This window comes from Myxocyprinus asiaticus, chromosome 1 (assembly GCF_019703515.2).
Source record: "Myxocyprinus asiaticus isolate MX2 ecotype Aquarium Trade chromosome 1, UBuf_Myxa_2, whole genome shotgun sequence".
Lineage (NCBI taxonomy): Eukaryota > Metazoa > Chordata > Actinopteri > Cypriniformes > Catostomidae > Myxocyprinus > Myxocyprinus asiaticus.
In genome coordinates this window covers 5,478,579-5,548,659 of record NC_059344.1, presented here as the reverse complement: position 1 = coordinate 5,548,659, position 70,081 = coordinate 5,478,579, and the positions used below count along the sequence as shown (strand labels likewise).

General features: G+C 37.4%; 1 protein-coding gene across 1 annotated transcript; it reads right to left on the bottom strand.

Annotated features, from left to right (window-relative positions):
• Window positions 1-44,025: 44,025 nt before the first annotated feature.
• LOC127442114 (ventral anterior homeobox 2-like) lies at window positions 44,026-69,864 on the bottom strand. Its single transcript, XM_051699917.1, has 3 exons — window positions 69,615-69,864; window positions 64,835-65,022; window positions 44,026-44,520 (listed from the first exon to the last, which is right to left on the bottom strand). The coding sequence occupies exons 1-3, from the start codon at window positions 69,862-69,864 to the stop codon at window positions 44,026-44,028; spliced, it is 933 nt and encodes a 310-aa protein (XP_051555877.1).
• Window positions 69,865-70,081: the final 217 nt, after the last annotated feature.

The following is a 70,081-nucleotide window of genomic DNA, read 5'->3' as shown; positions in this document are numbered from 1 at the left end:
TGCTAGCTCCTGCCACCTCCTTTGGGCTTGGCATCCCTGTATGAATTTTCTAAGCAGTTCCACCCTTGCATAACACTCACATCTCTGCCATCAGAAAGGCAGCAGAAAGAGATGATAACTCCCATACTGAAGATCACTGTACACATTATTAATGAGATCATCCAGGTTTTGAAGAACCTGAATTATATTGTGGCTTTGAACTCACATTTGACATCAATGTAATGTCTCACAGTGATTGGTGGGGAACTTCCCATTATCAGATGTCATAGGAATGCAATTAGAACTCATGTGAACACTGTGACGAGGAGGAGGGCGTGGCCGGCCGTGAGGATACACGCCCGGCGCTGAGTTGCCTAATCAGCAGTAGGGAGATAAGGGAAGACCTTATGCCAGAGAGAGACAGAGAGAGAGAGAGAGAGAGAGAGAGAGAGACACACACAGACACACACACACACACACACACACACACGGTTGCTCTGTGTGTGTTTATGTTGCTGTGTTTTCAGTTTGATGTTCTGTTTGATTAAAGTTTTGTTGTTTTGTTCAGTTCCTGAACTGATACACTGGTGCCGAAAGGATAGCCACACCAACGTATGTGTGTGTGTGTGTGTGTGTGTATGTGTGTGTGTGTGTGTGTGTGTGTGTGTGTGTGTGTGTCCTTGTATGCTTCTGGGCACTTCCCTTTCAAATCTGTTGTTCTAAGTTATAATTTCTAAAAACTAACCCTAAATTAAGACATTATTTAGTCTCTTCAAGAGGATTTGTTTCCTTTTATGACAACCCCACAAAATCTTTTTTTCTCAGGTTTTGCTATTCTGGTGACATTTTCAAACATTTTACCCCCAGGTCAGCAAAAGCTACCCCCATACACACAAACATACACAAACATACCCTACATTCATCATTACAGTAATTAAGTACATTAGGATTAAATATGACTTAAAGACAGGCTGGCTGATGCAGGTCACGGGTGGGTCACTGGGTCATGCTATACAGTGGGAGGGTCAGAATTATTGAGTGCATACCCGAACTCAAACAAACAGTGAACATTGATTAAATCAGTCAATATAGCTGTGTTTTATAATATTAAGGGGAAGAAATGAAGATTTATCCTAATCATGAATCACACACATCATTTTTGTCTGATTTTGAGTAAATCGAACAATGCGACAGAAAACAGAGGGAGAGTGATGAGCAGAAAGAAGAGGAGGATGGGTCAGATTCAAGGGTGTAAGATGTTACACAATGTGACAGGCCAGCCTGGAAGATATGAGTGGCCCCTCAGTGACTTCATTGCACTTTGCAAACAAACCTAAACTTGGTAATGCCACAAGGGCAGGTTTTTTTTTTTTAAAAGCAGACTCACAATTTTTTTCAAAACAACCTTAGAGATGATCACTTTATTACAGGAAAAAATACCTGACATATTGTGTCTCAAAATGGTAATTTCCTTCAAATTTATCTCAAACATTGTCAGTTTTTTTAAATGTAATTCTTTATTTTTATGGCAGAACAATTTAATACATTTGAATGTTAAATATAATTTGCTAATCAAAACCTGGAACTAAATGTTTTACTGGTATCACTAATATCCAAACAAAGAAATGCAATTTAAAATTGAGAACGCAAACAACAAAAAAAGAATAAAAGATTGGTCTTATGGTCATGGACCATAAAATGTATTTGTTAATGATGTATATACTTCTATTATATTAATGATCACTTTCACTGATCGGGACGATTGGGACCACCAATGTGTATTGTACAATCTGACATAATGTCGCACAGTGCGCCATGGCGATCTCAATGCATTCATGTCGTACAGCCTGACAAGTAACAATCTTAAAGGACTGTAAAAATCTTACAGTGTATAGTGGGCTTAATGCGCATGTGCATTCTAGAGTTGATTGACAGGTGATTTCTGTATCTAAAAGGTGAAAGGCGGGACTTCCTTTCTACATCCGTTGACCATTGGGCACTCAGAGCTTCATGGTTGAGCGTTCCAATTTCTCCCATTAATTTTAATAAAAGTGGCCCATCTGTACTAAATAATCTCTGACACAAGTGCAGCTTCTATCTACTTGAATGGGGAAAGATCGAAATTTCCAAAACAGCTGGTCAAGATTACAATCAAAGAACATATTTCAAATCAGTAGTAAAATCTGACAACAATGGTTTCATAGATTGTGTTTCTTTACCCCAGATCATGCTAAAAACAAAATTTTCCTGGCTTGTATAGCTAATGAGCATGTGCTTTCTCAAGTTGTTTGGCAGGCGATGGTTGTTCCAGTTTCTCCCATTCATTTGAATAGAAGTGGCCCATCTCTGCTAAATAGTCACTGCCCTAGAAATGCCCCTGTTATCAGCCATGGTAACTGTTGTCTAAGGAACAGCTGTATGAAGGTTCTTTTTTCTTTTTCTGATTCACAGAAAAAAATATTAACAACAGTATATGGGGGTTAATAATCACAGATTTGAAACAGAAAGAAAGTGGAAGTAATACAGGTATATATAATGACGATAAAGGGCTTGGCTTCATTCTGTAAGGAGTTCAGCTGTCTACTTTGAAAACCAAGTCTAGATACCAGTGAAGACATGGGCACAATCTACAGCTATGTCACTGGTCAGGTAAGTTAGTTAACATTCCTTCACATTGTAAAATTGCCTTTACATTAGTTTACAACTATTGTTGCAGATTAGTAAATCCAGTATGTGGAATTAAATTTAATATGCTAAATGTTTAAATAGAAACATTTAAGCAGAGAAAACGGCCCATGCCATAACACGTGTGGAACTGTTTTTTCCAAGAATGAAAACGGCGATTTGAAAAATTCCCAAAACGAACTCAGTCCAGGCAATCATTGATCGCCATATATCCCAATTTATGTGAAGCATGCATTCAAATTACTTGTTCGACTGGAATAACAATAGAAAACTGTACAAAACTGCAACACTGTTCCTCCCCAGTACTTATTAGGCATACAAGATTTGGTGATAAAATAATGCACTGAAAAAGAAAAAAAAAGAAAAGAAAAAAATATATACAGTGTTTTATATATATATATATATATATATATATATATATATACGTATATATGGTGAAGTAAATATAGCAGAAAAGATTAAGGACTTTCTACATTGAATAAGTTAGTTTAAGTGTGAACTTAAAAATATTAAGTAAATATTAGATTTGTACTTAATTCAAACATAAAAAATAATGTTCGAGCTTGAGTATATTATTAATGAATGTTTGTTATCTTTACAACGTGTCATCCTGTATCAGTCCTTAAGTAGAAAATCTTGTCATATTTATTTGCTAATTTAAATAAATTTCACAGGTAAATAAAATAATTAGAATTTACTTAACTTTTTGAAGCCGGAGTTCCCAGGATTCATAATTAATAATGAATGAGCTTGCGTTTCACTGTTTGCAAGTTGATTCACACCATTTTTATTGTTGATTTTGTTGTTACATTTCTTGTTTTGTGAAGTCTGAAGTTAATTTTCTACTCAATATTAACTGTTCATGATCCAAAAATGATCTGTTGATTAAAAAAGCATAGAATTGCTGGTACACTTTTAAAAGCATGTCTTAATTCAGTGCTACAGTGCTTGAGTAAAATGTACAAACAAAGAGTGAGTAAAATTGACTTGAAACAGAGAATTGCAAAGTAAACTTTACTTGAGAGTGTCTAATTAAAGGCAGCAAAAATTGTGTGTTGCCTTTACTTAAAAAATATGGTCTGTTAAATGTACTAGCTATTTCTGTGTGAAATAAATGAAGTAAAACCCACTTCAATTTTTTTTCAGTGTATATAAAGCTGACTATTAGAGAACATAATTAAACATGAGAGACGGTCGGCCCTGGGGGTCCCCTGTCTCGTCTTGCCGTTTCAGTACGCATCTCTTGTCAGGAAATACAATGACCTTTTACAAGTCAAAATAGCAAGAATTTGATTTCTCATGTCATGACCCCTTTAACAAAGCATTGTGATTTTTCAGTCATTTCAGTATTACTTTAAACTGTACCTCTTGTGTGTGATGCTTTGAAGGGGCAATACTTCTTTGAGAGGTTTAAACAGATGATCATCCAGCGGCAAGGCAGCAGTTCAACAACTGCAAAGTGTTTGACAACGAGTCAGAATCAGGCGGATCCATCAGAGGATCCAAACAAACGTATGGTGCACATCTATCTTATCAAGTCCATCTTAATTTTGCTGATTAGACTGTTTATAATTGATCGGGGTTCTTTGTACTCTACCACTCGAAAGTTTGGACACACTTAATTGAATTTTTAAAAATGCTCTCCCATTTTATAATACTTTTTCCAGTTCGAGGCACTGATCCACCAATAGTAGTGAATAGTTCACCCAAAAATGATAATTCTTGATAATTCTCAGCCTCATGAAGTTGGTTTAGAGAGAGTGTGAAGAGCTGTAATCTAGGCAAAGGGTGACTACATTGAAGAAGATAAAACATGAGAGTTTTGATTTGTTTAATGTTTTTCAGTCACTACATAATTCCAATATTTTCATTAGTGTTATTGCATAGTGTTCATGACTTTACTCTTATTCTAAAATATAGAAAATAGTGATAATAAATAAAGTGACTGGTAGTGTACACATTTAGCAGTGTAATATAGCACATATATATATATATATATATACACTGGTGGCCAAAGGTTTGGAAAAATGTACAGATTTAGCTGATTCTGAAGGAAATTGGTACTTTAAATCATCACAGTGGCATTTAGCTGATCACAAAGTATAGTCAGGACATTACTGATGTAAAAAACAGCACCATCACTATTTGAAAAAAAGTCATTTTCATGATCAAATCTAGACAGGCCCCATTTCCAGCAGCCATCACTCCAACACCTTATCCTTGAGTAATCATGCTAAATTGCTCATTTGGTACTAGAAAATCACTTGCCATTATTTCAAACACAGCTGAAAGCTATTTGGTTCATTAAATGAAGCTTAACATTGTCTTTGTGTTTGTTTTTGAGTTGCCACAGTAGGCAATAGACTGACATGTCTTAAGGTCAATATTTGGTCAAAAATGACAAAAAAAGAAACAGCTTTCTCTAGAAACTTGTCAGTCAATCATTGTTTTGAGGAATGAAGGCTATACAATGCTTGAAATTGCCAAAAAAAAAAACTGAAGATTTCATACAAAGGTGTACACTACAGTCTTCAAAGACAAAGGACAACTTGCTCTAACAAGGACAGAAAGAGATGTGTAAGGCCAGATGTACAACTAAACAAGAGGATAAGTACATCAGAGTCTCTAGTTTGAGAAATAGACACCTCACATGTCCTCAGCTGACAGCTTCATTGAATTCTACCCGCTCAACACCAGTTTCATGTACAACAGTAAAGAGAAGACTCAGGGGTACAGGGCTTATGGGAAGAATTGCAAAGAAAAAGCCACTTTTGAAACAGAAAAACAAAAGAAAAGGTAAGAGTGGGCAAAGAAACACAGTCATTGGACAACAGATAATTGGAAAAGAGTGTTATGGATCTTAACCCCATTGAGCTTTTGTGGGATCAGATAGACTGTAAGGTGTGTGAGAAGTGCCCGACAAGACAGTGACATCTATGGCAAGTGCTACAGGAAGTGTGGGGTGAAATGTCACCTGAGTATCTGGACAAACTGACAGCTAGAATGCCAAGGATCTGCAAAGCTGTCATTGCTACACGTGGAGGATTTTTTGATGAGAAATCTTTGAAGTAGTTTAAGTTCTGAAAAAAAAAAATCAAATTGTAATAGTAATTTTTCACATTATTAATGTCCTGACTATACATTGTGATCAGCTGAATGCCACTTTGGTGAATAAAAGTACCAATTTCTTTCTATAAGAGCAAAATCTGTACATTATTCTAAACTTTTGGCCGCCAGAGAGTGTGTGTGTGTGTGTGTGTGTGTATATATATATATATGTGTGTGTGTGTGTGTGTGTGTGTGTGTGTGTGTGTGTGTGTGTGTGTGTGTGTGTGTGTGTGTGTGTGTGTGTTTGAAATTAATAGGAAATTATGCACCCTTTTCTGAATTAGTTATTTTGAATAAGCATTATCTTAATTTTTTACTCAAAAAAAGCATCTTTCTATCTCAAAATGATTTGCATTCGTTGACAGATTTTGTACTATAACTATTGCCCTGGTATCTACACAATATCACAAGATCCTGTATGTAGATTTCCAGTAATTTATCTTGATTGTAATGCAGCATATGTTTTGAAGATATTCAACGTCATGATTCGCCTAGCCTCTAGGTGGCTCTCTCACCCTGTAAACAGCAACCTGTTGCTCGTCTCCCCCTCATGAAGTTAATTCTTCAAAAGCCAAACGCCCACCTGCAAAGCACTGTTAGGTGTTCACAGATGACAGTGTTATTGATTGAGTAAGTAGGCAACATGAAGTAGGTTACATTCTTGATGTAGGGCCTACTGTTTTAATTGATAACATTACTTTTTTAGTTCTTCTGTCATAAGCATTTCATAAAAACACAAACAAAAGGGTTAATAAAAATGCAAATATATTTTCACTAATATGTTACCCATTTTATATCCCTTTATTTCTTTATTCTATTTAAAGGCTCAAATCATATGTTCTTTGGAGAGACTATTAATTATGTTAGATAAACTATTAGCCTATTTAACATAAAATTGTGATATTTGTCTTACCAGCTGGTCTTGATGTTCTCAACTGTATTCAGCAATTTAGATCATACAACAATGTCACAATATTGAAATAATCTGTTGAATTGCTATTTAATTTATTGCATTTTATTTATTTATTTTTGCATTTTTAATAATCAAATGTGTAATATTTAGCTGTGTCTCACATTTTGCAAGTGACCCTGTTCTGGTGTGATATCCCCTCTAATAAAAATGTAATGTTCCACAAAATTGTGACACCCAGAGTAAAAAAATATCACTCCATTTTCTAAATTTGTACACAAGTTGTATTGTTGACTGCATTCGGCAAACTCAACCTTCAATCCTGTTACCAGCGTTGTTGAAAGCAAATATGTTTTCTTGAATGGGAAATATACATTTATCAGTAACTACAAACCAACATTTGGTGATAAGCGACATTGCCCCTACTGAGTTACCCATTCCGGCAGTATATTATTTCTTTAGAACCTTTAATCTAGGGGTTTTAAGAATTTAAAGCCCACCCTATTCATGGAAAGTGCCATCCAGCCAAGTTTTACTGTGCAAAATATCTTTTTATTTTAACTTTACAATTTTGTGTGGCACGTGTTTTTTTTTTCTTTTTTTTTTTTTTTTTTTGGCAGAGCAGTACACATACATGGTTTGGATTCGACTTCATTTTGCCTCACACACAGTGGTACAGACAGTATGTCACAGTCTCAGAAGAGATGATGGATGGGACAGAGGAAGGTATCTAGACAGGCACATGGTGGCACAGACAGAGCTCCCCTGTCTCTCAATGACCATGTCACGGGAAACGGAGTCTGTGGTACAGAGTGGTACAATCATCAGACAGCTGTGACTCATGGGAAAAGTGAGTGAAAGAGAGACTGTGGCTGTGTCTGAAACCCAGGGGCGTAGATTCCGGGGGGGATAATCAAAATAAGCAAGTACAAGCCCCCCAATATTTATAACTTGATCAATGGAAACATGTAAATACCCCCACACCTAACAACCTTGCCTTGGCCAGCAGTACGAGGAGGTAGGACAGCATCAAGGGACATCCAAATCCAAACTTAATATGGGCTGGGTTTCCCGAAGCACAAAGTACAACATTAGCAGCACTTAAGTAGTACTTAATCTCTAAGGCGTGTTTCACAAAAGCATCATTATCTAAGTAGTTTGTAAAAACATTTGTAAATTAAAGGTGCTATATGTAATATTTTTACTGTACTAAATCATAAAATGACCAAAATATATAGAGAATTAGGAAACATGCTAAGTTGAAATACTGGCTTCTCCGATAACAATGCTACAGCCAGTATATTCTACACTGAAGTTTCCATGTTTTTGGCCTGTGTGATCCCGCCCACTGCCCACTCACCAATAGTATTTCGACACTGCCGGGTTGCCAAATTTGAATAAGTTTGCAGGCAAACAACATGGCTGCGTGCTGCAGCCATGGAAGCCAGCAAACGAACTGGATCAGAGATAATAGATTCCACCTGTTCTTATTAAACAGATTATTTAAGAAGACATACTGGATGTGAGTAATTTGACCATGCAGTTTAAAACTTAAATAAATGTGCCTTAATAAATAATTAAAATATGGTTAATAAAGGAGATTAGAGCGAGAGTGTGCAATGAGAGATTACCTCTTTCTCTTCATCCTCCTCCTCTTCTTTCTTCCTCCAATGGATGTTTCAAATCGGCTCACCTATAGTCTTTTTACAAGGCAGTAACAAATTGCATGATACATAATGGCAGTAAGGCTACAAGTACACAGTACCTTGAACTCTAACCAGATGATCTATAAATATTTAGACAGGTCTACTGATGCCCATCATTTTAATCCCATTTTTTGTGCATTTGTTCAGTTTCCAGCTGGAACAAAACTTTAACCTACGTGAGAGCCCCTTATGATTCACATCACGTGAATTCACATTACATGCATTTATTGTGTCACTTTCATTCGTCTCTATAAATGAGCATCAATACATCTGAAACTCTTACTATCATTATTTTTTATTTAAATTCTGTAATAGTTAGGTAATACATTTCGGCGCCTCGGCAAGGTTACAAATAACTTCCATGTTTGTCAGTATTTTCACCTTATTTTCATTTTGAGAAGACAAACTCCTGGACATACTGGCCAAAGTGATCAGCACCTTTGGACTGGACAGCTCCCGTAATGAAGCACTTAAGTTCTACTTTATAACGAGTGATCTACGTGCTGGTTTTTTCCCCAACTTATTATTCCATTTCTACTGAGAAATGAGCATTGTCGTGATTTGATATTTGCTTGGTTGTGTCTAAAGCTCACTTGAATATTTTTAGATCATTAGACAGGATGTTATAGTGCATGGGAAGCTTGCTTGAAACTCGATTTTACGAGTATTTGTAATATTTTACGTGCGTTTCCTAAAACTGCACTTAACATGAACGTGCGAGGATGCGAGGAGTGCTACTTAAGACAGTCGCTGTCCATAAACGTGAAGTGCTGAGATGTGACTGTACAGTGCTGCTCGTCATTGCAACTTCTTTATATGTATGCGACACTTTAAAAACGTTTATAATTCGCTGGAAATATTGAACAATATTTTTCACCACATAATTGCATTTTGTTTTGCAATCATTTTGTGCAGAACGATATATTTCTTTTACACAATCACTGCTTTGTTCATCAGATGTGCATTTTAATACTTAATTTTCAAAAAATGCTCTGTGGGTTGAGATTAAAACTTCCAGGATCAGTGAAGACAGTGGATGCCCTGTGTATGGTCCTGCTAATGACAAGCATTAATTGAATATAACGAGGTTCATAATAAAATAAAACATATGTACTGTATACTGGTATTAATTGAGCATAAAGTGTAGCTATAGGTATTTAAATTGTATCAGATGTAATTTCGTGATTGTCCTGCAGGTGTCTGCATAAGTCTGTGTCCTTACGATGCTCTTAGCACTGTACGATTACTCCAGAGCACTAGTTAATCTACGAGCATTGTCAAGTACTACTTATGTTATGGGGAAACAGACCGCAAAACTAAGATGAATCGTAAGATGGATTCTATGATCTACTTAGGCTTATGATGCCTTTGGGAAACGTGGCCCAGAGCTGGAAGTCCACAGTTGACTAGCCGTTTTGAAGGGTGTGATTTCTCCCTGCAGGGTCTCCACACTGGCCCTGCCACCTTGAGTCCATGTTTGAGCCCTTTAAATGAGCATGACGAGGTTTTACTCCCACATCAGCTGTAGTCCTACCTAAACTTGATGTCTCACTCCCTCTTCTGTTTTTCTCTCAGTTCTCGGGTTCTCTTTTTTCTTCTTTATTCTAGATTTCTCTGCCTCTTCACTTCTGCTCTCACTCCCTCTCAGGTTCATTTTTAAAGTGCTTTTTCGGCGTGACAAATAATTCTGCATTCATTTTGGAGTTTGTTTGGGGGTGTTTTTAGTGTTACTAACATTACTAATTTTTTATATTAGTGTATGTAGAAATTGACATATACCATGATTAAAAATGGCGTAAAAATATTGTTCATTTTTCATGTTAATTAATTGTGTAATGTTAATGTATACACACAACACAACCTTATTGTAACGAGTTACCGACACATTTAATAAAAATGAATCAAACAATACTTCCATGGATAGACTACCTAAATGTAAATCATGCACTTTCTTTACTACTCCTAGACTAACGTTTCTTTACTGAATAGTAAAAAAGAAATCCCTCTTTGTTCTCTTTCTCTGCTGTTGTTGTCTTCAGTTGTGATTGAAATCTCAGTACAAAAGGAAGGATTTATTTGTGGTTATTTTTCATTATTTCAGAAAACAACTTGCTTCATACTTTTGAATCATCAGCATTAAGTTAAAGAGGGTAAACTTTATCATTCAACTGAACTGTACACAAGCATATTAGACAACAATCCTTGAACAAGCATTATTTGTATTTATTTATTTATTTATTTTCTGCATTCACATGAACCGCTCAAGCAACGTCAATGCGTAAGGGCACCTGCAGGATTTAATCTGAGGGTATGCACAGAAATCTGCCTAGAGGTCTGGAAGGGCCTTAAAATGAAACTCGACCCGAACCCGAGACCATGTGGCCCGGCCCGACCCTACCTGGCCCAAATGATACCTTCAGATTTTAAGCCCGAACCCGACCTGAAATCACTTGCTTTCTAATTTCTTCTCCTAGTATAGCTGTATTTTATGTAAGCATATAATCAACATTCTTAACAGTACTGAAACAGTAAACATACACAGTTTTAACAAGGCAGACAGCCTCTTAGTAGCCTAAACTATAGCAGAAGGGAAAAAAGCATTGACCTACCATTTATTTTATGAAAGTTCACTTGGTGCAGAACAATCTGGAATATTATGAAACACTGCAACAGTCCCCTCTATGAACTTGTTCAGGTTGTTGATGAAACAGAGAGCAGGTGTCTCGACAAGCGTTTTTGAAAATGTTAAGTTCTTTTTAACTTGATGGTGTTTAAACAGTGCCGGTCCTGCACGAGGCGCTGAAGAAACACATTCTTCCAGCAAGTGTTTAAACAATGGGAAAACAGAACAGACGTGCGCAAAAACACATTAGGTGCGAACGGCCCCTAACTCGTCCGTTCGCGCGTGTCTGTGAGTGAGAGCGCGTGCGCGAAACAAGATCGGTTGGCCTGTTTATTTTTCATTAGTTACAAACCTGAACCCGACATGAAACCTGTCGGGTTCTCGGGCCCCGGGTCGGGTTGCAGGCCTCTAAATCTGCCTAATAAACCTTATCTAAGGGGATAGGGGCATGCTTCCCCGTGATTTTTTTGTTTTTTTAAAACAACACCAAAGCGTTCAATTCTGGTGACTTTGAGATAAGCATTTATTTATTTTCTCAAGTTTGAGTAGCATTCATGTAACTATTGGCTAAAGAATTTCTTCCAGTAACCATTCAGACAGACGCGTTTTCGCACTAAATAAGCTGAAGAAGTTATTTTAACTTGACAGCGTCTAAAAATGCAGCACTCCTGTGAGAGATACTAAAAACACAGTGAAATGTGATGCAGTTGTCAAAAGACATCCATCTAGCGAATGTTTATATGGAAAACGATTGCAAAAACAGCGCGAGCGGACGCAAAAAACACGTTCAGTTTGAACAGCCCCTTGTTCACATGACACAGCACTAACTGAAGTTTCTCAGAGATACCTCTCACAAAGACAGCCTTTTGTTTCAGTTGACTGTAGGTAAATTTACACTGTCTCCAGCGCTCTATTCGTAAATATCCCGATTCTGTTTTACTCTGTGAGAAACCGCTCCAAATGATTCAGTGAGAGAGCGCTCTGAACGAATTGTACTGAATCACGAATCGATTCAGACCGTTTTCAAGCCCGTTTGGCCAATTCACTGAAAAGAACCGAATTATTCATTTGCACATTGGGCATTGCTAGTTCTTTTAAACAGCCTACAGAAATACGGGACACATTTCATGATTAGTGAAAGCCCAGATTACAATTTAAAATCAAGAGATATAGATATGTACATATTTACGTACCCACAAACCCTAAATCCCTAAAACGACAGTAAAAAACACAATTTAAACACCTCAAATAATACACGAGTTTTAAAAGAAGAATCAATGGAAGTGCTTTTATAAAATTATAAACTTCACATTTCTGCCTTTAAACCATCTAAAAATTGGCCTTATTCACTTCCATTGTAAGTGCCTCACCGTAACCTCGGTTTTTGTTTTTTAAGAAAAGGAGGAACTAGTCAAAATTAATTTTTGTGGTAATCAACATTATGCCACAAATGCTGTCGATTGAGCTTAACTTGTACTGAACCCGGAATATTCCTTTAATATATCTTTATATAATTTTCTATTTAAAAAATTGTTTTCACCCATAAAGTCTATTTCTAGCAGCATTAAGATTTTTTGCATAACAATTAAGCATATTTCCTTTCAAACTTTCATTACCATAATGGGGAAAAAAATACTGAAGTAAACAAAATGTTTTATTGTTTTATATACAGTAAATGATATAGTTCAAAATGAATCTGGACGCATACTGAGAATTCATTTTATTTTTTGTTTATTTAGTTATTTATTATTTTGTTTGTTTGTTGTAAAAATGGACCTGGACATATTTTCGTGAGATTCCCCTAAAAATGATGAAAAATAACAAATAGGCCTATTTTTGGGACCATAAGTATTTTTGCATTGTGACATTTATAACAATTAAGTACATTTCCCCTTAACTTCTGATGATATACAGTAAATGATATAACTAAAAAATAATCTGGATGCATTACAGTACTAAGAAGGATAAGTACTCAAAGGACATATTTGAGATTTATCCATAAATTATGGAAAATAACAAAAGCCAAATGTACAGAGTTATTGAAAAGGAAATATGGATAACATTGGATTACATTAAAGAATAAAAATAAAAGTTCATAAAATAAATAAAATGATAATAATTGTAATTTTAATCATTAAAAGCAATAGTAATATTGGGCAAATGTTTGGTGACAGAATGAGACTCTCCCATCTCATTCTCTGTTGGGACTCCCTGAAACCTCCATTAGTTCTGACATGCAGAACCACTGATTCTGTAAGGGTCAGGACTCCGCACAGCAGGTCTTGGCAGGGTTTTAGTCTGGCATAATCACACATCTGCGTGCCAGAGTCTAGCGCTGCCCACTGAGTTCCCTTTTCTCTTTGCTGCAGCTTCAGAGCGCTGCACTGAACACACTGACAGTCTCTCACACCCCATGAATCAGCCAAAGCCCCAACAACTCACTGAGTGGCTTTAAGAGCTGCCTCAGATGTACATCAGCACTAATCAGACTGCTTCAGGCCAGACAAACATAGACATAATGATTTTTATACTGAAACAAACTATAGATTCTATCCCCTAACCCTAACTCCACCCCTAAACCTAACCCTCACAAAAAAACTTTCTGCATTTTTACATTTTCAAAACAACATCGTTTAGTATGTTTTTTAAGCTATTTGAATTATGGGGACACTAGAAATGTCCTCATAAACCACATTTATAGCATAATACCCTTGTAATTACCAGTTTGTAACCTAAAAAAATGTCCTCGTAAACCACCCAAACCCGAATTTGAGACACTGACCATGTTAACTCCTTTGTACAAATGGTCAGATTCCCATGCTTCTATTGAAGCACACAAGGTGCTCTTAACCAAACACTTTCAAGAAATTCTTGAAATTCAGAGAAAACATGTTATTACACTTTTTGGCTCAAATAATAAAAAAAAAAGCCTTGTCATAAGTGGACTCAGACTTTTGAACCCCCCTGTATGTAAGGGAAAGCGTATATTTAAAGTGCTGTTACTGATCACCAATATTTCTAAATTATGCACCATGTCTAACTCTTAAATGCATGGGAATTTCACCAAACACTTACTTATTCGGGTCTTTAGAGATATCCGTGTATATCTATCACAAATGAATCTACAAAATGCCCAGTTAGTGTCAAATTTTCAAAGCATTTTCAAGACAATTAGAAAATAATATAATGGAATATATTCTGTTCTATTTATATTGATGTTTTATTTTTCATATATCAAACAGATGATGCAACAATTCAGGACAAATCTAGAACAGGATTCATAACTTTCACACTGAAATTTCAGGAGACACAACTGGCTGAGCTTCACATAACACATAAGATACACATTAGTTACACATATGTATTTTCTCAGGCACTTATTGAGTCTAAATAGATGCACAACTTATATGCCAATATAGCCAAATCATACTGTTCATGTGTTACTTGCTATAGTTTACTTCCACTGTCAAATGTCAAATGTAAATCAAGTCAATCACCGGATCAACAGCGCCATCTTGAGTAAGAAATAACATGTATATTATGTATGTGTACACGCATATGGGATACTGATAACACACCATTATTGCACAGAAAATCAGTGTGATATAGTATTTATTTGTATGAATATATAAATAATTTCTCTTGCAATAAACAAAGAAATAGATATCCTGTGATAGTAAACTTATATAGATATGCAATAATCATAAAAATATCATTTATGGAAGTGAAAAAAAAGAAAGGAAAAAAAAACTGACACTATTACATACCTAGGGTCTATAATGACCCTATACACTTTTGGTACTTAAGCCATTATAAAAATAAATAAATAAAAAATCGTTGCACTTTATTTTACAGGATGTGTACTTTCAGTATACTTACAGTGTACTTCCCTAAAAAAGTACTGAGTAAAATTAGGTAACTACATATACTTAATATGGGTTAACATTAGGGTTAGGGTTAGGTTTAGGGTTAGTACCTAGTAATTACTATAGTTGTAGGCCCTGTTGGCCCAGTCTGTAATCCACCTATGATTCCATCCTTCCAACACAAGTTGATCTCGTGGCCTGTCAACTTAAAAAATGTTTATATACGCTGAAATATGTGTGTCCCAAAGCCTAGACAAGGCCCCTTCAATATGGCCCCACAAATAACATTTAAATTGTACTATGAAAAAAATTGCCTTAGCTGTCCATTGTGACCTGCATTATTTACCTCAATGGGCTTCAAAAAATAATTATTGCTATTTTATACTAATACTGTTACTAGGTAAACATTAGATTTATGGAGCAGGGCTCTGCCTGGGTTTCACCAGACCCACCTTCAGATGCTGTAGGAACCTAATTCTTCAATATTTAATGTATTTGATGAAGTTAAAATATTTCACAATATATTATTGTCCCTTTAAATATATGCAAGTTTACACATTTATCACACATTTAGTTACACTGGCGGCCAAAAGAATGTACAATAATGTTGTAAGAATGTAATGTTGGAATAATGTACAGATTTTCTCTTATGGAAAGAAATTGGTATTTTTATTCACCAAAGTGGCATTCAACTGATCACAATGTGTAGTCAGGACATTAATAACGTGAAAAATTACTATTACAAATTGATTTTTTTTTTTTTTTTTTTCAGAACTTCTTAAACTATTTCAGAGTTCTTATCAAAAAATCCTCAAATGTCCAGCAATGACAGCTTTGCAGATCCTTGGCATTCTAGCTGTCAGTTTGTCCAGATACTCAGGTGACATTTCACCCCACGCTTCCTGTAGCACTTGCCATAGATGTGGCTGTCTTGTCGGGCACTTCTCACGCACCTTACAGTCTAGCTGATCCCACAAAAGCTCAATAGAGTTAAGATCCATAACACTCTTTTCCAATTATCTGTTGTCCAATGTCTGTGTTTCTTTGCCCACTCTAACCTTTTCTTTTTGTTTTTCTGTTTCAAAAGTGGCTTTTTCTTTGCAATTCTTCCCATAAGGCCTGCACCCCTGAGTCTTCTCTTTACTGTTGTACATGAAACTGGTGTTGAGCGGGTAGAATTCAATGAAGCTGTCAGCTGAGGACATGTGAGGCGTCTATTTCTCAAACTAGAGACTCTGATATACTTATCCTCTTGTTTAGTTGTACATCTGGCCTTACACAACTCTTTCTGTCCTTGTTAGAGCCAGTTGTCCTTTATCTTTGAAGACTGTAGTGTACACCTTTGTATGAAATCTTCAGTTTTTTGGCAATTTCAAGCATTGTATAGCCTTCATTCCTCAAAACAATGATAGACTGATGAGTTTCTAGAGAAAGCGGTTTCTTTTTTGCCATTTTTGACCTAATATTGACCTTAAGACATGCCAGTATTTTGCATACTGTGGCAACTCAAAAATTCTAGCATCAAATGATCAATTTAGCATGATCAGGATAAGGTGTTGGAGGGATGGCTGCTGGAAATGGGGCCTTTCTAGATTTGATCAAATATGACTTTTTTTAAATAGTGATGGTGCTGTTTTTTACATCAGTAATGTCCTGACTATACTTTGTGATCAGTTGAATGCCACTTTGGTGAAATAAAGTACCAATTTCCTTCTGAAACATCAAAATCTGTACATTATTCCAAACTTTTGGCTGCCAGTTTACATGCTTGTTTTCAGTATTTACATTGAGTTTATATTGATATCTATAACAAGCTCAGCAAACATTTTCCATAATGTGCCGTATATGATCCGAGCACATTGCAGGAGTTAACATTTATTTCTTGAATCATTATCTGATCAGAATTCCAAAAGAAATGTTTACAGAAAATGTTATTAAAAATTCAGAATTACTGTAATTACTTAATTGAAAGTATTCACAGCGCTTCACTTTTTCCACATTTTGTTATGTTACAGCCTTATTCCAAAATGGATTAAATTCATTATTTTCCTCAAAATTCTACAAACAATCTCATAATGACAACGTGAAAGAAGTTTGTTTGAAATCTTTGCAAATTTATTTAAAAAAAAAAAAAACGATCACATGTACAGAAGTACAACGAGTCACATGTACACAAGTATTCATAGCCTTTGCTCAATACTTTGTTGAAGCACCTTTGGCACCAATTACAGCCTCGTCTTTTTGAGTATGATGCTACAAGCTTGGCACACCTATTTTTGGGCAGTTTCTCCCATTCTTCTTTGCAGAACCTCTCAAGCTCCATCAGGTTGGATGGGGAGCGTTGGTGCACAGCCATTTTCAGATCTCTCCAGAGATGTTCAATCGGGTTCAAGTCAGGGCTCTGGCTGGGCCACTCAAGCACATTCACAGAGTTGTCCCGGAGCCACTCCTTTGTTATCTTGGCTGTGTGATTAGGGTCGTTGTCCTGTTGGAAGATGAACTTTCACCCCAGTCTGAGGTCCAGAGCACTCTGGAGCAGGTTTTAATCAAGGATGTCTCTGTACATTGCTGCATTCATCTTTCCCTCAATCCTGACTAGTCTCCCAGTTCCTGCCGCTGAAAAACATCCCCACAGCATGATGCTGCCACCACCATGCTTCACTGTAGGGATGGTTTTGGCCAGGTGATGAGCGGTGCCTGGTTTCCTCCAGACATGATGCTTGCCATTCAGGCCAAAGAGTTCAATCTTTGTTTCTCATGGTCTGAGAGTCCTTCAGGTGCCTTTTGGCAAACTCCAGGCGGGCTGTCATGTGCCTTTTACTGAGGAGTGGCTTCCATCTGGCCACTCTACCATACAGGCCTGATTGGTGAAGTGCTGCAGAGATAGTTGTTCTTCTGGAAGGTTCTCCTCTCTCCACAGAGAAATGCTGGAGCTCTGTCAGAGTGACCATCGGGTTCTTGGTCACCTCCCTGACTAAGGCCCTTCTCCCCCAATTGCTCAGTTTGGCCAGGCGGCCAGCTCTAGGAAGAGTCCTGGTGGTTCCAAACTTCTTCCATTTACGGATGATGGAGGCCACTGTGCTCATTGAGACCTTCAATGCTGCAGAAATTTTTCTGTACCCTTCCCCAGCTCTCGGCAGCCGGCAGCGACCCCTCTGTCCCCAGGCAGATGGCAGCGGCGAGAACTCCGCGACAGTGCATCCCTCCTCCCTCACAGGTTTCAGCACCACTGTAACAGTAAAAGGATGGGCAAGGAGGAGGCGGGAACCGGCTGAACATTCAAGTGATCCCAGGGCACTAATGCCACCCTTCCCCCTGTGACCAGGCTTCGGCTCTCAGCTGTTAGTGCCTGCCAGGCCTTCTTGCCTCTTTTTGTGGCCTGCACAAAAGGGGCCTTTGCCCTCTCGCAGGCTTTATTACAGTCTGTCACATAAGTCGGACACTCTAGTCCTGCCGTGCTTTATTTGCTGTGGCACTACAGATTATTTCCACAGTGTCTGCACTGCACATCCAACTCAATTAGGGCCTATTAGACCTTCCCCCACCACCCCATACTGCCCCCCCTCTCTTTTGCTCTCTCTCTCTCTCACCCCTCTTCCAAGTTCACTTTACCATACACCTATTCACCTTAAGCCTGCTTTCGAACCCCATCACCCACCTTTCCATTTCTGCAGGAAACAATAGCTCTATGCCAAAACCTAGAGAGCTGCCTTGCTGTCTACTGACTTAGGTAGCTACCTTCTAAGTCAGCATCCTAACTGAAATGGAATCTCTTAAGCAAGGGTGTAGGTTTGGTTTGAAAGTTGGTAGGGACATATTCAAAATGTTTGTATTAGAAAATGTGATACAGTCTGTCTGGTAATATAGGCAAAATAACATTATTGCCTCATATAACAAGTCTCTGCCCCACCAAATTAAATATTAGCCTATTTTTTCAAACATTTCTAAAGAATAAACCAATTAAGAACTGACCTCTAGAGCTGCACGATTAGGATGAAAAATGCATTATGCGATAAACTTGGATAATGTGACAGTGATATGCGATGCGATAAACCTAAGATTAATGGGTCAAAATCAAATGTTATCTTTAGCAAGAAGATTTACCTGGAGAAAATGATATCCATGGGACATTAAGTGACATTTGTAAAATGTATTATCCAGCATTAAATTTACGTGTGCAAAATGACATCACATAATTAACAAATTATGAGGAGAATGGATCACTGACATTTGTCCCCACTTTCTGCTTTCCTAGTCCACTCACTCCCACATTATCTTTTCTCATATTGCTTATTTTTATATACTTACATTTTTATCTGAAAAAGTAGGCCTCCTGAACAAAGTAGGCATTAGGCTTAGCCTACAACTAATTACTTTTTTTTTATCACAAATGCCTTATTTTGTCAAAACATTATTTTCCAATCTATCCCGATGTTCTACTCCAATGTGCAAAATAAAACATTTATTGGGAGTTATGCCAGCATCTTAAAATAATACACTTTGATGCAATCATTCAAATTTAATTCTTTCTCAAGAGGGCACTTACCTGCCGAAAAAGCAGAATCATCCATTGGGCTACATGCAAAACTCAGAACATTTGACTTTTTACAAGAAACGAAGAGTTTGATTGTTTACATCTAATAATTTCAAGGATTGGATGTAAAATATCAATGGAAATCTGCCTGTGTAATCGCCTGTGAAATTTTTTTTTTTTTTTACATTTTACAAAGACTGTGATTGGTGTATCCTGAACAGCGCTGAGAAAAGTAAGAGATGCCAAGTGACTAAACCGTTTATGCACTGCTTCTGAAGAGGTAGGACAATAATGTATGTGCACATGAATAATTATACTAAGGACATGTTATAGTTGTTAAAATGAAAATAAAATCATAGTATACAGTTAAATTATTTTCTGTGTGGTAAATTTGCCCAAACGATGGTCGGGACATTTCTGATTTTCTGAAAGTTGGTAGGGACATATCCCTATCATCCCTACCTAAATCTACGTCTATGCTCTTAAATAGTGCTCCTTGCGTGAAGCACTCAGGGAATCAAATCACAATAGTCATGTTTCCAAGTTACAAATTTAATTTGTGCACAAAATCGGAATGTCATAAAATCAATTTGCAAATAAAGCAACATTTCCATCACATGTGTTTAAGGCTACGTCTACGTTAATCCGGATACATTTGAAAACTGCATTTTCATTTTAGAAACGCTCTCTATCCACACTGCCATTTTCAAGCATTTTCCATAAGTTGCTCGTCCACACTGAAATGCATGAAATCGCTTAAATCCCCTTACTGCGCATGCAAAAAATTGCAGTTGCATGTACGGTATGAAATGCAATTGTCCTCGTGTTCTGTTGCCGGACACCAATTTATAGTAAACTTCCAGTCGCTTTTAAAGGAATGCAATGTGAAGGTAATACAAAGTAACAATTGTCTTTACCAATGCTATCAAAGTGAATAATATCATGGGCTGCCTTCTTGATTGTTTTGGGTTGAATGGATCACATGACAGTGTCACATGACAACAAATACATTATAGTTCTCAGATATATCCGTTTTCGCAGTCCACACTACAACGCGAAGACGGCGATTTCAAATTTATCCACTTGGGTGAGCGTTTTCAAAAAGCTCAGTTTTTTCACTGACAAAAGCGCTGTCTCAGTGTGGATGGAAGGCCAAAACCTAGAGAAAAAGATGCATTTTCAAACGAAAACGTATTAGTGTGGACGTGGCCTAAGAGAACAAAATTGTCACTTTTTAAACCACTGTGGCTCTTATTTTAAATGTAATAAATTACTTGCAGTTCACAGCATGACAAAACCAAACGCTCTAATGAACTTAATTTTTGCTAACATTTGCACATGCCTTGTCTGGGAGCGAAAATAGACAGTTCTGGGAGGTAATAATAGTCAGTCGTTTTAATGACAGGCTGTCACGGAGAAACTCACGGAGGCAGGGATATGGACTCAGTCACGGGGTTTATTAAACAGGTGAATGAAGCAGTGATGAAAACAACAGGTGAGTCAATCCAGATACAGTGGTGATGCAGACAGCAGGTGAGTAATATCCAGACAGGGGAATAATGTTGAATAGTGTAGATGAATAGTTAACTCACAACAGTCTTTTGATATTTGCAGGAAACTTGAACGACGTAGAAGAGTCCAAACCCTGGAGGATAAACAGAGGATGAACTAACACGAAACACAGATGAGGAGAACAATAACAAGGTAAGTATATTAACAGGTAAGTTAGACAAAACTAGGAAGTCCATGGTCTCAGGGAAAATGTTGACAAGAACAGACAGAGAGTGTGTGTGAAAGCTGGGTATAAAAGCAGTCCTTGATTATTCACTAATGATGTGCAGGTGCGTGTGATCAAAACACAGGGGAGAGTGAGCGCTGTGTCGGTAGTGAGGGAGAGAGAGCGGAGTGAGAGAGGGAGTCCGGTGGATCCGTGACACAGGCTTTATGTCCGGCATTTCAGAATAAACAGAGCAACATCTCAGATGCTATGCGATGAGTGAATTATGTCTTCACATGGCTTGCTGAGGCAAAGTCACATTACTTTTTTGATGGTCATCTTTACTCCTGTATAAATGATACAGGATATATGTTTGGTAAATGTGTTTGCATCGTAGTTTATGCACATAATTTCTTACCTAATAAAAAAATATCCATCTCAAGCAGGCAAACTTGTTTTTTTGAGATTTTATTTGCAACTTGGTGTTTCCATCCAGTATTTTTGTATTTGATATCCCAAAAACATAAAAATATTTGCATGGAAACCCAGCTAACGATGCTAAGCTTACGATATGAAACTCTGATAAGCATAAATATATATCATATGCATTAGCTTGAATTATTTTTGTCATTACTTTTCAGTATTTAATGAAATTTAAGTATGTTTATAGTAAAAAAAAATTCAAGTGGGGCACTGCATTCTGAAATTGCTTTCCCTGTGACAGATACATGTGATGCTGCCTTAAAATTTGAGAAGGGAATAGCTGCAGGCAGAGCTCCAAAAGTATAGAGAGCCCCTGACCTAAAGCAATCCCAAACCCTAACTGTGTGTGGAGGTGTCACCGCTTTTTTGAGTTGGCCCAGCCTGCTTTTGGAGTAACCCTGCTTCCTTCTGGAGTAACCGTTCCCTCTTTTGGAGATTATGCCCCCATTTTTAAATCTCTGGCCTGCAGCTGTACCTACTTGTAAAATTTTGCTTTCACCCACCGCCACCCCAACATCACCAGTTTAGGCAGGGCCGCCGCTAGCCAAATTGATGCCCTATGCAGAGTGTGTGTGTGAGTGTGTGTGTGTGTGTGTGTGGGGGGGGGGGGGGGGGGCGTTATGCGGCTTAGTAAGGGACATGGAGCGAGAAAAGCGAGAAAAAGGGTGCAGTGAAAACGTGCAAGTGCGAGGCGATTGACTGTGTTCTGAGACTGTTACCAGGTCCTTGAATAACGTATGACATGTGAGTAGCGGCAGCCAGTGGAGTCTCTGGTGCCCGCCTAGGGTAAGATGGTGCTCCCCTAGGTATATGGTGCTCTACGCAGACTGCGTAATGTGCGTATAGGGAGTGGCGGTACTGAGATTAGGTCTCGTCCTGCTATAAGGGGTAAGCTACTCATCGCCTTCCGGTAAGATCTGATGGTTCAGGTGAGAATCTTGACGCTGAACCACAGGACGGGGCTTACGCCAAGGGAAACTAATCTATCATTAACTTCCATACTATAGAATCCTCTGAGAGAATGAACCTGGCATCATCCATGTTTCACCTTTTCTTTCCAGCAACAGAGCACTTGAATTTTACGTACAGTATTCGTAATTACAATTTCAGAAGTGGGAAGTAGGATCATTCCAGTAGCACATAAAGGCAGCTTAAGGACAGACTCTGCTAGTGTCACTCAGTCACCATCAGAAAACAGTGCGTGACACACTTCTTTGTATTTTCAGATGAAAAGAAAGATCTAATTTGGATATCTTCTGAAAACTGGGACAGATAATGGACAGTGTTGCGTTATGTCAGTGCAATAAGTTCCTATTACTCTAGTTTTAAATACTTCCTGTTTTTATTTCTGTATATATTTTCTGAGCAAATGGGGGCCCTAAGAGAAATCCTACTTCGAGGCCCACCCCAACCTACTGAGCGTGCGCATGCCTGTCGCAACTAGCTACAACTCTCTCCTTGCAGTTAAATTTTCTCTTCCCTCTACAAGGTGGCCCCCCTTAACTGTCTAATTGAGCCATAACAGCTGACAGAGTCTCACCCACAGGTTTTTGTATATGAAAAAAAAATGACCTTGCTTTGCAGGGCCCCCTGGTGGCTCAGGGGCCCTAAGTGACTGCTTATACAACTTATAGCGAGAAACAGCCCTGCACAAATGTTTTTTTTTTGTTTGTTTTTTTGCTTCTGGGAAGTCCCTCAACTCTTATGGGGTGTTCCAGACCCTCAAATCCCACGTTAATTCAAACACTGTCTGTGATACCTTAAAATACTGCATTAGTAGGCAGCTAACTAGGATTTGGAACAGAGCTATAGAATTACACGCTTAAGAGTTAATTTTTTATTCTTATGCAGAGTTGACTGAAAATGGAACAGCTACAGATTGTCATGAGAACTGTAAATTTAAGGTGTATGTTTCAGATGTGCCACATAAAAGATAGGAGTGAGAAGAAGGTGGCAGAATGAGACAAAAGTGCCAGTGGAAAAGCAAAAATGTATTGCCAGCATCCAGTGTCAGCATCATTTATTAGTTTACTGTACATCATTCTAGCCACGGTCATAATAGCAACACAAGTTTTATGTTTTAATCACACGCATTGAAACAATTTCAGATTTCAGCCACTTGTCACCCCACTAAGGCGCACCCCAAACTCTGCCTATGGATGCGCATCATTGCTCCCTGGCATGATTTCAGACTCCATTGTGTGCCGTTCATTGTCCGCCCTCCCTCAGCCCTAAAACTCTCTCTAATCTTTCCTCTAGTTCACTGCACACCCCCTCTCCTTGGCCTCTGCACACCTGGTCCTGGCAAATTAGGGCCCTGATGAGCAGAGAAAAAAAGAGGGAATGAGAGGGGGGCTGGGCTGGGTCTTTTAGCATTCCGACGGAGCAAAAAGTTAATGATGGCACTTCTGAGGGGTTGACAGCAGAAAAAAGTTTGTGGAACAGAAAATTGTTAATGGTGCCAGCAAGCAATGACAAAAGAAACAACAAACCGTGTGCAAAGAGTTTTGGTTTTTCTTTATGAATATTGAATCCCCTCTGTGCTTTCATCCTTTTTCTATGAGCTTTCTTTTTAATGCAGAGCTGTCTGGTTATATGTTTGCTGAATAATTTAGTCCAAAATTGGGGGTAGAATTAATATGGGCCAACTGAAATCTAAATTCCATTTGTCATGCTTTCACATAACTTGTGACTAAATAATCTGTGCACCACTTTTCTCGACATGTACATCTCTTTCTTTCTCTAATAAAAGCAGTTCATATGCCCGCCTTCTCTACAGGGTCTAATCTAGACTGACAGCTTCCTCTCGTAATTGGTGCTAACACCCAGATGGACGGGGCTCTAATTTGCTGTTCCCAATAAAGAGAGGCGGCTGAGGGGCTGTGCAAGGGGGGAACCCTTGATTTGTTGGATATAGATACAGAAGCCGTAAACACCCCAGGCCTCTGGCTCGACAGTTTGTGCAGGCTTTTGTTCACACATTTGTTCAAAAGAAGCGCTCTTCCCAGCCCTCCCTCCCTCTGCTGTTCTTTATGTCACTCTATCGTGCTTTTTCGCTCTCTCTTGCTTATACACACACATCTTTCTCTCTCTGTTTCATTTAAACTTTCCTCCATAAAAACACTGGCATTTCAGTGGCATTCATGTGTTTGCGTGTCGTTGTGTGCGTGTGTGAATCTGAGTGTGTGCGGATGGGTGGCCGTGACCTGAACGTTTTTTAGGGCTACAGCTTGACCTCTCTCTATTAATGAGTCTACAGGGAATGAGCTCTGGGTCTGAGAAGATCTGAGGTGTTTCTCATCACATCCAGACATATAATTTAACTGACATCTTAACTGATTGAAATTATTCATTACATTACGATCTCCCATTTAACACCAGTTTCTATTTATTATTCCGCGTTCAATACAAGTTTAGCTCAATTGACAGCATTTGTGGCATAATGTTAATTACTACAAAAATTATTTTCGACTCTTCCATCCTTTTCTTTAAAAAGCAAAATTGTTACAATGAGGCACTTACAATGGAAGTGAATGGAGGCCAATTTTTTGGATGGTTTAAAAGCAGAAATGTGAAGCTTATAGTTTTATAAAAGCACACATTAATTCTTATGTTAAAACTCATGTATTATTGGAGCTGTAAAGTTGTTTAAATTTTCATTTTTACAGTCATTTTAGGGTTTTAGTGTTTATTGATATTACATTGATATGGCAACAAAGTTTTAAAATTGGCTATAACTTTACACAGAAAAGGTAAGGAAGTGATTTTATCACACTAAACTAATGTTTACACGTATAATGTGTATGTCTTGTGGTGATACTTTTGAAAAAGGGAGTATTTTAACGTTTACGGATTGGCCCAATTCACTTCCATTGTAAGTGCCTCACTGTTACCCAGATTTTTGGCTTTTTTTTTTTTTTTTTTTTAAAGAAAAGGGGGCAAAGGAGGGGACAAATCAAAATAAATTTTTGTGGTAATCAGTATTATGCCACAAATGCTGTCGATGGAGCATGACTTGTATTGAACCCGGAATATTTCTTAAAGGTTCATTTTCCTTGTGATAGTCTTTTGACTATTGTCTAGTCTGTTTATTTATTTATTTATTTGCTTGTTTTTTTCAGAAATAAAATTTCAGAAGTGATTTTCATGGGCTTTTTCTTTTACATGATGAGGGAAAATGTTTTGTCTAAGCATAAAAAAAAAAAATTAAAAAAAAAACAGTTTGATTGTTTGTTTTCCTCTTCAAAAACCTCTTCATTTTAACTACACTGCTACAGGTCACTACGGTGTTTGCAGAGACACTAAACCCGACTTAATAGGCCCTGGAATTTTATGAAATATGTCAAACATTAGATAACAGATAAAAATATTTTAAAGGGGTCATGACATACTGTTTTTTTTATTTTTATTATTTTTATTATTATTATTTCCCTGACGTCCACTATATAATATAAGTTGTTTGTACCAAAAACAGTCATACGGTGTGTAGAGCCGAGGAGGGCGGGGCCGGACTAGAATGAGACACACCCGGTCCCCAATCAGCCTGATGGGGCACGCGAGGGTTAAAGGCGGCCGGGGACAACAGTTCGAGAGAGAGAGAATTGCAGGCAGCTGTTCTGTGTGTTTTTGGTTGTGTGTTTTGTATAAATTGTTTATTAAATTATTATTTAAGTTGTCAAGCCGGTTCTCACCTCCTCCTTTCCACTGAACCCCCTTACACGGTGATACTCAACCAGAAGGATGCAGCCTAGTTAGGCTGGATGTCTCGGCTGCCACATCATCAAGCACCGTTGAAGGCCATCTCAGTTGTGAGGACCCTTGGAAGCAGCCTCGTTTCGCAGCCTTCGTTCACCATATTTTGGGGGATGCAACAATTGCATCCTTCGCAGCCTTAAATCACCCACAATGCTTTGCACATTTCCCAATTTAAAAAAATAAAAATAAATGCGGAAAACGAGCCTTCTGATTGAGAAGCACCCATAATTTAGTAATATATGAATATTTTCCAACCTGTCTCTGACTGAAACGCTTGGTTTTTGGCTCTGTTCCACTTTAAGACTTCAATATGAATGCCCACTGTTATGATTGGCTAATGATGTACAGCCCCTCGAGTGCAGCTGCATATGTTTGAAAGTCCATCAGAAGAGAATGAACAAGCTCCGCATCAAATTGCATGCATCAAACTGATGACTCAAGCCTAGCTGCAAACCATAAATATCAAATGGTCATCATCAGATGAAATGTTCATGAATGAAACAAGTCTCTTTTTTTTTTTTTTTTTTTTTTTACTTTTTCACTAGCCACTTGATTTTGCGGTCGAGTCCAATGCTGTTTTTAACTGCCCCATCTTTCGATAACAGTTCCTTTGCAAAGCAAAGGCTACATCGTATTGTGACTGATTCACATGCAATCCATGCTTAAATGTGCCGCACACCAGTGGCGATTTCTCAGGGCCAGCAAAGCCTTCTCTGCTGGCGTAACATGCCTAATAAATAAAGATTTTTTCATCCTTTCATTCTCATTGACCTTTTTGCCTATGTATTTTCAATTGCTTTCCACTCCTAATTAATCTATAATGAATAGCAAAAAACAAAAAAATGTATCCAATCAGAATTTATTCCTCGAAGCTTACAAGCAAAGTGAGACAACTCTTTCACAAATCGCATGCCCGAAGCCATGCTACTTAGCCGAAGCAGCGTGTGAGTCTGAGCTCCACCCTGTCAGGCCTTCAGAATTTCCACAGAATCCCCCAACAGTGTAAGTGAATAGGCATCTAAAGTCAGACTGTCAGATTCATCAGCCAATCAGATTGATTTATTTGTTCTTGTGGGTGTGGTCTTTCAGATATATCCCAGTCCAGGCCTTCTAGCTGGCCTTGAGTGATGCAATCACACTTTAAGTGATGTACGTAATTTGAAAGCGAAGAGCGTGAGATCTTGCTGACAAGTCGGCTATCATCACTGCTGGTATTGCCATTGAGAAAGAGATCCTTATGGATTTAAAAACCTAAGATGTTCTGCATGATCGTTCGATTGATTCATTAAACAGGAAAGGAGGAATGATTTCACTTCAAGCAAATTGGTAAGTGCTTTTTGCATTGTTATAGCAACATCAGGAGTTTTCTAAGTGTAAATTAGGCTGCTTGAGCATTCAGTGTTGGATCAAGTTTTGAAAAGTAACCGTGTACCCTGACAAAACAACATTTATTGCAAGCAAAATTTAAATCGCAAATATTATTAGAGAGCTTTTTCTTGGTATTAGACCTCCTTGGTTCTGACTTTCGTGTGTGGACGTGTTTTTAAAATGTCAATTGGTATTATTAGTTGACGGCGTCTTATTTATTGTGAAACTGTGTTTTCTTAATGTCATGAATCGCACTGAAGGCCTAGACTTAAAATGCATGGGCCGCGGCTGCCACACACACATATAATCCTGCACTGAAGCAATCAGGAACTTTGTTTAACTTTAGCCGCTCTTTCCTAATGTTGGAATATTTCTACAGAGACACTCAAGGTTTTGAGTTCTGAAACTTACAGTATGCTTTTGTGTATATTAACGAACTCTTATATGTGAAAAGATCAAAGAAAATGTGATCCCTCATGTCATGACCCCTTTAAAATATTTTATATTTTACCACCATATTTTAAATATCTTAGGCATTTTTTACACTTTTGGTGGCATTTTAGCCCCAAACTCTGGTTACTTTCTGACCCTGGTCTCTAGTCGCTGATTTAGTCCAAGAAAGACACTGATCAATCTAACATTGATGCAAATTGAAGACATGCACATTCATGATTAACTATTCAGGTCAAGAAACCATTCTGATCCATGAAATTGTTTGCATGAAGTTAATATAGGGATGAATTCAATTATGAATTTAACCTTGGATGGATAGATGGAAGGATGGATGGATGGATGGATTATTACATTGAACAGATGTTAAATTATAGCTTTTTATAGATATTAAAGCAATAAATTGGTTAGAAGCTGTTTTTTCCATGATCAACTCAATTACATTCTATTACTCTGAAACATTATCATCTAGAGTGATTTACCATTTCACACAACCCAACCACTCATTCTAAACTGTTTGAACACAGTCACATCAACATGTGGTTTCACCAAATCCAAAACCACACTGTAAAATAACACTCTAGAGAGGCTTTTCAAATAATGTTGAATGAGGTGTATAGGTGCAGTAGTGCATTGCACTATTTAAAAAAAACAAAAAAAAAAACAGAAAGACTACAAAGATACAAGGTTTAATTGGTTTTGAACAAATGTTAGGGGACACAGAGAAAATGCATGGTCTCTGTGGAGGAGTCTTGATTGCACAGATGGAGAAAAAGCAAAATACATAAAAGTCATCCTTGGACTTGGACTTGGAATTGACTTGTTATTAAAGAAAAAGTGACAATCAATTTTTATTAACCCAGCTAATGTTACCATTTATAAAGAGCAAGCCAAGAGCACAATCTTAAAAAAAAAAAAAAAAAAAAATGTGAAAAAGAATTAAACTAAATGTAAAACAAACTGTAGAGTATTGAATATGTGGAATATGGAACTCTAAAGACACTATTATATATACAGTATATACATATCAGCCACAACATTAAAACCACCTGCCTAATATCATGTAGGTCCCACTCATGCTGCCAAAACAGCTCTGATCCATCAAGGCATGGACTCCACAAGACCTCTGATGGTGTCCAGTGGTATCTGGCAAAAGACGTTAGCAGCAGATCCTATAAGTCCTGTAAGTTGCGAGGTAGGGCCTCCATGGATCGGAGGATGGTCCAGCACATCCCATAGATGCTCAATTGGATTGAGATCTGGGGAATTTGGAGGCCAAGTCAACACCTTGAACTCTTTGTCATGTTCCTCAAACCATTCCTGAACAATTTTTACAGTGTGGCAGGATGCATTATCCTGCTGAAAGAGGCCACTGCAATCAGGGAATACCGTTGCCATGAAGTGGTGTAGGTGGTCTGCAACAATCTTTAGGTAGGTGGTATGTGTCAAAGTAACATCCACATGAATGCCAGGACCCAAGGTTTCCCAGCAGAACATTGCCCAGAGCATCACACTACCTCCACCGGCCTGCCTTCTTCTCATAGTGCATCCTGCTGCCATCTCTTCCCCAGGTAAACGATGCACATGCACCCGGCCGTCCACATGATCTAAAAGAAAATGTGATTCATCAGACCAGGCCACCTTCTTCCATTGCTCCATAGTCCAGTTGTAATGCTCACGTGCCCATTGTAGGCGCTTTCAGTGGTGGACAGGGGTCAGCATGGGCACTCTTACCAGTCTGAGCCCCATACGCAACAAGCTGTGATGCGCTGTGTGTTCTGACACCTTTCTATCATGGCCAGCATTACGTTTTTCAGCAATTTGCGCTACAGTAGCTCTTCTGTGGGATTGGACCAGACGGGCTAGACTTCGCTCCACATATGCATTAATGAGACTTGGGCGCTCAAGACCCTGTCGCCAGTTTATCGGTTGTCCTTCCTTGGACCACTTTTGGTAGGTACTAACCATTGCATACCATGAACACCCCACAAGACCTGCCGTTTTGGAGATGCTCTGACCCAGTCGTCTAGCCATCACAATTTGGCCCTAGTCAAAGTCCCTCAGATCCTTACACTTACCCATCAAAGTCAAGAACTGACTGTTCACTTTCTACCTAATATATCCTACCCCTTGACAGGTGCCATTGTAACGATATAATCAATGTTATTCACTTCACCTGTCAGTGGTTTTAATGTTGTGGCTGATCATGTATATATCCTAAATTTAAGCAATATCACACAAGCAAGAGTGCAATATGGCCCTACATCAGCACTGCTAAGATTTGGCCTCAGACATGAGGCTGCAGAAAACACATTTGTGCATGGAACTACTTTCTTACGCAATGGATCAGAATCTGCCTTTACGGGTTCAAACCAAATGATGTGTCCAAGTCTCTCAAAAATGTCACTTTAGAACTAGTATCACGGCTTGGGCTGTTTCTAACAAGTTATTGGAGAAACAAGGATGGATGTATGTGTGTGTTTGAGAGAAGAGAGAGAGAGAGAGAGAGAGAGATGGAGCATGTGCAATCACCTGCGTCTGTTGCCACTCACAAGCAGAGATGTTGAAGTGTGTTAGTCAGCTTTCTGAAGATAATGTCATTTTTGTGAAATACATCCTATTTTCTCTGGAAAAAATAGTCATCCAAGCAGGGGTATTCCTCCCTATTTTGCAGTAGCCAGTGCGCAAATGTCATTCACTTGAAACCGCAATGTCCTTCGCCATTTTGAACAGTATGTCCTCTCCTATGTGGAAACTCCGGTAAGAGGTAAGTGCCTTGAGTTTGTGTAATTAATCAGTCTGTTGTGTCTCTCAGCTGTAATGAGCCTTAATGCTGAAATTGTTCATTTAAAGCTGTTTTTCCCAGCTTTAGTAGTGTAGTAATAATCCGAGAAATCACAGAGTGCCAATGAATGAAAATACTGACTGACGATGACGATGTACATCACCACAGCTGACTCATTTAAACAAAAATGGTCTTTTGCTGCCACCTTATGGCTAAAATCTGCGATGTCACAAAAATAAATGTAAAGAGACATGTCTAGCTTTTTATCTACACTGCTCTTACACTTTAGTTTAGAACAGCACAAACACAAGCGGAGTAATACAAACAGTGAAGTGTCTGAGTGCTGATGTTCTGAGACATCAGTACTCATGGAACGTCTCTCGTCCAATCAGATTCGAGGACTGGAACTATCTGTTGTGTGTGTATATATATATATATATATATATATATATATATACATACACACACACTCAGTGAGCACTTTAGGTACACCTGTACAACTGGTTATTCATGTGATTATCTAATCAGCCAATTGTGTGGTAGCAGTACAATAACTGTTGATGAGAGAGGTCAATAGAGAATGGCCAGACTGGTTCGAGCTGACAGAAAGGCTATGGTAACTCAGATAACCCCTCCGTACAATTGTAGTGAGCAGAATAGCATCTCTGAATGCACAACATTACAACAAGTATTAAACATTGAGGCAGATGGACTACACCATCAGAAGACCACATCGGGCAATTTATTAGGGCCATAGTGTTCCTGATAAATTGCTTGGTGAGTGTGTATATATACACTGCTGTATGTGCAGCTGCAGTCAGTCCCAGGGTGAAAGGGGGGCCCTGCGACAGCCGCTCGAAAAGCCCGTAAGATCCAAGTTACGCCATTGTTCCACGCACAAATATGTACTATGAGTCATTTAGAAATAGACAGCAAATGGAGAGAACAAAGAAAAAAGTCTTCAGTGAGCTCATTTGTGCCGCCTCTAATTTCAGAAGAGATCTCTATGAAAAGTCTGAGATTTAAATTTGAATTCAAACATTCTTGTCAAATTCTTCCAAGAGCAAATGATCTGAACCCTGCTATCCACATTCATTTTTGCTATCCATATTAATGTAATTAATACTGAATGGCAACAATTTTCATATTTGTTTACATTTTTATTTCCCAAAGAATTAAGGAGAAATATCTGAGACAATGTTAATACTAAAATGAAACTGAAATAATGAGAACTCCTTCTACCCAGGGGTGTAAAAAGTACTCAGAAATTATACTTAAGTGAAAGTATGAATACTGAGTGAAAATTGTCCTCTTTTAAAAGTCCAAGTATCTAGCCAAAAACATACTTAAGTGAAAGTAAAAAAAAAAAAGATTTACATTAAATTGTACTTTAGTATTGAAAAAGTAACTTTTTCCTAGCTAGAATTAAATCAAGAGAGAGAAGAGAGAGGAGACTGTGTGAGAGAGGATGTTGTGGCAGTACAGTTCTTATGTAATACGGTGGAGTAATTATGTAATTACACTACAGTGCGTTAAAAGGATTTAATTGGTGGAATAAATAACTTGACTTAATTTGAATTAAATTCCAAAAGCGCTTAATTCGATTGATTTTAGCTGACTTTTCAATGTCCAATGTTCAATGTTTTTTTTTAAATGTAGCTTTGAAGAAAGTTAGTATTGTAGTTGATTTTGTACGTTTGTGAATGAAATTATGTGATTTTGTTAAGTAGATGGATGATGGATGAAGTAGATTCAGTTATATTCATGATTAATATTCAATCAGTATTTATTTATTTTTATATATGTATAGTTGTTTTTATAAAGGTATTATTATTATTGTAGTGACATGACTTGAGAGATTTTGCAAGTGCAGAAATAATCACATGTACACATTTAATTACAAATGCCTTATGTGAAATATTTGCAATGTGAATGATCATTTCTGACTTCTGCATTCATAACCATCCAATCCACCGTAGTACCAGGTGTTTGAATAAAGTCTAGGACAACATTTTTTGAAATTTCTCACTTTGTGCTCATGGGTTTAAATAAGGCAGAGGCTGTTTGCACTGAGTGTAAATAGCAACCAAAAGCATTTTCTTTTTTCTAGTGTAGTTTAAGTGTAAATAGTATCTGCCACTATATGCACTGGGTTGAAAATAGTGGCAGAGGCTATTTTCACCCCTAATTAAACTTATAGTATAGTGTCATCACTGCAGTGTGTTTATTGTGTTTACTTAGAGTCTCACAGTCACTCTTCAACAGTCCCTACCCCTAAACCGAACCTTACCTTACAAAAATTCAGCTTTGGTTTTATTAAAGTTACCATAGTATCAACATGGTATTTTGTAGTAAAATCATAGTAACCACAAAATTAAACATAGTTTCTATTAACACCATATTACTGTACTAACAACATGGTTAATTGCATTAAAACTATGGCTTCTGCCAAAAACCTGGTTACTACTGTTACTATAGTAAATCCATGGTTAATTTTTATCAACATCTAAATTCATTTTTTATTTATTAATTGTAATATATTTATTATGTAAAAATGGAGAATTGAGACAGGAAACGGGGAGGGAAAAATTGGGACAAGTGCAAACTATTGTGTCAAGGGCCACCAAAATCTCAGTCCTTGTCTCTAATGAGCCATCAATATCAGATTCAGGAAATCTACACTGTTTAGTTTCTCAAGTGTAGCCTAAACTAGGAATGATGTGTTCCCTTATTGCCGAGCATTCGTGAAAGCTTTGCATTCTTTTCACCAGGTGCTCTTCGCTTTAATGCCGTTATTTTCTCTTTAGCTCTCTGTTGGTTTAGTTGAAAGAGCAGCTGTCTATTCTCAAACTCTGCATTTGCCTCTCTTTTCTTTGTGAAAGGGCTTCTGGTTTTGAGTGGGCTGAGAAGGTTGAAGAGAAGAGTTCATAGTCAACTCAGCTCAACTCAATACAAACAATACACAACAAAACACATACATCTCCTGCATCTTAATGAGCATTGAAAAAGTTATTTAAAAGTTCTCTTTGTTAATGATGAGTAAAGTAAAAAAATGATGATGATAATAATTAAACTACATTTTTACATTTTCTGAATATAATGTCATTGGTGCAAAACCCAGCATTCTACAGTGTTGTGGTGGTTGCCAGAGTGTCTCTATAAAGTTGCTAAGTTCTTGTTAGTGTTTTCAGCATTTTACGGCGGTTGCTAGGGTGTTCCGGATGGAATTCTAAAGAGCCCACCCTCAAGTTTCTATGATATTCTGGTCCCTAGACATGGCTCGAGCCCTTCCGTCAATAAACAGTCATCAATTCCGTCAATTTTTCACACCTTTATCATCTGGAAGGCAAACATTGTGTCCGATTGCTTAGAAAAGCACACCTCTTCTCAACAATCTGCATAATTTGAGGCATCATTAATGTCCGTAGCTTTTAAACGGTGTGGCACAAGTTAGTTTAAGACTTAGGGATAGGAGTTTGTTCATCCCTAACCCTAAAGGCCCTGGCACACATCACATGAAATCGAAGAATGAATGTGTGAGGTCATTTAAAACAAAATCTGGCCAAAACGAAAGGGTTTTTGAGTTTGTTTCGGTGATTCGAAACAGCTTGCCAGGACGAACTTTCAGAAAAGGTTTGTACCGACTGCTAAAAACATTCTTATTGCCATTGAGTGACCCGGAACTCCACCTATTTGAGGCTGACAGCTAATTCCCATTCAGTCAGTTAAGATCAGTTAACATGAACACAGGCGTGCAAAGTTATTAGCGAACAGGTGCAAACTTACCTACGTCTGTATGATTGTTCACGTAGAGACATTTTCCATTAACATGCCGTGTGAATTTTTTGTTTAATTAGTCTACAAAAGGAAGTAAATCTACACAAATACTCTTAGGTGCCCATTCACTCTATTGTTTGATATGTTGCTTCACTCATGTGCCATCTGCAGCCAAAAGCCATTCACACATCTGCCCAAAGTAAGGTTTGACAAGTGTCAGTGTCATCATTGATTACATTAACAGAGTGTAGTTGGTGCATATTATGGCTGTATATAGTGTGTTAGCACATTAGCACCATGAATGTAGAATGTAAACATGACAAATGACACAATATCCACTGCTGTATATTACTTTAATTCATCATCAAGTGGTTAAAACAGCTTCTTTTACTGATCTCATCTGAATTCTACTCATAGAATGAGGCATGAAGTCATGGATAACATATTTGAATGTCCTTTTTATTAAAGGTTTTACATGTCTTGTAAAATTTAGATGCTCCTCTAAACGCCTCCCCCATGGTGTCTGAATGTTCATAAACATTATGCTGTTGCTCGGCTGTTTCAAAGATCTTTTTGGCTCTGAGCGAAGAACGAAGAAGCATGTGAGTATGCCGGGGCCTTAAGCCCAAAGTATACTTAGATTTTGACGTGACCACTCAGCGTCTGCACACAGTCGAAAGGGAGCCTGTGAATGTACAGTATGCTCCATATGAATGTGCGTGCATTCACAAGCGCTTGGCACATGCATGATACGACTGCTATGAGACACTGGACCATTTCTCTTCAGGAGTTTAGACTCATAATGATGTCTTTATAGTCCTTCAGACTCGAGTTACACAAATGCAGGTATCTCCTGACCTCCTCACACATACGTTCTTGACGTGTATATCTACTGTTGTTGTTTCTACCTTCATCTCCTGTTGTTTAGCAGCAATTACATCATCTTTTAGTTCTTCTTATTGACAACAACGGCTCAAATGTGAGTGATGCCAACTTGTGGACACACTAATTAGTGCAAATAGTTCCAGGCGCATTCAAAGATGTGTGGTTAGAAAAAACGGGCTGCGCGCGTTCAGTGCTCATGCACTCTGCTGATGACGAGATGCTCAGCGTCTGACCGTCTGACTTTGGGCTTTAATTATGAGTAGTAGTAATGGAGCGCAACAGTCTGGTTCTGGGAGAAAAGTCGGAAATTTTAAAAAGTTAAAATTTAAAGTAAAATTCATTTTCTCCATGGGCAAATTGACCTTTTAACGATAAGTTATAACCCTTTGAAGACAGACCTACCATGAGATTTAAGGTTGTTAGATAGATGGTATGCATCAGTTGAAGCCTTCATTCCACATTATTTTTTAAACCAGGTGTTTATTAGTGTAATTCCAGTCTGTCTACTATCAAACTACTTATATATTTGAATATATCTGCATATTTAGCAATAAAATGAAAATATGTTGCTTCTAATCTTGTAATAAACAACTTTAAATGAATAGTTTTGTATTTTTATATTTTATTATTTCACCATCCTCATAAAAAGACGTTACCTAAACATTTGTTTACTTTGATCTTTTTTTCTTCTTCAAATCAAAGTTTGTGATGTTGTGATTCATCTCGGAGCTGGTTGGTTTGGTTCATGGCTTAGAACTCTTTTATGAAGGATTTTATGAAGTCCCTAGGAAAAATGACTGGGAAAAATACTTCTGGAAACCAGACGGCTGAAAAAGTGAAAGGGCACTGTTGCGCTTTATAGTGATGCCTGACTTAGCAACCACTAGTAATTACCAAATACAACTGATAATAAAACTTTAATGTGTAAATGATATTTAAAAACAAAATAATGACTTCTGGGATCTTCTAATCTTCTTCTTCTTCTAGAAAGCCCCTGAAGGTTCTTTCAGAGGAATGCGGTATCATTCCTTCATGGCAGGGTCAGCCACTTGTGTGAAATATGTCAAAACAAGCAGGCTTCATCTTTTGTGAGCTGAAAAAATTGGCTCATGCTAGGGGGTTCTGCTGAGCTGGTCAGGCCTAGGGGTCTTCTTGCAATTAACCCCTATAGCACTTCCTTGCATTCTCTCATGATCCCTCCTCTCTGCCTAATCCAGAACCTTCACAGCTGATCCATCCCACCATTCTGCCACCCCCTCAAAGGACCTTTCACCCCGCGCACCTCTCGATCGGTCACATGACTTGTGCAGGTGTGGAGAGAACCCCGGCCCCATCGCCCCCCAATTAGCGACCTAATTACTGATGAAACCTCCTGCAGGGTCACTGAACAGGTTCTAGGGAGCGCAGACAGATAGAGAAAGGGGCACCGAGAGAGAGGGAGACAGTGAAAAATAAAAGGATTGTAAAGGAAAAAGGGAGGGTTGCAGCGGTACAGTGATGTGTGGTAAAAGGCGTGAAGGCCAAGACCAGCAAAACGTTTTCTTTTTGTTGTTTTTTTTATGCTGATTGCCAGAAGAGAAAATGGAAAATACTGAGACTGTTGGATTGATGGCCACAGCTGGTTGGATGGGGCTCTCTTTACGTCAAGCTGGAGTTTTAATTGTTGCCAAGCTGTAGAAGTAATTTCGTCCTTTTGGGATTTTGCTCACAAAGAAGATGGAAACAATGAATTTCGAGGTTTCAATGATTTTAAGGATGTGTTTGTTTACTTTTGTCTGATAAAAAAATTTGGTAGTGTATTGGGTCGCAACTTCATATCAGATGTAATATCTGGGTCCTGAAGCAAAACCAGTTTGGAACCACTAAACTTAATGAACTCTGTTTCTGTCAGTTCTGTCAGTGTTCCTCACCCCACCATTTTTCGCCATACACAAACCACCGGGCCACCCATCCAGTCCCCAGGCCCTCCATCCATCCACTCCCATGAAGAATAGATGTCAATCATTTTAATTGGCACCCTGGGATCGATTGTCCCGGCACTTCTCTGAAAGGGAGTGCAGCACAGGAAGGAGAGAGAGGGGACTAAACATGTGGTTAAGCATATTGTGTCAGCTTGTCCACCATTTCCTGAAAAATAACTGTGCCGCCCCCCTCATCTGGAGAAAAGACTGAAGGTTTTTACAGATTGCGTTGAGAGGCAAGGGATAGGGGCGCAGGTTAATATCTGTCTGTATTGTGTCATCAAAGGCTGAAATATAAATATTGGAAATACTGGCAGAAGGACATTTTGTGGCCTGGAAACAGCTTGGATTTGATAGCGTTAAAAGGAGTGACTTCTGCTCTTTCATGAATTCTCAGGTTTTCAAAAATCTTAGAAACTAATTACAACTCTTATGTTTAGATAATTATAATGAATAGAAAGTTGATGTCTTCTTGTGTATGTACAGTAAATGGAAATTTGCTGATGACTAGAACTATAAGTAATTGTGTCTAAGAGTGAATTATTATCAGCGACTAAAAATATGGAGAGTCGTAAGAAAGACACACAAGCAGGCAAGTTACATAGACATATATTTATATGCATATGAATATGAATATGAATAAAAACACATGTACATAGTTTACAATATCTTGGCTTTTTTTTTAGCAAAACCATGAGAAAGGCTCTTTAGCCACAGAACACAAAGAAACTTTTTTTAAATAAGTGCAAATAGTTAATAAGACAAAGAACTGTAAAGCATTTATATTTTTTCATTCTTTCTTTTTTCTGCAGGATCATATAATACAACATGAAAATACTGTGCAAAGACTCATATTTACATACTGTTTAATTGTGAGAAGCTGGTGCCATTATTATTATTTTTTTTTTAATTATTATTATTATTTACTGACACAGCCACACAAAAGTTGTACTGCCAAAAAATCTTATGGCTTACTTACACATAATCTCTGTGTAAGAACAAGAACACTGACCCTTTAAATATGGAAGAAAATGTGGAAGTGATAGAGAGATTAAAAAAAAATAAATAAATAAAAAATCAAATCAAATCAAATATAGCCACACAATCACAGTAAAATCATACCGTAAGGATTTCAACAATTTTACAATCAAGTCAATGTGTTACATAGGATATTATTTCTTTCTGCTGTCTTTGCTTATTTACCATATTGTGAGAACAAATTTCTGACATGTTCCAGGGACGAACGGTATATGTAATTTTGGATCAAGTCACAGTCATATCTTCAGAACTCAAAGCTTTCTTTTTTCAGATTGTGTCTTTAAATCTGTTCCTGTTTTCCCAAATTCAGTGATCACACCATAATTAAATACAGACTATAAGATGCTCCATTTGATGTTGTAACAAAAAAGAAAGTGAGAAATGTACAAGGATGCGTTTGGGTCTTGATTTTGCAAGCCTCAACTGTGTCTGCAAATTTTAGCCAGTCAGGTTTATATCAGCAGTTCAGACTGAATGATTGCTGCAGTGAATTACATATGGTGCTTACAGAAAATAACAGTGTTCAAAAACAAACCCACTGCAACAATCATTTTCAGAACAGTTTGCAATCCATTTGCAATCAAATACTACATGTTTAAGAGACCAAAACTGTGTTCATGTGTTTTTATTCCTCAGAAAGCCTGATCTCAACCAGCACCATTTGCTCTGCCGTAATAGTAATAATCTGTAACACCTTGACTTAAAGGGATAGTTCACTCAAAAATAAAAATTCTGTCATCATTTGCCCACCCTTATATTTTTTCAAACCATAATGAACTTTTTAATATTAATTGGAACACAAAAGGAGATGTTAGACAATTTATGAACTAATAGACTTGTTCCCAGTCCACTTTCATTGCATGGAAAAGAGAAGCATCAACATCTTTCAAACTTTCTCCTCATGTGTTCCATGGAGGAAAAACAGTTTGGAATGATATTAGGGTGAATAAAGGGGTATTTACACTTGGTCACTTCATGCATTTTTGCTGAGCGGATTGCTATCTGATCGTGAAAAGACCAAGTGTAAAAGCCCTCCAAGATGGATTTAAGAAAGATATAAATCCTCTGGAGGTGGTTTGAGATGCATTCCAGACAAAACTCGGTCAAGTGTAAATGCATCTGGCTGTTTAAGCCATATATTTAAACTTTACTCCGTCCAAACAGCACTAGCATAGGGAAAATGCAAAACAGCTGCTTCCGAGTATTTGCATAGGGCTTGCATCAAGCAATAAATAATAACAAAGAATGAAACGGATGCACGTTGTAGGAGAGACAGAATTTTTTTCTTCACTTATTTGATGCAGATCACTGAAGAAACTGAAACTAAACACTAACTAAACAAGCCCAGAGGGGAACAATACACAGCACGCACACACACACACTTGTGCGCAAGTAAAGCCACTTGGAATCAAATAATAGATCACATATTTTAAATTTACTGCAATGCATTAGCATAATCATGGAAGTTAACTCTTGTTTTATTTGCATATATAGTAGTGCGGGAATTGAAGAGCAGATTTACATCAATTTAGTGGAGATGCATTGATGTGAGCAAGTGTAAATGGAATGAGCTTTTCAGTCGAGTCTGAATGAATTTTCATTTTTGTGTGAACTCATCTTTAACGTCCAACCTAACAGAGAATCTAAGGATTCTCTTGGTTTTTTTTTACCAAGTAGTTGTAGATTGCTGAAACTCTTAAAACTCTTTGGCTGTCCTTCAACATGCAGAAACTGGATTTTTATTTATTTTTTTAAACCAGTGTATGCTAGTGTTGACAATATGTATGCTAGGTTGTCAGCAAGAAGGAAAACTGCCCAAGAACAAAAAGTGCATCAGATTCAAAGTAATGGAAGTTTGAAGATTAACTGTGGGTTATAATTCTGCAGTCACGTAAACCATCTGCAAGAGCATCAAACTAACCCAGTGGCTTTGACAAGGACAATACTACTCACTTTGCATCCATAACGAATACTGACACAGGAGGACATAGGTCATAATGTGGGATGGAGTGAAAAAAAAAAAGTTTGTTCTTTAAATTTTATTCGTACATACTGGTTATGATTAGAAGTTAATAATATTGAAATAGCATGCATTTTGTACATAAACTTATGGCCTTGTCTGAATGGTGTGCACTTACTGCGAGTCTGACATGAAACGGATCCTACGCACATTCAATCAATAATTAAACATTGCCTAAGATCTCAGAGGATGAAACAAGGTACTGAAAGAATCAAAGAATAAAGTGACAGGTGTTCTGTCTTGGAAGTCTGTATAATTAGCCCTTTGTGTCAACTGTAGTTGAAAGCAACTCTCTGACATGAGGCAGCATGTAAACCATGGGCAATACAACATGTTGCTGATCCAATGAGAGTAGAGCATGGGCAAAGCTGACACTTTCAACTGAGAATTTAATTTTAAAGTGGAAATATTTAAAAGGGTTATGGACAAGGAGAGCTTGGCCTTGAGAATTGTTCCAATGCTAATTTTTCATGCAGCGTGCTGTCACTTATAACCTAGGTCAATCTCCAAAGGCTCACATTTAAGAGAATTATTGTTGCTAAAATAGCCAACAGCACTACACTATATGAATAACAAATCAGTTCTCCAAAATGTTAATTGATCTCTGGTTAGTTTACTGTTATAACTGTCCTCTGAAAGAAATGCCACATATTTGTCAGTGCCTTGTTATTACTGTAAGTGTTCAAATTGCTGAAGTATAGCATACATTCAACATGTAATTCTCTCATTCTTTCATACGCACACAAATGTACAGTTGAAATCAGAAGCTTACATACACTTAAGTTGAAGTCATTAAAACTCATTTTTTAACCACTCCACAGATTTAATATTAGCAAACTATAGTTTTGGCAAGTCATTTAGGACATCTACTTTGTGCATGACACATGTAATTTTTCCAACAATTGTTTACAGACAGATTGTTTCACTTTTAATTGACTATATCACAGTTCCAGTGGGTCAGAAGTTTACATACACTAAGTTAACGGTGTCTTTATGCAGCTTGGAAAATTCCAGAAAATTATGTCAAGCCTTTAGACAATTAGACAATTAGCTTATGATAGGAGATGTTCTAAATTGGAGGTGTACCTGTGCATGTATTTTAAGGCCTACCTTCAAACTCAGTGCCTCTTTGCTTGACATCATGGGAAAATCAAAAGAAATCAGCCAAGACCTCAGAAATAAATTGTGGACCTCCACAAGTTTGGTTCATCCTTGGGAGCAATTTCCAAATGCCTGATTGACCACGTTCATAAACACTATGGGATCACGCAGCCATCATACTGTTCAGGAAGGAGACACATTCTGTCTCCTAGAGATGAACGTAGTTTGGTGCGAAAAGTGCAAATCAATCCCAGAACAACAGCAAAGGACCTTGTGAAGATGCTGGAGGAAACAGGTAGACAAGTATCTATATCCACAGTAAAACGTGTCCTACCATAAATAACCACCATAAATAAGCCAGACTACAGTTTGCAAGTGCACATGGGGACAAAGATCTTACTTTTTGGAGAAATTTCCTAACTTTTTGGCCATAATGACCATTGTTGTATTTGGAGGAAAAAAGGTGAGGCTTGCAAGCCAAAGAACACCATCCCAACCGTGAAGCATGGGGGTGGCAGCATCATGTTGTGGGGGTGCTTTGCTGCAGGAGGGACTGGTGCACTTCACAAAATAGATGGCATCATGAGGAAGGAAAATTATGTGGATATATTAAAGTAAAATCTCAAGACATCAGCCATGAACTTAAAGCTTGGTTGCAAATGGGTCTTCCAAATGGACAATGACCCCAAGCATACCTCCAAAGTTGTAGCAAAATAGCTTAAGGACAACAAAGTCAAGGTATTGGAGTGGCCATCACAAAGCCCTCAATCCGATTGAAAATTTGTGGGCAGAACTGAAAAAGCGAGAGCGAGCAAGGAGGCCTACAAACCTGACTCAGTTACACCAGTTCTGTCAGGAGCAATGGGCCATAATTCCAGCAACTTATTGTGAGAAGCTTGTGGAAGGCCACCCAAAACATTTGACCCAAGTTAAACAATTTAAAGGCAATGCTTCCAAATACTAACAAATTGTATGTAAACTTCTGACCCACTGGGAATGTGATGAAAGTAATAAAAGCTGAAATAAATCACTCTCTACTATTATTCTGACATTTCACATTCTTTTTAATTTTTTTAAATTATTTTTATTATTATTATTGTCCCCTTTTCTCCACAATTTGGAATGCCCAATTCCCACTACTTAGTAGGTCCTCGTGGTGGCACGGTTACTCACCTCAATCCGGGTGGCGGAGGACAAGTCTCAGTTGCCTCTGCTTCTGAGACAGTCAATCTGCGCATCTTATCACGTGGCTCATTGTGTGTGACACCGTGGAGACTCCCAGCATGTGAAGGCTCATGCTACTCTCCGCAATCCATGCACAACTTACCGCGCACCCCACTGAGAGTGAGAACCACTAATCGTGACCACGAGGAGGTTACCCCATGTGACTCTACCCTTCCTAGCAACTGGGCCAATTTGGTTGCTTAGGAAACCTGGCTGGAGTCACTCAGCACACCCTGGATTTGAACTCACAACTCCAAGGGTGGTAGGCAGCGTCAATACTCACTGAGCTACCCAGGCCCCAACATTTCACATTCTTAAAATAAAGTATTGATCTTAACTGACCTAAGACAGGGAATATTTTCTAAGATTAAATGTCAGGAATTGTGAAAAACTGAGTTCAAAAGTATTTGGCTAAGGTGTATGTAAACTTCTGACTTCAACTGTATATCCACAAAAAGCTCCCCCATAATGACAATTCTAGTCAATTAATTTAAAGCAGCATAAAAACTTATCACAAGGTTGATCAAACATAACATTTTGACTTCATTTTCTTCCTTGTTCTTTTTGATTTTTTTAACACCAATTTGGAAACAAACAGAACAATTTTGCCTTATACAGTTACATTTACATTGTTTTCCATCATTTACATTGAATAAGTCTGAGGCGTTATTCACCATACAAGTAATTAAAATATGGAAGAAAACTGTGCTGATGACAAGAATTTGCCATAAAGTACTGGATACAGTGATGATTAATTACAAGGCTTCATCCTTTATCTTTCAAACGCTCCTCCTTACCGCACCTCCACAGAAAAGATGAGTTCCTTCTGGCCTTTTCCCAGGAATTTGGTTGTAGGCACTAGCACAAGAGAGGCCAGCAAGAAGAGGACGAATCTTATTCCGCCAAAAAAAGACTTTGTTTGAGTTCTAACACAGCTCTACTCCATCCAGAGTCTTCCCCTCTGACCACTCTTGGCTGATCACTGCACAGGTGACACTCCTGAGACAGGTAGACAGGACCAGGTACAGTAGGTATAGGACACTTTTAGGATTAGGAAACTGTCTTCTTCCCACCTAACTCTCCATCCTTCCTTTCTATTCTTGTGTAGGGCTCAAATGCTGAGGATCCACACCCATATCCAGATGGCAGTTCATGATGGGTGCAACTTAAGAGAGGCATGGTAAAGCAAAGGGAGGGCGGTGGAACCCCCAGGCGTGGTGAGGGCGGAGTGCCTCCTAAAGAAGACAGTGTCAGTCCAAAAGTCCCACCCCCTCCCGCCACGGCCCCAGGAGGTGAAGTGGTACTACTCACCCCGTGTGAAGAGGATAAAGATGCGCTACTGAGGAGAGAGCCATTGCCTGGGTGTGGGTGAGCCAGCAGCGGGTTAGGTGGAGGTGCGGGCACGGACAGAAGACGCCCCTGCTCCAGGAGGCGCAAGATGTTGCATGTGGCGAGGGATTCGGAGGTGGACGACAAACGCTTGTCAGTGTCCTTGGTCTGGTCCTTCTTCTGTTTGGTGCGACGATTTTGGAACCACACTTTCACCTGTGAAACAACAACAAAAATTTAAAGAGTGAAGGACTAGATTTTAGGACTTCTTGCTCACATAGAACTTGCCAAAAAGGTGGTTTCTCACTGGTCCAAGTTAAAAGAGCCCATCCCCAAGTCTCTCAAATTCTCGTTCCCAGATTTGACTTGAGTCCCTCTCTGGGATTTTTGTTTGCCTGTTTTATCATATGTCAGCATTATTTATGGTATCATTAGTGTGAATTGCACAAAAATCACAGGACAAGTTTAATAAAACGTGACTTAGCAAGCACCACTAATTATCACATAAAGAGTTTGCCTCTTTACCTAGAGTGGGTATGTGGTTTCTACAACATGACATATTTGATGCCATGCCAAGGTTTCCCCTTATGACTTCCTCCAAGCACAGTCAGGCACGTTCAGAAGTGCATTGAACTCAGGTTAAAATGCTGCTGACCTCAGGTTAAAAAGTGCGCTGAACTCTGCATTTCCTTGTCCTCCATGTTTAATTGATATAGTGCTGCTTTAATGCAAAGCATGTTCTGGGGTCAACGATGGGTTGAGATCAAGTTCTGCTCATAAACATAGAAAAAATCAAGGCTATGAAAAATGCATCGCATCCTGACCGGGTTTTTACCTGTCACCTGCTGCTACGCCTAACCCTTGGGACCACGAAGGAGGACTGCAACTGAGACAGTGCCATTTACGACTACATTTGCGCACAAACACATCAACACATTGTAAGCTCTCAAAAATACACATTCACACTCATTTTCTCACTCTTAATGTTTAGAGCTCTACAACATGCCGTGATTAAGGTTCCAATCCCACTTAGGGCACTTCGACTAACCACGGCCGTCAAAGCACTTAACACATGTCTATTCTGGGAGAAGCTGTGCCTTGACACTTTTCTCTATATATTTCTGTGTAAGTATGCTGGGGAAAACTGATTTTAGCTTTACTGCAAATGCTTTAGATGCATGAACAGTTGACATACAGAACAATAGCCAAAGGGATGCGTTTATGACGTCATACTGTATGTATATTATTTGCTTGTGGCTGACATAGTTTCACGTCAACATGTGACAACATTCGAAACCCATTTTAATAATAATAATAGTACGTTTTATTTATATAGCACCTTTCCAAAACTCAAGGTCGCTTTACAATTATTGTACATTCAATTATAACAAAAATTATAAGGGTCTAAGGAAGGAAAAAAAAAAAACTAGTCACTTATTACACACACACACACACACACACACACACACACACACACACACTATATATATATATATACTGTACACATACATATACATACACATAAATACTATCAGCAACCTGAAATAGAATAATATTACTGTGAGAAAAGATATGATTTAAGCTGAGATTTGAAGATTGAGATGGAGGAAATGTTACAGAGAGTAATAGGGAGAGAATTCCACATTTTTGGTGTAATTACACTGAAAGATCTGCCACCGAAATCTGGGGATAGAGAGCAGTCTGGAGTCAGAAGAATGAAGAGTGCATGCTGGTGTGTATGGATGTATCAGTTCACGTAAGTAGAGAGGTGCCAGATCATGAAGAGCTGGGTCGGAGCCGAGTAATGTTGTGAAAATGGAAAAAAGCATTTTCAGTGATGGATCTGATATGAGCTTCAAAAGTGAGAGATGGATCAAAAGTGATGCCCAGATTCTTAATGGTTTTGGAGGGTTTGGTGTGATTTCCATCAATATCAATAGTAATATCAATATTTCTTGTGAGTGTTTGTGGTCCTAAAATCAAGATTTCTGTTTTATCAACATTAAATTTGAGAAAATTGCTATTTAACCATAATTTTACATCATTCATACAGGCTGTAAGTGAGCTGACTGAGTGAACTGGATCAAAACGAGTGGATGTATAAATCTGTGTGTTGTCAGCATAGCAGTGGTAACTGAGACCATGACGATGGATCATTTGACTGAGCAGCAGCACATAAATTATGAACAGAAGAGGACCCAGAACAGAACCCTGGGGGACACCCTGAGTGAGAGGAGCAGTAGGAGATTTGTATGTCTTCATGGAGATAAAATATTGTCAGTGCGGTAGAAGGAAAACCAGGACTGAGCTGTTCAAGTGATACCAATATCTGAGAGGTGAGAGAGGAAAGTGTTGTGACATATAGTGTCAAAAGCAGAGCTCAAATCAAGAAGGATCAGAACACTGAGGGACCCAGAGTCAGAAGATAGGAGAAGATCATTAACAACCTTCATGAGAGCTGTTTCAGTGCTATGAAAGTGCTGATGAAAGCCAGATTTAAAGGGGTCATATAGATTATTGGCTGCTAGATGTGATTGTAACTGTGAAGCTACAACCTATTCCAAGAGTTTAGAGATGAAAGGTAGGTTGGAAACTGGACGATGGTTGAGGAGGTTAGATGGATCTAAGCTGGGTTTTTTAAGGACCGGTGTGACTGCAGCAGTTTTGAGATCAGTAGGAACAATGGCATCAAAGGAAAATCTAAGATTTGTGATTTTACAGAGGGAAACAATATTGGACAGGTGCTGATTTTATCATTTATCCTGTGAAAAGTGGGTGTTCAATACCAGAGCTTGCAGTCAATTGTGGGGACTACTCCTGTCTTGAAACACTTTTGGTTAAAACTTTGAGGAAAAGTTAACCCACATTGTCTTTAAAAGCCTGGATGGTGCATGGACAGTATTTGAAGAATATTCTTACCTGGCATACATGCTTGCATGTCACACATAATTTCAGTTGCTCACATTGAACATTGACTATGCACTCGGACACGCTAACAACATGACTGTTGTATTGTTTACATGTTAACTGTATATGTGGTGTTGGTGTTGATGGGGGGAGGTGGGGGGTATGACCTCCATAATGTCAAGGGCTGACGCACAACATACAAAAGATCTTGTATTCACACATGCACATAAAAATTAATTATAGACCATTGTAATCCCAGTAAGTCCCTAACAGCGATAAGACCCTGGTCAGACAACAGTTTTGTAAGCAGTAATACAGCTGAGGTCTGTAACACTGAGATCATGGACATGACATGGCCATTAATGTGAGGATAATGAGATTGTGGAGTGATTCCGTAGCTTACATGAGCATACTGATGCTACAATCCAAGCGCTCACCGTATTCACTAATAGTGTCTTTGAGTGCGAGTATGCAAATATTTATTTATATGCTCACCTTGAATCCATTTAAAGCTTTTATTCTTTTGCTTTATCCCTATAATATGTGTATGCATACTTTTGAGGTCATAAGTGCCCCAAGAAAAGGCCAAACCCATATATAAATCTGTTTAACAGGGCCACCAGTGGGCGGAGCTTACCTGGTCTTTATCATAGAATCAGGACTGAGAAAAGCATTCAGCTTTACAGTGACTTTACAGAGCTAGAGGAAAAAAAGATGAGCATTGGGTAGTAAAGGAGAGAAAAAATGAAAGCAAATCTCCTCCATCATACATCTACACTACTGGAATTAAATCCTCTTTAATGAGATCGAGGGTTCAGAGCTAGGGCAGAGATTACTAAATGCAGGATCTGCGTGACCTGGATTTTCTCTCGCCACCGGCGTCCCAATCCACTACACTCCCTTTCTTCAGCATACTTGGCTAAGCATACTCAAAGTCTGCATTAGTGCGCACACTCTAGTACTTCACAGCAGTGAAGAATGGGTTCCAATACGCCAATTCATCAGATATCCTATTGAAAACATAACAGTGCTGGTTGCTAGGGAGGGTAGAGTCACATGGGGTAACCTCCTCATGGTCGCGATTAGTGGTTCTCGTTCTCAGTGGGGTAAGTTGTGCGTGGATCGCGGAGAGTAGCATGAACCTCCACACGTGGAGTCTCCGCGGTGTCATGCACGACGAGCCATGTGATAAGATGCGTGGATTGACGGTCTCAGAAGTGGAGGCAACTGAGACTTGTCCTCCGCCACCCGGATTGAGGTGAGTAACCACGCCACCACGAGGACCTACTAAGTAGTGGGAACTGGGCATTCCAAATTGGGAGAAAAGGGGATAAAAAAAATTAATAATTATAATAATAATTTATACTACTACTACTAATAAATTAAAATGAATATAAAAGGTATTTTTTACTATAGTAATATTGTAGTAACCGTGTTTTTAGGCAGAAACCATAGTTTCGATGCAATTAACCATGGTGTTACTATAGTAATACGGTGTGAATACAGTAACCATATTTAATTTTGTGGTTACTATTGATTTACTACAAAATACCATGGTGGTATCAATATATTAAACCATGATTAATTTTTAAAATGGAAGGTTAGGGGTAGGGGTTGTTGTAGGGTGTCTGTGGGACTCTTAATAAACACAATAAACATGCTGCAGTGATGCCCCTATACTGTATGCTAGTAAGTAAATAGGGGTGAAAATAGCATGTGCTTTTTGTACCAGGGTTGGTGTGCAAATAATATTTGCCACTATTTGCACTAGGGCGTAAATAGCGTCTACCTTTATTTGCACAAGGGTGCAAATAGCATCTGCCAATAAAATATACAGTCCATTTTGGTGTCATAAATTTTTTCTCAGAAGACTCAATGTCACAAGGCAAAGATCAATAGATAAACAAGCATATAAGAACTCCTGCTTCCAATTTAGAGTGTGAAAATACATCAGCAAAGACTTCTGTAGACACATCCACTGCTTTGGAATTTCAGTTCACATCATCTTCCTTTGCTTTGCACTTATGTGTCATCTGTGCATGGCATACCACTACATTAAAAAAAATACAACTAATAAACTCTAAACTTTAATCTCTTAAAAGTGAGTTGGGTGAAAACCTTTAGCGAGATGGACACCTGCCACTGATTATTTTGACACTTTCGTTGACCACATCCAGGTGCTAAACTGCCCTCAAACTGCCTTGTTGATCCCATACATGTGATAATGCCATGTAGCATGGAACATAATGAGACATTCTGGTAATTTGGTGACCACTCTGTGACCTCTTCTTTAGAGGGCTTGTAGGTCATTAATCCCATGCATCTTTACCAAGAGATTTTTTATTTAACCGAGGCCTGAGTTGATATCTTTACAAACTCTCTTGGCACATATGCCACGACATATGGTGTAGGGATTGTACACACGAGAGAATGTGCAGCATATATGCATGTTTTGTACTGTGCATGCCATGCACTGCACCGCACCTGTGGGGGTAGTGCAGTGGGGGAAAATGTGTGATTGAAAAATATTGGTATGTTTTCTTTGGCATATTTATGTTATGTGGGTATTGTCCGTGACCTCATAATTCTGCATCATCCATATTAAATAACTTTTTTCTCCTGCATATTAACTTCCCCTTACGTACCTTATCTTCCAGCTGCACCTGTTTACCCTCTTGCCCTCATACCCTGAAACTTGCCTGTTGGTTCTGTTTTAGTTGAAGCACATGTCCATGCAGGTTCAGCAAAGGGTCAACCCTGTCTTACAGAGTGGCTGGTAGATGTGGCTCTATAATCCTCCTTACAGCCAAAGCAGTTGGACTATTATTAGTTTCCTTCCCCCTAGCCCTACTGCCTGACTCGGCCTGCGTGCATGTGTGATCAGGCAATTAGGCTTACAGTATGTGGGCAGATACTGATAGAATCTACATGCTAATGGATTAAAAGGTATCCCTGTGAAAGCACACTGCCCCTAGTGGTGAACACCCAATTGCACAGGTTAATACTATCTTCATATATAGCTAGAGGATACTGTGAAATTGTGCATCTTTGTGTCCTCTTTGATCACTGCTGAACTATGGGACAGTTATGGATTATTTAAACAGCAAAAGGTCAAACATGAATTAAAACAATTGTGCAAGATGTGGAGGGGGAGGAGAATTTATGCATCCACCTGGTGCTTTGATAAAAAAAATACTTCCGTATTGAATGCAGTTGTGCAAGATTTTATACAGATGTTTCAAATATTCAATGAATTTCTTTAGGAGTAAAAACTTTTTAATGAGGAAATATTTAATGAGTGCACCTTTCATTTTCTATCACGTTTTAAATTAACAAAATGTACCTCCCAATCATATAGGCATGGTCACTTTTATCTTCGAATGGCATAATTCTGCGGGCGAGTAATCTCAATGGGAATCTGCTGGATGTTGAAATTCGTGCAATGAATGGAGTTCAAGTTTGGTGAACTTTGACAGGTGAATTCATCGCATTGACCAATAGGACGTTGCTTGGTTTGGCAGTGACTTCTGTGGGCGATGCTTCGTACACAGCTACACTGAATATTGACAATGGATCAGGATATAATTTAAGCGGTAAGTTTGTTTTTAACTTCACTCTCCCAGAGCAGCATTAAAAAGAGTCAAATCACACATGGTCAACGTCCACCCACGCCTTCTATGTCAAAGGTAAATGTGATAGCACCTTAAATGGTAAACCTAACTGATAGTGTCATAAAAAGCAAATCAGTTTTTATTTCTTTATTTTTTATTTTTTTGGTGCTTCTATGCTCTCCAGGCCTCAAACATCGGTTCATTTGCATTGCAAGAGCAATGCTCTATCAGTTGAGCTACAGCACAATTTGATCATGCTCGAGCAAGCTTGTAAATGTAATTGGTTATGTAATCCAAAAATTAAAATGTATGCACTATAGTAAAAGAGTATAGATACCATAAGATAGTATTGTGTGAGGAACAGAGCAAAAAGTATGTGTTGATGAATGGATAATCGTATTTTTTATGATTTGCGTGAAAGGGAATAAAAGTCATTGCTGTAGCACCTCTAGTGTTCATTTTACCAGGAAACTGCTGCGATACATACAACAATTTGTACACATACAAAAATCCTTTTGCCAAAATGAAGGTATAGTGACATGATTCTATGACACCAGGTTGCCAATGACATAAGGCTCTTAGAGCAGAGTTGTGGTTTCTGTTTGTTCCAATCAGATAATTGTTTTACAATCCGCCCAAAAAATGACAAACCATAGATTTGCATGCAAACACTGTTGCCCCCTCTATCTCATCAACATTTCCTTTTGAGGTATAACAAAGGGGCTTGAGAAGCATAGACTGGTTATAGGTCAATAAGACTGGGACTCTTAACAAAGATGATGTCCTGACTCATACTCTAGAGGGTTAAAATGTTGACCCTGGCTTGACATGGCCTGTCAATCAAGCCAAGATAGCAATGCACAAGCTTCAAAATGTGCTGCCACTAATGTTCATACCAAGCCAGCTGAACTGCTGTTAACAGAACAATCCACTTTCTGATGTCATAGATTTAAAATTGTGCTATAAACTCCTCTGCACTTAGGAATTGTCAAGAAGAAATTCTTACTGTACTTTACTGTTACTTAACGTAATCTATCCAGTGTCTCGGCCACACAGGTAGACTAGCACTGTTTAATAGGTTTACTCATTACTTCCCTGCTGAAAAGACCAGCTAAGACCAGTGTGAATTTCCTTGCTGGACCATGCTGATTAACGTTCGTTAGTGTTGGTTTGGTGGTGGTTTAACTGCTAGTTGACCAAATAAGTCTTGCTGGTTACTACAGAACTCATACAGATGACCAGTTAAGCTGCATATTAGGCATTCAGATTGTCTGAACTCTCCATTTACAAACTCTGGGGTCTTTGTTTCTTTGTTCCTATCTTTTAGATGACATCGCATCTCTTTTCACTCCAGACATTACTTTAGTTTACATGCTGTCTGGCTGCAGTAGAGAACAATGCACAAAAACGCATCTGGGTTGGTCACAAGCTCAGTGGCAGATGTAGAGCAGAATATGATAATCACAGAGTACAAAATGTTTGTCCTCATTGTTGCCCAGAAATCTGAATTAAATAAATTAAGTTGTTTACAACATAGTGCTGATAGCGGTCACCAGTCAGCTAAGTAATAATTATAATTAACTACATTTCTTTATCACACATTTGCACATATACAGTGAAACTCTTTTTGTCCACATATCCCAGCTAAGCTGGGGTCAGAGTGCAGAGTCAGCTATGATACAGCACCCCTGGAGCAGATAGGGTCAAGAGCCTTGCTCAAGGGCCCAACACTGGCATCTTGACAGTGCTGGGGCTTGAGCCCCCGACCTTCTGATCAGTAACCCAGAGCCTTAACCACTGAGCCACCTCTGCCCATAAGTGTTTCTCTTGTTAAGACCCAGGTCAGCTGACAGAGACAGGAAGAGAAGAGACAGGTCAGTAAAGATTGCATTTTTCTCCCTGAAAAGCTAGTGTTATCTGATCTATTGTTCTATGGTTAAAATTTGTGTCTTGAGTTCAAACAATTCACCAGCCAGCTGTCAGCTAGTGAGGCTAGTCAAAACCACCATGTCTACACTTTCAAATCTTGTGTAATCTTGAAAATATTAAAAAAAATATTGAAAGTAATGATGGCCTTTCCTACTAAAGCTACAGGCTAACTTGCTTTAGTCTTTCCCTATTTGTTCCTGGCTTACATGATCTCTCATCCATTAAATCCTTGACATTCTCATGGATGAACTGAAAGCAACAAAAGAATGGGACAAAGTGTTAAGTGAGCCAAGGGGTCTTGGGAATAAAGACCACACATTCACAACAGACTCAACAACAGTTACATTTAAATGCAGACACTTTTGACTCTGAAACTGTACAATTCATACCACGGCCGTTTCCACTTATAAGCCACCAGGGGGCCCCGCAAAGCGAGGTTTTTATTTATTTATTTAAATACACTAAAAGCTGCCAGTAAGACTCATGCAGCTGTTATGGCTTAATTAGACAGTTATAGGGGGCCCCCTTGTGGCGCGAGAGGGAAGGGAGAATGTAACTGCAATAAGAGAGCTGTAGCTAGATGCGAGGCACACACACATACAAAAGTCGGAGGTGGAAAAAAGAAAGAGGAAGAGGAGGAGTAATGCAGCCAGACCATTGGTAAGAAATGAATGCAAGCCAGTGTAATGGTGGCCAGCTGATAGATAGCTGTGCAATGTGTATAAACCTCACTCTCCTGACCTCAATACGTGCACTAACAACTGACGTTAAAGACTGTAGCCTTTAGCCTCCTTGTTAGCACACCCGCCTCCCATGCCGGAGATGCCCGTTTGAGTCCCATATGGAGCGGGTAGAACAGGAGCGTCACACCAGCTACCAGGCTAGAGGGTGTTTGTTTGTTGTGGTGCATTAAATTGCAACAATTAGTTAGCTAATGTTTTGCAGTTGTCTCCCATTGTTAATTTGAATAGCTATTTATTGTAAGTTTCTTGTAAGTTTTAAACTAGGTTTTGTGTAGTTAATATATTGCAATTTAAAGTTAATATATGCAAATTTGTTGTTATTGTGGTGTCATTCTAGGGTGGATCTGGATTGGGGGGGAGGGTTTCAGGGGGTGGGCAGGGGCCTCCAAGTGCTCAGAAATGGCCCTGATTCATACACACTAAGGGTGTAACGGTACATGTATTCGTCCCGAACTGTCACGGTACTGACGTCATGGTTCGGTGCATGCAGTCAGACGAAGAATACATCTGAGTCAGTCACAGACGATCCACACTCCAATCCAGAAGGGGTGCACTCGGTAATGCAATGCTGTTTGCTAACCGCCTCAACAGGAAAAAGAGCAGAAGAAGAAGAGACCATCTATGCACCAACCCAAAACAAGAATGACTTTATTTTCCATTATTCTATTTATTTAGAACTTTTATAACACAAGAGATGCTTTTCAGTTTTGTAGCTGATTGTGACCAAATACCTTTTGTTTTTTTATCAACCCTACAAAAAAATATGGCCTATGCAAGAGTGCATTCTGTTTACTGCTTAGTGCTTAATACACTAAAGGAGGCTGTACTGTACCAACTACCTCAGGGGGGACTAAATGCTGCTAGGTGGAACAAACTGTAATTTGCACTACTGTCTGTTCAAAATAAATGAAAAGAAACCTAGCATTTGGGATTTGTTGCTTTTTCCTTTTGTATCGAACCCGTATCAAATCGTGACCTCAAAACTGAGGTACGTACTGAACCGTCACTTCTGTGTACGGTTACACCCCTAATACACACTGACACTGAGTTCACAAATAACATTTTATCTATACAGTACATTCTAAGGTAGGTTTTTTTTTATTATTAAAATGTCTCAAACTCCATTAATTTATTGTCTAATATGGCTAATGTGACCACAGTCAAGGGGGTCTCTCCTTGGTAGCAAAGATAAAAAATTCCTCTCCATGGGTGTAGAGAAAATAAACCAAGTTGGCACATTTTGCTGAATGATACAGTACTGGTCATTTTTGACCCAACAATGTATTCCCAGCTTAAATCACATTTCGACTAAAGGCCGCATTACACTACATGACTTTTACCCTGATTTTAGCCCAAGTAAGGCTGCAGTTGGCGCTAATCGGCTCCTGTCTGCAAATTTTGAGAAAGTCAGAGTCCGAGAAAATTGCATATCCATGTTTCTGCATTTGTTTGGGATCGGATCAAGTAGGTCAGGTAGTGTGTGATCCCCAGTCATTTGGTGTGTGATACCCAGCCTTTGTCTGTAGTGATTTTCAAAGTCAATGATGGTATGATTCCTAGTATTTTGAAATCTGTTCAAATTTTTAAAATCATGTAGTACAGACCAGCCTTAAGGAAAAGTCATTTAAATTGTCCTTGAGTGAGAACAAAAATGCAAACCCTGAGCTTGATCAACACAAAAAAGTTCATAGTTTTAAAGCACCGGTGGATGATGCCCAGTAACTACTTAACCAAAGTCAGCATGGAACTGAGTTTCTGGTCTTATTGTGCACGATTTTACATCTATACATACAGTTGTGCTCAAAAGTTTGTATACCCTTGGAGAATTGGTAATATATGTACCATTTTTAAAGAAAACGTGAGTGAGCAGGCAAAACACATTTCTTTATATTTCCTATGGGATACATATTCAACTGTAGATTATAACAGAATGGCACAATCATAAAACAAAACATGGCAACAAAGAAAAAAATTAAATGACCCCTGTTCAAAAGTCTGAATACCCTTAGTTCTTAATACTGTGTATTGCCCCCTTTAGCATCAATGACAGCATGCAGTCTTTTGTAATAGTTGTCTATGAGGCCCCAAATTCTTGCAGGTGGTATAGCTGCCCATTCGTCTTGGCCAATGCCTCCAGGTCATGCAAAGTCTTTGGGCGTCTTGCATGAACCACACGTTTGAGATCTCCCCAGAGTGGCTCGATGATATTAAAGTCAGGAGACTGTGATGGCCACTCCAGAACCTTCATCTTTTTCTGCTGTAACCACTGGAGGGTCAACTTGGCCTTGTGCTTAGGGTCATTGTCATGCTGGAAAGTCCAAGAGCGTCCCATGTGCAGCTTTCATGCAGAAGAATGCAAATTGTCTTCCAGTAATTTCTGATAACATGCTGCATTCATCTTGCCATCAATTTTCACAAGAGTCCCCATGTCTTTAGAGCTCACACACCCCCAAAACATCAGTGAGCCACCACCATGCTTCACAATGGGGATGGTATTCTTTTCACTATAGACCTTGTTGACCCCTCTCCAAACATAGCGCTTATGGTTGTGACCATAAAGCTCTATTTTGGTCTCGTCACTCCAAATTACAGTGTGCCAGAAGCTGTGAGGCGTGTCAAGGTGTTGTTGGGCATATTGTAACCGGGCTTTTTTGTGGCATTGGCACAGTAAAGGCTTCTTTCTGGCAACTCAACCATGCAGCTCATTTTTGTTCAAGTATCATCATATTGTGCTCCTTGAAACAACCACACCGTCTTTTTCCAGAGCAGCCTGTATTTCTCCTGAGGTTACCTGTGGGTTTTTCTTTGTATCCTGAACAATTCTTCTGGCAGTTGTGGCTGAAATCTTTCTTGGTCTACCTGACCGTGGCTTAGTATCAAGAGATCCCCGAATTTTCCACTTCTTAATAAGTGATTAAACAGTACTGACTGGCATTTTCAAGGCTTTGGATATCTTTTTATATCCTTTTCCATCTTTATAAAGTTCCATTACCTTGTTACACAGGTCTTTTGACAGTTCTTTTCTGCTCCTCATGGCTCAGTATATAGCCTGCTCAGTGCGTCCACGTGAGAGCTAACAAACTCATTGACTATTTATACACAGGAACTAATTGCAATTTAAAAAGCCACAGGTCTGGGAAATTAACCTTTAATTGCCATTTAAACCTGTGTGTGTCACCTTGTGTGTCTGTAACAAGGCCAAACATTTAAGGGTATGTAAACTCATATAAAGCCATTTGGGTGATTTCTGTTATCATTATGATTTTAAAAAGGAGCCAAACAACTATGTGATGATAAATGGCTTCATATGATCACTATCCTTAAATAAAAGACAGTTTTTTTGCATGATCAGTCATATTTTCAAAAGCAATGCCAAAATTTCACAATTTCTGCCAAGGTATGCAAACTTTTGAGCACAACTGTAGATACACATATATACATATATAAAAATGAACTGTGCCTTAAACAAATTTTCTTTTTGACTGACTTCACAAATCCCTCAAACTTTGCAACCCCTCCAATCACCTGTCATATAGAGACCATTTTTCAAATGAAATTCCATTCAACTGCAGATGGATAAAATCAAGTGCCACCCTACAGTAAATTTTTTCTCATTGAATTTCCAGTTTCACTAGTAAATATGTCGTATTTCAGAGGCAAAATAGGTTGTCTAGCTTTGTTACACATTGACTTTAAAAATGCTTCTCTAATGGGGTAGAAGAAAAGGGGGTTTTATGATCGTAATGCTCAGTGTTGCTTATTGATATATTAGCGTCATAGGAATGAGTGCACCTAAAACATTCCTGTAAGCCCTAAACAGGGCAGCCAATTCAAGGTAAACAGGCACACAAAAGCCTCAAAAGATTAAAAGTTCAACTCTCTAAAACAAAAAGAATTAAATTGTGTTGTCTTGTTCTTTTATCATTAACACAAGACCTTGCATCATGTAAAATGCTGGCTGTATTTATAAAAAGATTTCACTCACTAAAGCCTTTCAGGACATGCAATTTAATTTTATTAAAGATGTTGTTTGATGCTGATGCAGGGAATTCAAAAGCAGTCAAGACTTAATATTCGCCAGCTTTGTGTGTGTATTTACCTTATAATGGTGGCCAGACTTCAAAGAATGCATTCTTTGAAACATATTTGCAGTCTGAAACATGCTGCGTAAATGCTTTTGAACCTAATAAAACATAACCAGACTCCCCTGATGTTTTTCAAAGGGTCCTTGTTTAAATCACACCTTGCGCTCTGCTTAGGTCACTCTGATAGAAAGACTCATTGTGCTCAACTCTGGCCCTGAAGAGAGACATGCTACGTTGAACTGTCAGTCAATCAGCCAATGAAAAACACTTTCAATTTAATTAAACACAAGGAAACAAAGTGTACTGACAGTTGCACAAATTCTGTTTATTTCCATATGTGGCAGTAGCTTGAGCCATGTTGTTATTTAATTTATTTTTCTATGAGACACTTTTTTATCTGTTTTTTTATTCAGTGATGCCAAGCCATTTAAGCACAACTGAAATAGGGTTAACAGGGTAACTAAAGCCCTGTATAAAGAGTACAGAGTGAATATTCACTATTTAAAATTAACAGCAGCATCTTGAATTGGTATATCTCAGACACTGGGTCACATCAGTTATCAGTGAGTTTATGGTTTCAGATTGTCATGTGTGGTTTGGGTACCCTGCTGTGTTATGCTGGAGCTGGGAGCCACCTGCTGGGGATGGGGTCTGGGGAAAAGTCCATATTTTGATGAAAATCTCACATATGGCTTTCAAAATTGTACATTTAGTAAATGATTGCTCCGATATGTAAAACCAATCTATCTATCTATCTATCTATCTATCTATCTATCTATCTATCTATCTATCTATCTATCTATCTATCTATCTATCCTGTCTTTTAACTATCTATCTATCCTGTCTTTTATCTATCTATCTTTCTATCTATCTATCTATCTATCTATCTATCTATCTATCTATCTATCTATCCTGTCTTTTATCTATCTATCTATCTATCTATCTATCTATCTATCTATCTATCCTGTCTTTTATCTATCTATCTATCTATCCTGTCTCTTATCTATCTATCTATTCTGTCTTTTATCTATCTATCTATCTATCTATCTATCTATCTATCTATCTATCTATCTATCTATCTGTCTATCCTGTCTTTTATCTATCTATCTATCTATCTATCTATCTATCTATCTATCTATCTGTCTATCTATCTATCCTGTCTTTTATCTATCTATCTATCTATCTATCTATCTATCTATCTATCTATCTATCTATCTATCTATCTATCTCTCTATTCTGTCTTTTATCTATCTATCTATCTATCTATCTATCTATCTATCTATCTATCTATCTATCTATCTATTCTGTCTTTTATCTATCTATCTATCTATCTATCTATCTATCTATCTATCTATCTATCTATCTATCTATCTATTCTGTCTTTTATCTATCTATCTGTCTGTCTATCTATCTATCTATCTATCTATCTATCTATCCTGTCTTTTATCTATCTATCTATCTATCTATCTATCTATCTATCTATCTATCTATCTATTCTGTCTTTTATCTATCTATCTATTTATCTATCTATCTATCTATCTATCTGTCTGTCTGTCTGTCTATCTATCTATCTATCTATCTATCTGTCTGTCTATCTATCTATCTGTCTATCTATCTGTCTGACTGTCTGTCTATCTATCTATCTATCTATCTATCTATCTATCCTGTCTTTTATCTATCTATCTATCTATCTATCTATCTATCTATCTCTCTATTCTGTCTTTTATTTATCTATCTATCTATCTATCTATCTATCTATCAATCTATCTATCTATTCTGTCTTTTATCTATCTATCTATCTATCTATCTATCTATCTATCTATCTATCTATCTATCTATTCTGTCTTTTATCTATCTATTTATCTATCTATCTATCTATCTATCTGTCTGTCTGTCTGTCTATCTATCTATCTATCTATCTATCTATCTATCCTGTCTTTTATCTATCTATCTATCTATCTATCTATCTATCTATCTATCTATCTATCTATTCTGTCTTTTATCTATCTATCTATTTATCTATCTATCTATCTATCTATCTGTCTGTCTGTCTGTCTGTCTATCTATCTATCTATCTATCTATCTATCTATCTATCTATCTATCTATCTATCTGTCTGTCTGTCTGTCTCTATCGGTATACCACAGATATATTAACATTATCGTAGAGGAAAAGAAACTCTGCATCGACTGTATTTTATCATCTTCAGTGTAATATATTACTTTCTTTGAAAATGTAAGGAAAAACGACATTATTATCTGTGTATAATTTAAACGGCTAGTCATGAATTTCATTCTAAATAAAACAGCAATAGATGTAAGAAATCATGTCTTTTTCGAATAATACCAACACACTGGCGAGGAATAACGCGAAGTGTCCGCATTTATCTTTCAAATAGAAATGTTTTTTTACGATTTTCCTAAATGAAATATTGTGGCTCCTGAGAGCATAAAATATCCAATCATAATTTGTCTATAAAAACCATAGATAGAGCTCGGAGCCTACATCTATTAAAGTGTCGTTTGTTTTCGGTGTATTTTTTGTCCAGAACAACCCTAACAGCTTCTAGAGAGATAATATAAAAAGTCCCGCCAGTAATGACGGTGAAATATCCTTTATCCATTATAAATAAAAAATAAAAAACCCTGGTGAGTTTATCATGCGTAATATGGATTTGCTTGTGTAAAGTGCACCTTTGCTTTGCTATTTCAATTGTCTCCACGATGGGCGCAACAAGTTGCGTGTGTGCGCCTGACAGAGAAAGTTCGTTTTATTTTCCTTCTTCGGATATCTCGGAAGAGTGTGACTTTTTCATAACTATCCATTGCACAAAGCATGTCAAAACCCCTGGAGAGCACAAGTACAGCTTGTTGTATAGCCTAGCTAGAATTCATTAAACTGCGTGACATTTAACAAAAAAATAAAAAATGTAAAATAAAAATACTAGTTCTATAAAGTGATTAATGCAGTAACTTTAAACAATAGCAATAGCAGCACATATGTTAATGTGAATTATATATATATAATCTATATGTGAAACATGAAAATCAATATGTTTAGCCTATTTTATTATTATTATTATTATTATTATTATTATTATTATTATTATTATTATGTTCGATTATCCAAAACGCTATAAACACTGCATATCACTGAATAGGTCTACTTCATTCTTGTTTCACCAGCATTGGGTTAGCCCATTGAAGGAAAAAAAGTTCCTCTTATTCTACTTACTTTAGGTTATATAATTTGAAATTAATGTGTACAGATATATAGATGAATACGGCTCTGGAATAAGCTAAAATGTATGCATTTTTCTATTGCATTTTGCACATTTTTGTCAAAATAGACAGAGGTTGGTGCACCGGGAGTTGTATCATCAATGAATATGAATGAGTATTAGCACTTACAACCCCTGCTTTATATGCAGTTTTTAAAAGGCATTTCATTTAAACGAAAATGGAAACGTTTTTGCTGTACTGAACACGATTTATTGCAATGTATTGCGAGGAGCGTCTCCAAGGCCACACTCAAAAAAACAAATTCATTACCTTTACTTAAATAAATTTAAGAAAGTTTTTACAAACAATTTAATTAAGTAACTTCTAATTAATTCAGTTTCATTAAACCAACATAATTTAGTTGGATTACGTCAAATCGCTCAGCTTTATTAGATTTAGCTAACTTTTTATGTTGGTCCAACTTAATTTTATTAATTTACTATGGTTTATTTAATTCATTGTCTTATGTTGGTCCAAATTATTTTTTTTAAATCGTTAGTATATGCCAGGTGAGCCACTGTAAGGACAGTGAGACTGTCAGTTTGATAGCAACTGCTGAAAGAGCATCATCTAAGAATTTAAGTTAAGACCAAATGTTCTAGAATTATGTTGCTTTAGTTCATTTTAATTAAGTGAACAACCTGCAAAAATATATATTTTTTTTATTATTGTTATTATTTTTTTAGTGCATTCTCAAGTGCATCTTTTAGATTACACTTTTGGTAACCATTCTTGGCTCAGAATTTTACAGAAGTGTCTGTTCAACAGGGAAATACATTAAGAGAAAATAAATATTTACTTTACAATTATACTTCTATACTTAGGATTATACTTAATTTAAATCAGAGAGAGAGAGAGAGAGAGAGAGAGAGAGAGAGAGAGAGAGAGAGAGAGACTGTTAAACTTAGGGTATTTTTCAAAGTTACAGACATGTCCCAGACAGTATTGTGAGATAAATGTGTTTGAAATGCTTTTGATTTCAATGATGAAAAAAAAAAAAAAAAAAAACAATTCTGGATATTATTAATGTCAAGTATTCTAAAGAAATGGGCTAAGATCATTCTATTGTTAAAATATGACTTGATGAGTCTAGATGCATTGCAATCTGAATGCAAATCAATCAAGATCTTCTACAGAGTCTAACAAAACCTGGTAGCTTTTGGATGAAATATATACTGTATATATATATATATATATTGTCTTTGAGTCTGGATCTTTTCCACAGTTTGGAAAATAGCTTCTGGGATTATCTGTTGCACAAAACATCGTTAATCACATGTATTTATTTGGAAAATTCTCAACGCTTTGAGTGACTTAAAACAAAAATGAATACTGCTCATACAAGCGGCAATACTAATTTCGGCATGGCGCCCCTAGTGTCCTCTTTATGACCAATTTGCAAACAAAATTTCACAAACTAATATATGGGATCAAAATCCCCTCAAACGTATTGCAGTCACTGATCCAAAAAAAAATTTTTATCTACGCTTATTATTTTTTGATGCACGCTTGTTATTTTTGGATCCGTGACCGCAATACTTTTGACGAGATTTTGATCCCATACTAATATGATATTTTAGACTGTTAGACAAATCTTTACATTTTCTGACACTTGACAAGGTTACAAATTTTATCTTAGGATAATGAAATTAAATTGAATGCCACTATCCAGATACATGAATGTTGCATTTGATTAATTCATTATTTTTATAAAGTACATTATTTTTCATGATTTTGATTGGCTCAATGTAAAAGTCCAAACTAAATATAAAAGACGAGCATAAGCCTATAACTGACTGACTTGGCGAGGATGTGAGTATAGTAGCATAATACTGAACGCAGTTAAATAATTACGAGCATATTATTTGGACAACAAACGAGGCAACCACACTAGAAACCCTGAATCCAAATAAACCCTTGCTGATGCCAGCACCATTTGAATTGAATTTGTTGATGATCAGCCAAGTGATTTACATCGAACTGAATCATGGAATTCTCTATCTTTTTCCCAATGCAACTTTACGGTGGTCTGGTCTGAACAGATGGAAGTATACAGTATACTGAAAATGCTTTGAAATTATCATTGACTGCTGTTAATACAAAATGCATCATTGAACCAGTGTTGTATGATTTTGGAAATTTAGCATCGTGAATGTCCACAATAATACTGCGTCTACAAACAACAGACTACTAAACGTGATTTGAGGCAATTTATAAAGTTATACAGGCTATTCTCACCTCTCAGTAACAGTCTGAATTGTACATTTTGAAGACAAATGATGGTATTGTTCTAATAGATACCCTATTACAAGTGCATCAGTAATTAATAACTGCTTCATAACGTCTTATCCAAGGAATTCTATCTGAGTAAAGTTATTCCCTTGCTTCAAATTTCTTGGATGATATCACCCATTGGCTAAATTGTCTTTGTAATTCAGCTTGGTAATTATTACTGATATGCAATGAATCCAACTTTTTAAATAAATTTAGAAGAAATGGTTAACAGAACCAGTTCATAGGGCATGAATGATGCCTGGAGAACCGGGCCCCCGAGTTTTGTTCCTTTTTTTTTCTTCACGTCTGGATAAGGAGTAACCCCGCCCACTAACGCCCACTGTGCGAATACTAATTATGAGCATTATGCCCTTAACAATGCAGGCTGACATGCAGCATTTGCAGACAGGAGATTGGTAACTCTCACGCACGATTTGACGTCTCTACACTCGTTATTTTTTGGCCAATTTGGTGCACCAACTTGACTTGGTGTAATCTGTTGCTTTTACTTACATCTGACCAAACAAATCACCCATTTTCTTTCTTTCTTTCTTTCTTTCATTCTTTATGTAATTAACTAATTTATTTATTTATTTTCACCCCTTTTGAAATCAACAAATTCCGAAAAATAAACAGTACAACAATTGTGAACAAAACATAGTTTTGTCAGGAAATTAAAACCCAAAGTATTCATTCATTCATTCATTCACAGTATGCCACAAACATTTTTGTTCTACATCCATCTTATTTTTGTCCTTGAGCTCGTAATCAGTCTCTGTAATTACGCGAATGCTGGTTATTTACCTGGCAGTCAGACCTGTTCATTTCTGGTCAAGGATAGTCGCTCAGTAGGTCTTAGTCTTTATGGTAGTCTATTATTGTTGAGGATATAGAAATAATACATGTCTAGTTACGAGTTGCACGCAAGGATTCGAGTATTTAGATCACCCACTGAATATTTTTGTGTTACTTAAACTGTTGCAAACATGAACAATATTAAGAGTCCTTTGAAACACTGGACAGCATCCAAAAGAAATGTCGAGTTATTACACTTACAGAAAGGGTGCTGGACGGACTTTTGTTCCAGTACATGGACTCATAGAGCTGATTTGAATATTGCTTTATCAATATATTGATACAGATACATTGCACACATAGTTACAGACCTAATTTGAAGATGAGAGTATTAAGCAGTCAAACAGCATCCACTTCAGTGAATGAGGGCTTTATATACGTCACGACACGATACTAAGTAAAATCAAAGAAAATGCATGATGAAACGTCATATATGAAAAAATCATATATGATCTGATGCTTTTAAGACTTTCGAAGTCTTAAAAAATAAATAAAATTGCAACTGGAAAATTGCAATACAGGAAATTATTTGTAAATCTCAAAATCTGCAATGGCCATGTTAATAAATAATGTGTTGATTAGGTATTGTATTATATTATTATTATTATTAATAATAATAATAATAATAATAATAATAATAATAATAATAATAATGTATTATATTACTATTATTATTATTATTAATCATAATAATAATAATAATAATAATAATAATAATAATGTATTTAAAGTAGTAGCAGGAAGATTTACGAAGAAGCACCTAATTCAGGATTGAGTCACAGTAACACCAAAAAAAAAAAATAAATAAATTAACAAAAAAAATTTTTTTTTTACTTTATGTCGCACCTGAGTTTCTGAAAGATTCAGCTGTCTGGCAAGCTCCGTGCGTTCGCGGCCGACCACATACTGACATCGCTGGAACTCAAGCTCCAGCCGGTAGAGCTGCTCCGCCGTGAAGGAGGTCCGCGTGCGTTTCGGCCGGTCTAGGTCGAGGCCTTTTGGCAGAACAATCTCCCGAATAGTGCCCTTGGCGTCTGTTTAGGAAATATAGAAAATAAATTAGGATGGGTGCTTTTAATTCATTTTTTATTTATTTACATATTTAGTCAAATATGGCAAAAACGCTGTGATGATATTGATATATTCTGATATTGCTATTTTCTTTTCAGTAGGAATACATGGCAAGGGCGTGTTAACTACTTTTAAGAAACTTAGGGAAGAATGTTATATATATATATATATATATATATATATATATATATATATATATATATATATATATATATATATAAAGCAACTGACCAAGCAGGGTTGGCCTGCATATATTATTTTATTTTTTTAGCAATCACATTATGAAGACCATTTTTAACAACATGAAACAATCATGTAAAATAATAGTTTTATTGATATCACGAGTGACACAGGCTACATAAAAATAGGCTAATAATAAAAACAAAATCGTAGTATTAAGTTTTGTTGAAAATAATGCATCAAGGGACATGCAGGTTTGTAATAAATATTGGGAATAATCCATATGATTTAACATCATGATACTATATGTTCCACCAAAATGCCATTTCATCTGCCAGATAATATCTTGGATAGTAAATTTGAGGAGCTCTTTAATTTACTTTCCTTTATACTTTATTGTCCACTGACGAGGAAATTTTCCTTTGGCTTCTCACCACAATACAAACACCACAGTAATCACACAAAAGATTTGCATGAGGTCAAATTAAAAGTAATACATCGTAATGCCCAAAATCTCATTCATAAATGGTCACATTTGCTTAACCAAATAATAAAAAAATGGAACAAACAATCATTACACTCCTCCACTGAGCAGTCCAGTGGCCATAGGTACAAAATGATTCTTATAAACCTTTTTATTATTATTATTATTATTATTATTATTATTATTATTATTTGGAGCCCTGTACTGTACAAAATGTTCAAATGTAACAAGTTTCAAGTGGGAACCATTTATCGACCAAAAAAATTTTTTAAACAAATAATAATAATTTTTAAAAACAATGTCTAAATTATTGCATCTACAGAATATAATTTCCATTTCAATTCAACATTTCAAGTTGTTGTTTTGAGCTCAGTATACCCGTGCAACATCTGTATACTGAGTGCTGAAGAGCGTCCCCGTTATTGTTCCAGATTGGCCAAGTGTATATATTAAACACATATACAAACGTTTTTAGCTCATATGTGAAATTGGCTTATTTATTCAAATAAACGAAATTTGTGCCAATCGATGTACACTGTTATTTTGAAGTAGTGAATATTTCAACAGGCTAATGTTTTCGTTTTGACTGATGAATCACCCAGAGTTTAAGAACAGTACTTAATATGCTAAAATTTTAATCTCATCTCAAATACACACAGAAACCCCTCCACAGTGTCTTTTTGCACAAAACACATGCTGTAAAGACAGACGTGTGCAGCAGTGTTAAAATGTAAGCTTACTATTTTGGACAAAAAGTACGCTTTAAAAAGTCATATTTGAGAAGTTTCAGCAAATTCAAATCTTAATGATTTGCTGACCGTCTCACAACGTCTACACAGCAATTGTTACATGATGGCAAACACATTTAGATCATTGGATATAATTGGCTATTTTCTTCTAATATTAGGTTCTGGAGGTCATATAGCTCCGCCAATGTGAATGTCTGCCTGGCAGCCCAGCTCAGTATTATTCTTGGACGAGCTGTAGTATCACAATAACCTTAATTGTATTTGTAGATATAAAACACAAAAATGCTTATGGCGAAACCTTCGTTAATTGCTCTTTCCTCGTGGTTTAAAATCGACCAGAGCCTGTAGGCCCATAACACAGACTTGCTGACCTTTCGGTGACCCTGTGTTCTCACGAGGGATTCAATCGTCAGCTTTAAAAACAAATAGTGACACTGGGGATTGTGGGCTTAGCTCTCCCGAGCCACTCAGCCAAAAACACTCAGATCCCCTACAGCCCGTCAACTCAGACCGATCCGACCCAGTTCGTCCATTCATCGCATCTTTGCAGTGCTAAATGCTACAACATTGTGGATGCAGTAAGTGCGTAAAATAAATCTTCTGCAATCGGCGACAAAATCCGCAGCTCGCTGTTCATGGTTTGTTTAAAGGTATGCATGCTCGAATTTAAAAGAAAAAAAGTGTTGTTATTTATGAACATGTAGGCTTTTATTTATCTCACCTAATAGTGGCGGATTTATAGTAGGATAAAACTGCTTCTGTTAATTCACAAAAACAGTTCCGTTGAACATGTATAGGCTGAATACATTAAATGACATGAAAAGCATTGTTAAAGATATGAACAAAGATTTGGCCCAAGACTGTGATCGTTATAACTACACGGTGCAAACAATTCAGATGAAGAAATGTACGTACACATCTATTCCAGATCGTACAGTCAGATGTAGGGCATCAATTCACTTAGATTTAACTTTCGAGATTTAGCCTACATTCTTACACGCCACCCGTCCGTTTTAATATAATCTATAAACGGGGAAAGAAAAATATACATAATAAACACGTTCTGGTGATGTCATATTTATGGCATTTTACAGATCCCTAAATTATGGCTTTAAAACTTAGTTCTCCCTTCTTGGTAAAATAACTTCTTTAAGTAATTTTTCCAATTTCTCCAGTTCTTAATGTGTTTAGAAATACACCTGTTTTTCAAGGTGTTTAGAAATTAGATGATAGATAGACAGACAGACAGACAGACAGACAGGTGATAGATAGATAGATAGATAGATAGATAGATAGATAGATAGACAGGTGATAGGTAGATAGATAGATAGATAGATAGATAGATAGATAGATAGATAGATAGATAGACAGACAGACAGATGATAGATAGATAGATAGATAGATAGATAGATAGATAGACAGACAGACAGATGATAGATAGACAGGTAGATAGATAGATAGATAGATAGATAGATAGATAGATAGATAGATAGATAGATAGATAGACAGACAGGTGATAGATAGATAGATAGACAGACAGACAGACAGACAGACAGGTGATAGATAGATAGATAGATAGATAGATAGATAGATAGATAGATAGATAGATAGATAGATAGACAGGTGATAGGTAGATAGATAGATAGATAGATAGATAGATAGATAGATAGATAGATAGACAGACAGACAGATGATAGATAGATAGATAGATAGATAGATAGATAGATAGATAGACAGACAGACAGATGATAGATAGACAGGTAGATAGATAGATAGATAGATAGATAGATAGATAGATAGATAGACAGACAGGTGATAGATAGATAGATAGACAGACAGACAGACAGACAGACAGACAGACAGGTGATAGATAGATAGATAGATAGATAGATAGATAGATAGATAGATAGATAGATAGACAGACAGACAGACGGATAGATGATAGACAGACAGACAGACAGACAGACAGATAGATAGATAGATAGATAGATAGATAGATAGATAGATAGATGACAGACAGATAGATAGATAGATAGATAGATAGATAGATAGATAGATAGATAGACAGACAGACTGACAGATAGATAGATAGATAGATAGATAGATAGATAGATAGATAGATAGATAGAGAGACAGACAGACAGACAGACAGACAGATAGATAGATAGATAGATAGATAAAATTTTAGGATTTTTTTATACCCAATTAAAATACGTAAATTTGAAGAAAATTGTTTTATATATATATATATATATATATATATATATATATATATATATATATATATATATATATATATACAATGTTTTTTTTTTGTTTTTGTTTTGTTTTGTTTTTTTTGTTTTTGTTGTTGTTGTTGTTGTTTTTTAAGTAGGCAACTTATATTACAAATTGGGCAAAATGTTGATTAGTATGTTATATGTTAATATTTTCCGACATACTAAAAATGACAGAACCACAGTTATAGAGCCGTCGTGTTAGTATTTTTAAATTTGTATTTTTTTGAACTCTCACAGACATCCAAGGAAACAGAAATGTACAACACATACATGCAAATATAAACCCAAACTGAACTCATCAGAAGTTTGTATGACAGATGCATTATACCTTTCAGATAGTTCAAGAAACATAAAACGCACACTCGAAAACATTTTTTCCTTTGATATTTTAAAATAAACCTAATCATCCTAATGATGTCAAATACAGATATTGTTTATGTGTTTTATAGACATCCTTATAAAAATGTGTTGTGGCCTTTTCTAGCTGCATACCCACTATTTTGGTATCAATTTCTGTATAATTTTTTTAGCCGATGTTTTCATGAATAAAACCTTGTATTACATCTCTAATTATACATTTGTGTGTTTATGTTTTAATTACTGTCACTACAACATCAAAATACACTGGCTAATATTAATATAAGGGAGATAATTTTTTTTATTATTATTTTTTAAAAAAATATTGAAAGGGTGTCTTTTCGAGACATTAAACAAATGTTTGTTTGTTTGTTTGTTTGTTTTTTGAATAGGAAATAACTGTGCTTGTAAATTAAGTTAATATTAGTTCCAACGGATTTAAAAAATGAATAAATTAATTAATTAATAAAAAAAAAAAAAAAAAAAAAAACTTTTCGATCACTCGCCTCTGACTAGAATTCTTCGACAGTAGTCCGGATCCACTCCTAAAAGTTTATCGTGTCCATCCTCGCTGGATGAAGTCGGTGTGGATGCCGATGTCCCCGGTGTGTCTGCGGAGCTCTGCACAGGTGACCGGTTCCCCACTTCATTCCGGCTTTGGAAGTCTCTGTCTCGGTCACGGCACAACGAATTGGATTCACAGTGGTTTCGATCCTCAGCGATTCCATCGCCCATACTCGTGGCCTGATCAAACATCTAATAATTCAAGTTGTATTTGTTCACTTAGATTACTTTAGCTATTCTCGGGGTTTAAGAAATGGACTGTCGCCCCCCTCTCTTCTGTTGCCTACCCTTAAATGGAGAGACTATATCCAAAACTGCATTAAATTGGAATCCAAATTCACAGAGTCCAGCGACGGAACCGAGTTCCTGCCCAAGTATTTTAGCATGATCCGGCGTTCATGCAGGAGGA

Coding starts and splice junctions, on each gene's coding strand:
- LOC127442114 (XM_051699917.1), bottom strand. CDS start 69,864: ATGTTTGATCAGGCCACGAGTATGGGCGATGGAATCGCTGAGGATCGA. Junction 65,023..69,614: donor TCGAAGAATTCTAGTCAGAG/GCGAGTGATCGA, acceptor TTTCCTAAACAG/ACGCCAAGGGCACTATTCGG. Junction 44,521..64,834: donor TGAATCTTTCAGAAACTCAG/GTGCGACATAAA, acceptor GTTGTTTCACAG/GTGAAAGTGTGGTTCCAAAA.